Raw genomic sequence first — 72,089 nt, forward strand, 5'->3', positions numbered from 1 at the left:
ATGGAAACACCAAGGTCTTGATCAAGGGTAGGACTTTGGAACTGTAAGAGGAATGGAAAGGCGTTCGTGGTAGAAACACCTGTCCTTGATCTTGAAACCGGCTGGACCAGTGGCCACAGGCTGAGGGAGACCCACTGTTTTAGGAATACTGTCTGGCACTTTCCCCTAGGATGTGGTATAGGGGGCAGTTTGGGTGCTACTTGGGCAAATCACTAAAAACAAATCAAAATCTCCAGGGAAAACATCATTTCAAATATCTTTCAGTCTTCCTGATTCCTTTAAGAGGCCTGTTGTGGGGCTCAGACATTTTAATAACTCTCAAACCTTTGCTATTCTGTCTCTCGATCCTCACTTTTTACTAAACAGAGAGAAAAGAAGGGCTCAGGCTCAGAATCTTTACCAATCTAGAATTTGATAATATTGTCTTGCTTTATTGCACTTATTTTGTGGTTACTTTCCATGAATGGAAATTGGTATTATTTTTCCATATTATTTTTCCGTTTATTTTAAAAGACATATATTTAAGTTAAAAAAAAACACAAATGAGCTGATTTCTATAAAATTACTAAGGAATAGCGTGTGTTCTACACAGATACTACAACACAGGGCCGGTGGTCCCTGGGTTTGGTGCGTTACATTCCCCAGTCCAAACTGGCATCATGCAGATAGGGGAGGGTTCTCTGGACACAGGATAGTGCTTATAATGCCATTTAGATCTACTGGGTAACTCAGCTTTTGTTTTTTTTTTTTTTTTTAAATCAATGTTTACCTTTTCCTGATTAATTTGTGTAAAACCTGGAACTACACAAAAACATGTAGAATAAAAGGAGAAAATACTTTTAAAAATATATGGAATAGAATTAAAAATCATTCACTGTCTCTCTATTCAGAAATGAACACTCTGAGTACGTTGGAAAGTTTTTCTTCCTCGGAGCACCAATATAGCCATTATTATAATATATATGTTTTACTTTTGTAGCCTATTTTGCTGCCTTAACATATAACATAAATGCGACCCCACACCATTCAAGATTCTTTATAAACATCTTAAATGGCTGTAAGGTCTTTAACACAGAGAAGCCCCATAGTGGATTTAACCATTCCCCAGCTGCTGGACATCTGAGTTATGTCCAATTTTGTCTATTAAAATGTGATGGATAGTTTTATGCAAGTGTTGCCTGCATTTGTGTTTCTTAAAATTTTTTTTTTTTAGTTCTACCAACATTTTTTTATTAGAGTATAGTTGATTTACAGTATGGTGTTAAAGTGTACAGCAAAGTGAATTGGATCAGTTACATATATACATACATCCACTGTTTTTTTAGATTCTTTTCCCATGTAAGTCATTACAGAGTATTAAGTAGAGTCCCCTGTGATATACGGTAGGTGTTGCTTCCACTTTAGGTCGTTTCTTAAAAATAATTCGAGAAGTGGCATTCCTAGGTGGGAAGATTTTTAAGCCTTTTGGGATACATATTGCTAAGCTTTTTCCAAGAACGGGGAAACCTGAAGCTACTCTGATCTGAACCGATGTGATTGAACACACTCAGGTTTGTGCATGTAAGGTGGCCTTGTTATTGGAAAGAGCTAATACTGGGCCACTTCGGGCCAGTTACCGAAACTCACCACCTCCTGCTAGTGCAGGTCTGACTAGCCCCTCCCCCATCCATAATTCAAGAGCAAGTTTTATTCACAGCTAGCTCTCAAGTGTTTGTATTTTGGCTCAAAAAGTACAAGTGTCATGAACTTCACCTTATGTGATTCTTCCTTCAGGTAAAGGGATCAGCAACTGTTTTTTTCTTTTTTTTTTGGCCGTGCCAGGTCTTAGCTGTGGCACGTGGGATCCTCCATCTTCATTCTAGCACATCGGATCTAGTTCCCTGACCAGAGACGAAACGTGGGCCCCTGCATTGGAGCGTGGACTCTTAGCCCCTGGACCACCAGAGAAGTTCCAGCAACCGTCGATTTTTTTTTGAGGAAACTCCGTACTATTTTCCATAGTGGTTGCACCAATTTACACTCCCACAAACAGGGACCAAGGGTTCCCTTTTCTTCATATCCTTGCCAACACTTGTTATTTGTTTCTCTTTGATGATAGCCACTGTAAGAGGTATGAAAATGTATCTCATTGTGATTCCAATCCCCTGATGATTAGTGATGCTGAGCATCTTATCATGTGTTTATCAGCCTTGTATATCTGTCTTGGAAAAATGTCTGTTCAGGTCCTCTACACATTTTTAAACTGGGTGAAAGTGAAAGTCACTCAGTCATGTCCAACTCTTTGTGACCCCATGGACTGTAGCCTGCCAGGCTCCTCTGTCCATGGAATTCTCCAGGCAAGAATACTGGAGTGGGTTGCCAGCCATTCCCTTCTCCAGGGGATCTTCCCAACCAGGGGTCGAACCCAGGTCTCCTGCATTGCAGGCAGATTCTTTACTGTCTGAGGCACCAGGGAAGCCCAATTCAGAGGGCCTCTGAGTTGGGCTTCAGGACCTCTGAACTGGGGTTGGGCTTCAGGTCTATTCAGGTCCTCTGCCCATTTTTAAATTCGGTAGGTGGTTTTTATGCTGTTGAATTATACGAGTTCTTTGTATATTTTGGATATTAACCCCTTGTTAAACATATTTGAAATATATCCTGTTCTCGCGAATGGACACATGCCCTCCCATTCAGGAAGACATATTTTCACTTTGTTGACAGCTTCCTTTGCTATGTAGAAGCTTTTCAGTTTGATGCAGCCCCATTTGTTTACCTTTGCTCTTTTTTCCATTGCTTGAGGAGACATATCTAAAAAAAACAAAAATACTGCCTTTGTTTTTTTCTAAAAATTTCATAGTTTCAGGTCTTACATTTGTCATTAATCTGTTTTGAGCTTATTTTTGTGCATGATGTGAGAAAGTAGTCCAAAGTGTCTATTTTGCAGGTAACTGTCCAGATTTTACTGTATCATCAGTCACCTCTGGGAGTTCATCTATCGACACCAGGTACCCCTTCTTGGGAGTCTCTGTGCCTGCCTTGGGGAGGGGTGTTTGTGCCTTGTAGGTAAGGTGGGGCACAGCAGCCTTCAAACCTAAGAATGAGATATATTTGGGATATGTTGGTCTTTTAACTTTCTTTCATAAGTCGAAGTTCTCATTAGTTTCCTCCTCTGTGCCAAGAGAATAAAATGCAAAACCACTCGTCACTGTTAACAGAGCCCTCTCCTCTTCACCTGGCTGTGTCCTAGCCTCCCTGTGCTCTGTTCTGGAACACTTTTCCACTAAAATGAGCTCTGTGTTCTAAGAAAACATCCTGTCCCCAAATTCCTGTCTGTCTTATCCCTTCCAAGCCTTGCCCAGGCAGTCACCTCTGCCTGCTCCATGTTACTGTCCCATTTCACCCCCACGCTGCCCGACAATCTCTGCAATGCTGAGCTCAAGTCCCACCTCCTCGAAGCCAGCATCCGGCTTTGGCATTAAACAGCCTGTGTTCAAACTCCAGTTCTATCCTGGACAGGACAACTGTAAATATGTTACTCAGTCTTTCTGAGCCTCAGTTTCCTGATCTGTTAAAAAAAAAAAAATAGGAGGAAGGGGATATGTCCTTCACAGTTTTAAAGATTAAAGAAGACAACTTGAGTGAAACTGCCTGGTATGGAGGGGACAGTCCAGAACTATTTTGGCTATTGATGGAATTCCCCTCCTGGACAAGTTGGATTTACTCTCCCTTTTCTGCAGTTCCAGAGCATTCTGTACCTCACTCCTCCCCTGACGGAGAGGGTTTAGTATTTGTGATGTGGGATCGGAAGCTTATTTTACTCACCTTGGTATCTGTCCTGAGGCCTTTAGCATAATATTTGTGCTCAAAAAGTAAAATTAAATTGAACCAACTCTTCGGGTTTTGCTCTCTTTTTTTCTGTGACATTCATTCCAACAGCCTCTGAGTCTGAAGTCAGTGAAGCTGCCCTATTTTTGGGGGTTCTCCGGCCCCACCAGTCTGCTCAAGGGACGTGTCCACATAACGGCCTCACAAGCCCCCACCCGCTTCCTGTGCACACCCACCCCCCACAGTCTGGAGCGGTGGTTCTCAGCCGGGGCGCTTTTGCTCCCCAGGGGATGTTTGGCAGCGGCTGGAGGTGTTTAGGGTTGTCCCACAAGAGTGGAGGGGGCTCCTCCTGGCGCCAGTAGAGATCAGGGATGCTGCGAAACATCCCACGCCCACAGGACAGTCGCCATACGAGGAATTATCCTGCCCCGAATGTCAACAGCACTGAGGCTGAGGAGCCAGAACTGGAGGGGAGCTTGTGTAAGGTAGTGAGACCATGGGGCCCCTCTGCTCACAGCCCTCTCAAGGCTCCCATCTTCCCAGGGTAAAATCTGCAGTCCTCACACCCCCCCTTTCTCTCTCTCACAGCATTATTGAGATCATAACCCACACAGAACCCGTCCTTCTAACGTGGAAAATCCAGTGGCTTTTAGTAGCCAGGCATGTTTCCGTCACCACCACGGATTTCATTTTTTATTGGTGTATTTATTTAAAAAAATATTCTGTTCATTTATTTTTGGCTTTGCTGGGTTTTCGTTGCTGAGCGGGCTTTTCTGCGGTTGCAGCGAGCAGGGGCTCCCCTCCAGGCGCGGTGCGCAGGCTTCTCACAGCAGTGGCCTCTCTTGTCGTGGAGCGGGGGCTCTAGGTGCACCGGCTTCAGTCGTGGTGGCTCGTGGGTTCAGCAGCTGCAGCTCCCGAGCTCTATAGCACAGGCTCAGTAGTCGGCGCATGGGCTTAGTTGCTCCCTGGCATGTGGGATCTTCCCAAATCAGGGATCGAACCCATGTCTCCTGCATTGGCAGGCAGGTTCTTTACCGCTGAGTGACCAGGGAAGCCTTCACCATGGATTTTGGAATACTCTTGATTATTCCTCCCAAGAAAACCCACCCACACCCCCCAAGCCATCAGTTTCCAGTCTCACCTTCCCCCCAAGTCCTAGGCAAGCACTGGTCTACTTTCTGTCTCTACAGAGTTGCCTGTTCTAGACATTTCATATAAGTGGAATCATACGTGTGCGTATGGTTCCTTTGTCACTGACTTCTTTCACTCAGCGTAAAGTTTTCAAGGGCCACTCATGCTATAGCATGTACTGGTGTGGCATTCTTCTTTTCATGGAGTAACACTCTATTGTAATGATTTACCACATCTTATTTATCCCTCCAATAGTCAATGGGCATTTGGATTGTTTCTACTTTTGGGCTATCCTGAAGAGTTCTGCATGAACATTTGTAGACAAGTTTTTTTTTTTTTTTTTTTTTTGCAAACATGTTTTCATTTCTCTTGGGTGTGTGTCTAAGTGGTTGGGTGATCTGGGAACTCTATCTGTAACCTTTTGAGGAGTTGCCTGACTGCTTTCTCCTCCCTCTTCTCTAAGGACACACGTCTGACCAATCACTGCAGGCGCGTCTTCCTCTGTCTCCAGACTTCTCACCTGGATGGCCACAGTGCCTCCTAATGGGGACCCCTGGAGAAACAGGGACCCCAGAGCACTTACTGCACCCTCTCTGGAGGCTGGCCCGGGCATCAGCCTTTCTGATGCTCCCCAGCTGGCGTCGATGGACAGCCTAGTGGGAGAACCACAGGGCCTCCTTCTCTCTAATCTGAGATCACCCTGCCACCTGAACGCTTTTTCTAAAGTAAATCTGATTGTATCACCCACACTCGAAACCCCTCTTTGGCTCCCCCACAATAAAATCTCAACACCCTGGGATGTGCACAGGTTTTTGTGATCTCCATCTGTCCACCTCCCTTCCTTTCCCTTCCTGATTCAGGGCTTGGGCACACCTGGCCATGCTGAGCCGCACACGCTTTCTTCCGTGTGCCTGCTCGCCACACGTCTGTGCCCCTTCTCCACAGCCTTTTCCATCTTCCCAGCCTCCTCCAGCAAGTCTTGCCTGACTGCTTCCCTGGGGACCAGGCTCAGCGCTGAGTGAGTCTCCCTTTGGGCAGCCTTCTCTCCCCACACTGTCACGCTGTGTTCACTGGCCTCGCATCTGTCAGGGCCAGGGCTGGTATGTCATCTTTCTCTGCCCGCTCCACCTGCTGACACCCAGGTGGCGTTTGTCTGTCTGGGTTGGTGGGAAGGGTGAAGAGGTAAAAGCCTGTTTTTATCTACCCACGGGGGCAGGGACCAGGGAGGTGATCCTACCACCTGCCCAGGGGTCCACTCCCGAGACCCAACAGGAGCCCTGGGGCAGCCAGCAGACCGCTCAGCGGCCTCCCTGCCTGGGCCCGTGAGTCCCCATGCCGTCCACCCTGCATCCGCATCCAGCTGCATCTCCCGCCCCGAGGCCTGCGTGTTTCCCTTCTCCAGCCATGGGCCTCTGCCAGCAGGAAAGGGGGAGGGGGGCCAGGTGGGACAGTCCTTCTGCAGCTAAAGGCCAAGTACCCCAGCACAGAGATAAATCAGATGCTTCTACTTTCAAAGGGCCCCAGTGGGGTGGAACGTCCCTTCCCTCGTCTTTGGCCATAAACCTCCAGATTCAAGAAGTTAATTGCCCTCCGCTGGAAAAGCTATAAAGAGCAGGGCTCATCAACGGTCAGCAGAGAACACAGGCTGGACCGACCCCCCGGGCGTGGCCCCGGCTGCAGGCGCCCCCGCCCATTCACCCTCCCGGGCCTCCCCTCCTGGGGTGGGCTGCACTGTCTCTGGGGGAACCTGTTGGAGGCTGCAGGCCTTGACTGCTGGCGCTGGAGGCGCCGGGGAGTTTGCGCCCTGTAAATCCTGGGCTCCTTTCTGCGGCTCCGTCTACGCAGACGCTGCTTCGCTTGCTGTGACTAAGAGGAGCACCGGAAAGGTGTCTGGCTCTGCTGTCGGCCACATGACTGGGCGACTCCCTTCCCCTCTCGGGTTCGTGGTTCCCTCTGAGGTTCAGGGATGGGGTGGGGTGGACCAGGTGACCCTGAAGGCGGATGTCAACTCCAATGTCACAGATCATCCCACTTGAGCACAAAGCTGTGTAAAGTCTTCCTCTTAGGGCCTGAGTTGTTAGGAAAACTGTAGTTGGGAAGATCTGAGCCAAACACAGCAAAAAAAAAAATAGCAAACCTGAAAGTAACTCCTCTTTGTATTTTCATTTGTTCTACACCTGGCCTCTGCACACTCCAGGGGAGAACAGCCCTGGGCGAAGCATCTCCCGGACCTGAGTTCTGCTCCTGCTCCGACAGGCAGTGCCCTCTGGGGCCAGTCACTTTCCCCTCCGTAGGCCTCAGTTTTCTGCTTGGAAAATGGGGACATTCATATCTCTACCTGTCATTCAAGAGACACGTGCTGAGAGTCTCCTATAGGTGTGACCTAGCCCCAGATGGGGGAGGAGATGGAAGGTGGGTGGGATGCGACGCGAACTCCCAAGGAACTCCAGGTCGAGCCGGGAGACAGCCACATAAACGATTGTGGTCCATGATAGTGAGAGATGCAAGAATCGTAGTAAAAAGAATGACAAGAGCTGGCATTCAGCTAGGGCTTCTCAGCGCTGGGCTCTCTGCCAGCGGCTTGCTTGTCGCATTCAGTCCTGTATCAACCCTAGGAGCTGACACCACAAACATCCTCGTTTCACAGGTGCTCAGGAAAGGTGCCCTGGAGGAAAGGGTGCGTGTGTCTGCTGAGACCTGCGGTGTGTGCGGGAGCTTGTAATGCGCAGTCTGAAGGGTGAACCAAGGCCTGGGCCCACAGGAGCCCATATGGCTGGAGCCCATGTGGGGCTGGGTGGGTTGGGGGGCTGGTGATGACAGGGAGGTGGGGGGCAGCCACGAAGGCTCTTGTAAGCCATGTGAAGGGGATGATGAAGGCCCCAGGGAACCAGCTTGGTGGCCGGTGGGTCAGAGAATAGGTTGAACAAGCTGAGAAAGGAGACTGGAGCCCCACAGACCTGCTGGTGACTGAGGGCCCTCTTGGAGAATGTTGTCATAGTTTTCAGGAAGAGGTGAGGACCTGAGCTGAGGGCTGGAGGGCAGAGGGAACTGATGGCCTAAGCAGGTGACCGTGCGTCATGCGGGCAGAGGGTGGTCAAGGCCAGTGAGGTCATGTACCAGATGGGCTCCTGGAAAGCTGGAGCCCAGGTTCCGGCGTCAGGTTCATTGCCAGAACGACCACTGGCCCACCCGCCATCTCAGCTGTCAACACGTGAGGAAGGACCCAGAGGTGGAGAAGGAACAAGTCTTCCTGGCCTGGCAAGGATTCTGCAGAACAAAGATGGCAGGAGACCAGACCTTACAGAAAAAGTACTTTATGGACATTTGTTAAACGGAAAAATAAAAAATACCTTTTCTTCCTCTTACAGCTTATGTTCATTTCCTCTTAAATACGAAGTGTTTAAAAGTCAATACTAAATGCTCAATAATGATTAGCTGCATCTGAGATTCCCAAGCAAAAGGTGGAGTCAAGAGCCCTGTCTAGTCAAGAAAGCAAGGGCAGAACCAGGCTTGTTTGGTGGGTCATCTGGCTACTGAACTTCCTACTACAAAGTCCAAGAGTTAAAGAGGGTTGGGACCAGCATGAGGATAGAGGAGCAGTGGGATGAAGACCAGGGAAGATAAGAGTGTGGTAACTGGGCAAGGAGGCACGGCAGACCCGGGCGGAAGGATGATGTGATTACTGTTTCTATACATCAGTGGTTCAGCACCCCGCTGCCTGCTTGGGAAGGCATGGAGTATGTCTCTGCCTCACACCACACATCCCCCCAAAACTCTAACATCTATGAAATTGTTGAAGTCAGGTTTTAGAAGAATATTTAGTGCTCATTGTATATTATTAAGTGACAGGCTACAAGAAAGTATACAGGTTATAACCACAATTTTGTTGACTGTTTTCCCACAATATATCTGGAAGAGTGTTTATGTGCACATACACATAAAGTGTATGTGAATCCATATGTATAGGGTATATCATACACAGACATGTACCATATGTCATGAAACATATAAAAATGGTAGTAGTGATTTTTTTAGACAGTTTTTTTCAAGTCTTTATTGAATTTGCAACACTGTTTTTTTTTTTTTTTTTGGCCACAAGGCATGTGGGGTCTTAGCTTGTGGACCAGGGATCGAGCCCTGTATCAGAGGGCGAAGTCTTAACGCTGGACCACCAGGGAGGTCCTGATAACAGTGATAATTTCAAGACATTTTTACTTAGGTATTTGTTGTTGTTGTTCAGTTACCCAGTTGTGTCTAACTCTTTGCGACCCCATGGACTGCAGCAGGCCAGGCCTCCCTGCCCCTCATCATCTCCCAGAGTCTGCCCAAGTTCATGTCCATTGAATCAGTGGTGCCATCCAACCTCATCCTCTGTCACCCTCTTCTCCTTCTGCCTTCAATCCTACTTACATAGACTTACTGTTTTGTTTTTTCTTAAAGTTCCACAATGAAGATTCGCTACTTGGATAATATGGAAAATTGAGAAATGTTATTTAGAATATAAATCTAACACTAAAATGATTTAAATGCTTTGGTGAAGGAAAGTGGAAACATGTTGGCGGAGCCTCCCTCATGAAGGCTGCGCTGCAGTTGCCGGAGCAGCTCTACTTCTTCCTGATGTCCTGCGGCGGAATGCCCAAACACGGCTGTAAACTTCTGGAACCTGACACCATGTGTAGGCTGGGTTTCTCTGGTGAGGGAACCTGCTGGCCCAGTCTAGGAACCTGCTCTTGTGTGACACCAGACAGTCGAGGGGTGACCCAGCCCACCTCTCTGTTTCCAGGGGGTAAATCAAGTTCATGGTTGGCATTTTCTCAATTAAAATTGTTCTATAAAATGTTCTTAAACATTTGATGTCTGATGTTACTCTGATAAATCAGAATCCAGTTTTGAGACTGTACCAGATTTAGTCCTTTTTTTTAGCTGCACTGGGTCTTCGTTGCAAAGTTCAGGCCCTTCATTGCAGTGTGGGGCCTTCTCTAGTCGTGGTGTAAGGGCTTTGTTTGTTGCGGAGCACCAGCTCTAGAGCAGATGGGCTCAATAGCTACAGTGTGCAGGCTTCTCTAGGTGGGGCTGGCGGGCTTAGCTGCCCTGCAGCATGTGGGATCTTAGCCCTCCAACCAGGGACTGAACCTGCACTGGAAGATAGATTCTTAACCACCAGACCACCAGGGAAATCCAAGATTTATTCTTGATTATATATGTAACTGTCTTAAGTTGATGGGCTTCCCTGGCAGCTCAGCTGGTAAAGAATCTGCCTGCAAGGTAGGAGACCCCAGTTTGATCCCTGGGTCTGGAAGATCCCCTGGAGAAGGGATAGGCTACCCACTCCAGTATTCGGGCCTGGAGAATCCCATGGACTATAATAAGTCACAAGGAGTTGGACATGACTGGGCAACTTTCACTTTCACTTTTTCACTAAGTTGATACATCAACATTTCAGTATGCACTGGTTCTTGAAAGAATGAAGATATAACAGCCTGGGTGTCTGTTTTTCACAAGTTCCTCTACATGATTCTGAAACATACCAGCTTGAGACCTCCTGTTGGCGTGTGTTCTAAGTAGTTGGCCTCACAGGTTGCTATAATTAGAATCATTTGTGCAATTTTAAACCTCCCCATGGCAAAAGTATACACCAGAAAATAGGGAAAAAAATGGAAACAGTGGCAGATTTTATTTTCTTGGGCTCCAAAATTACTCCAGATGGTGACCACAGCCATGAAGTTAAAAGACGCTTGCTCCTTAGAAGAAAAGCTATGAAAAATCTAGACAGCATATTAAAAAGCAGAAACATAATTTTGCCAACAAAGGTCTGTATAGTCAAAGCTATGGTTTTTCCAGTAGTCATGTATGGATGTGAGAGGTGGACCATAAAGAAGACTGAGTGCCAAAGAATTGATGCTTTCAAACTGTGGTGTTGGAGAAGACTCTTGAGAGTCCCTTGGACAGCAAGGATATCAAACCAGTCAATCCTAAAGGAAATTAACCTTGAATATTTATTGGAAGGACGGATGCTGAAGCTGAAGCTCCAATACTTTGGCCACCTGATATGAAGAGCCGACTCATTAGAAAAGACGCTGATGCTGGGAAAGACTGAGGGCAGGAGAAGAGGGTGACAAAGAATGAGATGGTTGGATGGCATCATCGACTCAATGAACATGAGTTTGAGCAAACTCCGGGAGAGAGTGGACAGGGAAGCCTGGCGTGCTATAGTCCATGGGATCACAGAGTTGGACATGGCTTAGTGACAGACAACAACAGATCACTAAACTCAGAACCGGTATTTTTTTTAAGTCCCCCAAGTAATTCCAATGTGCAGTCCAGTTTGAGAACCATTGTTATTAATGAAAGCAACCTGAAATTCAGGTGCTGTAGCCTGAGAAACAGCTTTGGTGAAAGGCCTGCGTCTGAATCATTTTGTGTCCTCTGTCTCCATCTGTTGGCCATTCTGCTACATTGCTATAGTTTACAGTTTGAGTTTCCAAGACACGCTGCTGCCTTTACTTTTAAGAATGTTTGTAGTAAGCCAGAAAGATAAACACCAATACAGTATACTAACACATATATATGGAATTTAGAAATATGGTAATGATAACCTTATATGCAAAACAGAAAAAGAGACACAGATGTATAGAACAGACTTTTGGACTCTGTGGGAGAAGGCGAGGGTGGGATGATCTGAGAGAACAGCATCGAAACATGTATATTATCAAGTGTGAAACAGATCGCCAGTCCAGGTTGGATGCATGAGACAAGTGCTCGGGGCTGGTGCACTGGGATGACCCAGGGGGATGGGATGGGGAGGGAGGTGGGAGGGGGGTTCAGGATGGGGAACACATGTAAATCCATGGCTGATTCATGTCAATGTATGGCAAAAACCACTACAATATTGTAAAGTAATTAGCCTCCAACTAATAAAAATAAATGGAAAAAAAAAAGAATGTTTGTCAACCAGTGAATATAACAAAAAAAGGAAGCAGATTCACAGATACAGAGAACAAACTAGTGGCTATCAATCCAGAAAGTGACAGGGGAGGGGCAAACTAGGAGTAGGAGATTAAGAGGTACAAACTACTATGTATAAAATAAATAAGCCACAAGGATATGTTGTATATAGCTCAGGGTATATAGCCAATATTTTATAATACCTATAAATGGAGCATAACCTTTAAAGATTATGAGTCACTATGTTGTACACCTGAAACTTATTATATGTTTATTTGTATATATAACATATATATGTATTACATATTTGTTTATTTATATATTTGTTTATTTATATATATTATCATATATAATGCTATATATCAACAATATCTCAACTTTAAAAAAAGAATATTTACTGAAAGAAATCAGAGAACCAAAAAAAGTTAAAACTTTTAAGTAACAGAAATAGATGCAAAATATATTCTTATTTATAATAGGATTATTTAAGTGTTAGAAAAAGAAGTACTGTAATGCATCTAGGATCTTTTCTGTGCTTGGCAAATAAAAAGCAACCAATGGGGTAAAGAAACCGCCTGCAATGCAGGAGATGTAGGACATGCAGTTTCAATCCCTGAGTTGGAAATATCCCCTGGAGGAGCGCATGGCAACCCATTCCAGTATCCTTGCCTGGAGAACCCCGTGAACAGGGGAGCCTGGCAGAGCTACAGTCCATGGGGTCGAAAGAATCAGACACGACTGAGTGTTATAAATTTCCATCGAAGCCTTGCTTTAACTGTACCTATGCATTTTGATATGTCATATTTTCATTTTTGTTAACTTTCAAGTATTTCCTTATATGCTTTGAGACATCCCCCTTTGACCTATGGATTAATTAGAAGTATATTATTTAATTTCAAGTACTTAAGAGATTTCCTGGTGATTGATTTCTGGCTTAATTCCATTATGGTCAGAGATCATAGTTGGCATGATTTCTACTCTTTCAGATCTGTCCAGATCTGTTTCATGATGCGGACTATGGCCTGTTTGTTCTGTTGGTCACTGAGAAAGGAGTGAGTGCTGAAGTCGACAATGGTGATTGCTGACTAGCTGTTTCTCCTCTCAGTTCCATCAGTCTTTGTTTCATGTGTTTTGAAGTTATGTTGTTAGGTTCACAGCCATCTAGGATTGTTAGGCCTTGTCTGTGACCTGACACTGTTATCTTTATGCAATTTCTCTGTTTATTCCTGATTAGTACTAATATTTGCATGGTATAGTTTTCTTTTTTTCCTTTTAAACTTTACTAACTTTAAATGAGTTTCTTATAAATAGCATATAGTTGGATCTTGGATGGGCTTCCCAGGTGGCAGTAGTGGTGAAGAACCCACTTGCTGGTGCAGGAGACATAAGAGACGTGAGTTCGATTCCTGGGTCGGGAAGATCCCCTAGAGAAGGAAATGGCAACCCACTTCAGTATTCTTGCCTGGAAAACCATGGACAGAGGAGCCTGGCAGGCTACAGTCCACAGGATCACACAGGGTCAGACACGACTGAATCAACCTAGCCTTAGCACAAATCCTGGGTATTTTTACATTCTGACAATCTCTTTTAATTAGTATACTTAGACCTTTTAAACTTAATGTAATTGTTGATAGGCTTGCATCTACTATTTTGGGTTTTCTATTTGTCCCTTATGTTTTTCATTCCTGCCTTCTTTTGGATTATTTGAATAATTTTTAATACTCCACCTTAATCACCTAGTGAGTTTTTGAATATATCTTTTGTGTAGTGTGTGTGTGCATGTGGTTTCTCTAGCAACTACAAAATACTTAACTTTTCATAAGTTGTTTGGAATTAACATTTTATTGTTCAAGTGAAATGTAGAAATCTTAGTACCATATAGATCTCTTTACCCTTCCTCGTTAGATGGTGATTTTACGTGAATAATTGGGGCTTCTCAGGTGGCACAGTGGTAAAGAATCTGCCTGTCAACGCACTAGACACAAGAGATGAGGGTTCGATCCGTGGGTTGGGAAGATCCCCTGGAATAGGAAATGGCAACCCACTCCAGTATTCTTGCCTGGAAAATTCCATGGACAGAAAAGCCTGGTGGGCTACAGTTCAAGGGAGTCTCACATATTCAGACCCGACTGAGCACACACACACATACATACCTATATTCACTGAAGACCCCATCAGACAATATTAGAAGTTTGTACATGTTATGAAAAGCTTAAGATGAGAAAAACGGTCTATTTATCCAAATATTTCCCACATCTATTACTCTTCCTTCATTTCCAAAGTTTCAAATTTCCCTCTGGTGTCATAGTTTTATCAACAAAATATTCCCACATCAAGAGATCAAGCAAGAAAAACGCAGAGAGCAAGAGAAAGCAATGGGCTTCACTCTCTTGCTGTTGGGACAACACTTCCTCTGGTCAGAGAAGGGTTCCCCTCCCTGAAGCTCTAGGCACCTGCCTGGCTGCGACAGCCACGGCTGCATCGGGATTGCCAAGGGGCAGGGGTGGGAGGGGAGAGAAGCCACAAACAGGGGTGTCCCCCTCTCTCCCTGACCCACACAGTCCCTCATGCTCCATCCGAGGACCAGAAATAGAGCGTGTCTCTGGGAGCTCTGTCTGCGTGGTGTGCGGGTCCAGGACTCTGTCTGTCTGGGGTCCAGGCCAGGAGATGCCCGGGGGCAATAACAGCAAACTTACTGTCCGCTGGGTGGTGCTGAGTTCCCCTTTCCTTCCCTGGTTCTCCTGTTACGCTTTCCTTTTCCAGACAACAGCTGCACGCATTGAGTCCTGGCACTCTAGCCTTCAGTGGGAGGGAGAGGGTGGACTAGCACTGGAGTGAGAATGACAGATGGATTTTTATATCACAAACAGAGCCGTGGATTTACAAAGGCTGAAAAACGCGATGCACCCCTAGGGTACTCTGATTGAGGGATAAATTCTCTCCCTGCACACCCTCCCCCCTTACCCCCACCCTGCTCCACCCAGGCACGATGTGGTGGCTAAAAGTTGAATTCCTTGGTTTGAATTTTTACGTCTGTTTTTCCAGATGAAATTTAGAATCATTTTGCCATTAAAAGTATTTTTTTTAATCTTGATAGGAATTTACCTAAATTTCTGGATTCAGAGAGACATAGTTTTTTTTTGTTTTTTTAATAATTTTGGGTCCTTCTATCTAAGAACATGGTATATCTTCTCATTTTTTAAAAAATGTCTTCTTCAATGACATTTAAAAAAATTCCAATTAAAAAATTTTTTTTCACAAAATCCTTGTGTTACAATTTGGTTAGATTACTCCTGATATTTTGTTACTACTGCGATGAGATCTTTTAAACATAAAATCTTATTGGTTATAGTTGATATATAGAAGAGCTATTGATTTTGGCCTAATCTGTAACCAGCTACCTTACAAACCTTTTGTTATTTTTGGAGTTGATTTTCTTGATTTTCTACAAATAATGATTCGTGAATTCAGTCTCTCAGACTCGTGTTTTACAAATAATGCTAATTTGGAATCTTTGAAAAACTTCTGAAAAATTCTGCTTTTGGTTTATTTAATCATATTGACCATCAAATCTTACACAATGTTAGGTAACAGTGGTGATGATAGACTTGCTTGTCTTGGTTGTGGTTTTAGCAAAGTCACTCTTCAAGACAGAAATATTTTATGACGTTAATGAAATATCTTTAAATTCTCTTTTAAAGGAAATCTGATCAGAAAAGGACACTAAGTTTTATCAAATGCTCTTTCAGTATCCATAAAATGACCATGTGCATTTTCTTACTTGACCTACTAAGGTGGTAATTACTTGACCTATTAATAGAACTTCTAAATTTAAAAAAACACCTGTGTTCCTACAGTCAATCCTAGTAGGTCACAGAATAGATTGCAGAGCAATTAATTCTCAAGGGAAGGGCTTTTCCCCAACACAGGTGCTTTTCGTTGAATTATGTCCCAGAGAGGCCATACCGCCACCACCTCCCCCCTGGCTACTGTTACTGCTGGCAGTGCAAGGGTCCTTGGCAGTGTTGGGCAGAAATGGCAAATGAATGCTGGTTTGCTGAGAATTTGGCCCAATCCTAATATAATAATACTTTGGCCACCTGATGCAAAGAACTGACTCATTTGAAGAGACCCTGATGCTGGGAAAGATTGAAGGCAGGAGGAGAAGGGGATGACAGAGGATGAGATGGTATGATGGCATCACCGACTAAATGGACATGAGTTTGAGTAAACTCTGGGAGTTGGTGATGGACAGGGAGGCCTGGCGTGCTGCAGTCCACGGGGTCACAAAAAGTCAGACACGACTGAGCGACTGAACTGAACTGACTGAATATAACATCCTCACCCACTAGAGTGGAGCTTTAGTTTAGACCCGAGGACTCAAGGACTGTACTAGTAGATTAGTAGCTCCTTCCCCAAGATCCCCTCCAGAGATCTCACCCTAACGAGGAGACAGTCAAGCCCAGGGAGGAAACTAAAGAAAAGGGTAATGAGGGCAGCGTCTGCTCTGTGCCGGCTCCAGTACAATGCTTTACATGTATTATGCGACTGACTCCTGAAACTCTACAAGGTAGGTATCCCCTTTTTAACGATTAGAGGTCTAGAAACTTGCCCAAGCACATAATTACTAAGAAGAGTTGTTCTTTAAAAAACGGGTGTAATTCTGAAGTTTGTGTAAACTGGATCTGTAATTTCTCAAGACTGGCCCTCAGGGATGGGTCATGAGGCAGAACTCACTTGCAGTCCTTTCCCATGCCCATTAGGGATCTGTGGGGACCAATAGGGGGCTGTTTCTGGCTGGCCACAGAGGTCCTGGGGGAGTGCCCATCCCACCCTGCAGGATCCAGGTTGACTACCTAGAAGTGCAGTCAGGGGATTCCAGCTGTTCAACCGGCATCATAAAAGCACATGGTGTGTTGACACTGTTTTTGCCTGGTGCTCTGAAAATTCAAGGAAAACAAATACTGGATTTTATTGAGTACCAAAAGTTGTTTTAAGAACTTTCCATGACAAACAAATTTCACTGTTATAACATCCTTATGAGGCAGGCACCATTATCCCCATGTCACAGATGAGAAAACCAGGCATGAGAAGTTAAGTAACATTCACAGATGGAGGGCAGAGCCAGGATTTAAGCCTAGGCTCTTAACCACTGCACTCTGCTAATGACATGAAGGCCGAATGAACTGGAGTAACTAGAACTCACTTAGTTGGTGAGGTCCTGTTCCTGGTCTGGATTCACGTACAAATACCAAAATCAGGGAAGTTGTTGCCCTGGTGTTCTCGACGAGGTTTCTAACCTCTCATCACCTTAGGGCACTGGCTCTACCATTAACTAAACCTGCAAGAGGTTACAGTGTGCATCTTCCTTGGGTTCCAGAAGTGGTTTATTATTAGTGAGTTTCACAGGAACAGTTGGAAGGTAAGTGATGTTTCCTAATGCTCTTAATTCAATGAATTTGCTCTAGACTTCTGTGCCAAGCTGACTCCTCCTCCAAATTTTTTCTTTTAAATATCAAGAGAAATATCAGTATCATGTATCAAAAGAAAGTTCAGAATTGAATTTGGCATTCTGAATCAGAGCCAGACTTCCTACTGTTTCTGCAGCAAATAAATCCTGCCCCTTTATTCTCTGGGCTGCCTTCCATGATGGCAGCTTTACTGAGCCCTCGGCCTGGGTGTATAGCCACAAAGCCACAGGGCGAAGAGAAGTAGCATCCGATCCAGACAGAAGCCCTCAGTCTGCACTCAGAGAATTTCTGGAAGTGCTTATTAGCCTTGATTTCTCCCTGAATACAAACATTAACATCTGTTTTCAGAAACCTGGAAACCTTAAAGACAGTCAAAGGTTTAGAAAGAAAAAAATTTTATTCAAAGTAAGCAAATGGTAAGAGTGAATCAGCAAGGGAAACCATTCAAAATCATTTCACAGATGTTTTATCAAGAAACCCACCAGTGAAAGCTCAAAGAACCAGGAGTAAGTTATATACGGCATATTTTTACTTTTATGAAAACAGCAAGTAAACAAGCTGCTACTAAGAATATATTCCTTCAAGAGAAGGAAGTTCTAAGTTTCAAGACAGTGTCGGAACAGGTTCAACTCAGTTCCATGGGCTCTGTAACAATTGTTGCCCAGAATCCTCCAAAGAAAACCAAGTCTAGAGAATGTTCTATATAGTAGTTTTTACTGTGCTGGTCGTCTCAAGCTTTGAAATTGGTATTCTACCAAAAAAAAGTGAGACTTCAGCTATTTGAATACTCTGCTCCCTGGTCTCTGCCTAAACCTTTTTTTCTAAACAAACAGCAACATAGAAAGGAAAGAGTGAGGGAGAAAAAAGAAGGGACACATGGATGCTCTGAAATGTATTTTTTAAGATAAATAACTGCAGTTAAATAATATACTGCCAACTACAGTTAGTCACTCAGTCATGTCTGACTCTTTGCGACCCCAGGGACCCACCAGGCTCTTCTGTCTGTGGAGTTCTCCAGGCAATAATACTGCTGTGGGTAACCATTCTCTCCTCCAGAGGATCTTCCCAACTCAGGGATCAAACCTGGTCTCCAGGATTGCAGGTGGATTCTTTACCGTCTGAGCCATAATATTCTGCCAAAACTCACTCTATGTACCCTGATTCTTATTTATTCCACATCAAGTTGAAGTGTGGGATCTTTTATTATATATCTCTATGATTGAAATTACTTACAATAAAGAGTTGATGGTCAAAAGCCATATGCAAAATTTAAATATAAATAATGTTTCGGTGAGAAACTACTTTTTTAACTGCTTGGGCATTATCAAAATATAATCTAAAAACCTCTCCTTGTAATCATGTAAATTAAACAAATAATCCTTTTTAAGGCACAAATCCAAAGATGGCAAAATTACCAAAAGTTCAGCATAGGGGACCACATTCTCCTAAGGGGTGTTAGGAAATTCAGACAGAGGCTGATGTCATGGCCAGGCTGAAATGGACATGGCCCTCGGCCAGAGGGCCTTGAAAGCCAGTTCATCTTTACAGGGCTGTGGGAAGGCTTAGACAGGGCTTCCAGGGGTGCCACTCGGGGAGCTCAGTGCAACAGCAATTTATCAACCTGAAAGGAACTGATTCAGTATTTTAGCAACCGATGCAGCTGAACCAGCACAAACTGGCTAAACACCAGCTCTGCCTGTAGCTTTCTGTAAGTGCAACTTGATAAAAACGGTCGACTATGGGCACACTGCTTTACATTAGTTTATTACAAAAGAAAAACAATCCCCAGAGACACGATATACAACATTCTAACTCCTAAATCCTTCTGCTGTTTCGTTTTTTAAAAATACTCTTCTGAGTCCACTCTTTGGAACCCAAGCCTGCTCAGTCCACAGGACAACCCAACTCCTTGGCTCCCAGATGCGCAAGTCAGAGGTTCCAGCAGTCACAGCCACAGCCAAGGCAGTGAAAACACTCTCCAACGTGGATGAACCCTCTGAGAAGAATTTCAATAGCTGCTAACTCGTTCTAAATAAACAGTGAAAGGACTGTTTCTGCCCCTAAGACTAAACCCCACACACCTGATGCTCAAGCTCAGGTCTTCCTTTTTCCATCTGACACCTGGAAAGTATGGTAGAATATTCACCGATGGGTTAATCCTAAGAGTGCTACTTGAGATCCAGATGAGTCAAAATAAATGGTCAGGGTATCTTCTAAAAAGCTCACGATGGCCTTTTTGGCTGGGTCACCAGTCAGTACCTGGACATTGTTTATGTGCCCCAGGGCCGTTCTGACCATCTGGTCTCTCTCCTGCGGGTGGTGGGGTGCTCCGGCGTCATCTCTCTCTGTTCCTGACTTTAAAAACTGTAGGATGAAAGACTGGACCATGTCCCCATGCAGTTCGAGGGTTTCCCTGATGCAGGACAGGTCTGAGGGGCTGGCCAAGCTCAAGAGGTGAATCAGTGCCTGGCAGATTTGGGTCCGCAGGCTGGCACAGTACTTGAACTCCAAAAAGTCTGTGGTGTCTTCGCTTTTCTGCAAGGCAGTGACCAGGGCATTCCAGATCTGAGCGTACTGCTCAACCGACCCATAGTGCTCCCTCCTGTGGGGGACAGCCAAGGCAGCGGCTGATCTGATGCGCACTTTGAAGTTCTTGCATGACGTCACAACTGATGTCAGGGCGTTGTAGGCCTGGGAGGTCCACGGGGCTGTTTCTAGAAAGAATCCATAGTCATTAGAGCAAATGAAAGTTTAAAAATAAGTGGGGGGAGAGAGAGGGGGGCTGAAGGAAACAGATACACTAGTGCTCGTTAGTCCTTCCATGTTTTCACTTAATTCTCCCTTAAAAAGCGGGTCCTGCATTTTACTGCAAAGGAAAAGAAAACACTGTCTATGCAGTGACTGGGGGACAGAGCACTCAAGAGTAACTGGAGGCTCGTTTCCTAATACTGAGAAGATGATACCCAGATTCCTGTCTTTGCTCCCTTCCTGCTGGCCCCCGAAAGTCAGCCAGCTCTATTCCTCGTCAGAGCTACCACTGCCCGCTCCGTTTCGGGAGTTCTTATTCCTCCAGATGGGCAGCAGAGTGAAATGCAGCTTCCTTAACGCTCCCAGCCCTTCCCAACTCTTCTGCTGCCTCTGAAGACAGGTGGCAGATACACACTTCAGTGAGCGCCAATGCCAAAGGCCACTTCAGGCTGCTTCCTCGGTGGATGGAGCCGCGAGGCTCCCAGCTAACTGGCCTGCCTGGATGCTTCTGGCAGTACATGAAGCAGAGACAGACCTCCCTAACGTGATGCAGGCTCTGCTGGTCCAGAAGAAAGTCGCCTCTCCAGGAAGACACCCCTGTGTTTCAGAAATGCTGGCAATTCAAGTGAGTGGGATCTGAAGGCTGTGATTCAGACCTCAGAGCAGCTGTCAGCCGCTGATGATGTACCGAGGTACAGGGCCTGTCATCCTCAGAGGCAGATCCCTCCTTGCCTGCAGCATTCCACCCCAGTGCCAACATCTCCTGTGGGATTTCCAGTTAAACCCTCTTTCTCCCATGTCTGTTTTCCCCTTTAACTTTTTTCCTGATTGCTAAAACAATGCATGCTCACTGCAGAAAATTTTGAAAAATAAAAGCAGAAAAGAATCCTACTTATCATCCCATCGAGAGACAATCACTGTCAATATTCAGGTTAATTTCCTTTCAGTCTTTTTTCTACCCATTTATTGAGATCATACTGTAGAAACAATTTCCATATCTCATTTTCATTTGTTTAACTTCAGAACTATCTTCCCAGATTATCAAAAACTTTCTATAAATGTAATTTTAAGTGGCTACACAATACCCCTTTAAATATATAGACCGTGATTTACCTCACCTTTCCCTTAAATTGGGTGTTCAGTAAAATATCATGAATAACAGTGTGGTTTTATTAATAATGGAGACTGGCGTGTATTATCCAAAGAAGTCCTCCATCAGAGAGAAGAAGGAGACATTCTTACCGAGGGGAAGAGCAGGATTTTTAAATACATTTCCCAACGCATAACAGGCATTCCATCGGACTTTCATGGCAGCCTCAATCAGAACAGTAGAAATCAGGGCCTGGATAGCCTCCTCAATGATTTCAGCAAATCTGGGTTTTTCTATATGAGAAGGTTGCAGAAAATGAAGCAAATTTCCAAGGGCTCGGACTGCATTGCTTTTTACCTGGAGTAAGATGTAAAAGCATTAGAAGTCTGTTTTGCCAAAGATATGTGTCAGAAAGTATAATTTTAGTTTAAAAAAAACAAACAAACAGAAGGCCCAAAACATCTTAAAGCAACAAGATAATGAAAAATGTAACCTATAAAGGTGCAAGTTCTTAGAACTCTGCAAGGTCTCGTGGGGCCGACATTCTGAGCCATCAGAGAGGTGAGGCTCTACAGTTCCTTGCCCTGATTTTTTAATGTCAGATGGGACTTCAGAGAGGTCCATCTTCTTTGTTTTACAGAGATGGTGTGTAAGGCCCAGGGGCAAAAGGACATGGCTGGTTTGCAGCAAGGCTTGGAAAAGCTAGGTTTCATAATTCCAGTCCAATACTTTTCTGCCTAAAGTCTCAAACTTTGCAGCATACTAGAATCATCTGGGGAGCTTTTTCTAAGAAAACAAAACCCAATTCTGATGGAATTAACTTGTGGTAGGGCTTCCCAGGTCTTTAGAACCACTGACTAAGTCAAGCACTTGGTTTGGGCCTGGCGCTATGCTAGGTGCTGTAATAAAAGGCATCTTGGAGTCCAAGGAGGTACATGGAATGATTTTCAGGTCACAGATGAGGAAAGTCACCTTCAGAGAAGTTAAATAATGCACCAAAGGTCACTCAGCTACTAAGGGCAAGCCAGGATTTGAACTTGGCTGATGTCTGCTGCCCCTAAAGTGCACGTCTACACTTTAAAACTGAATAGTGTAACAGGGAATATTCAAAGCCATGCTGCTCATCTCTCTGACTTGTCAATTCTACCAAGAGATTTTGGGAAAAAACAAGCATGGAATAGTCTAACAAATGGCACTGATATTTTTCATGAGATTGGAAAGAACTGTACAAGTATGGAGTACAGTGTACACTATACACCCTGAGTACACTCAATCTCCTCTGAGCAGGGGTAAGTTTGGTGAGGTAAAACTAACACGCTAAGCGCCGAACTGAGAAACAAGAGGCTGTGCGCTCAGTCTACCTTGTCTTTATCCTTGGAAGCATCTATAGCTGACTGCAGCATCTTCAAGAGCAGGAGGCCTGAGAACTCTTCCTGGAAACTTGGGTCTGGTGTTTCCCTGTCCCACCCAAAGCAAGCAAAACATGTTAACTGTAAAACCCACCTAAACATACACATCTACAAATACACTCAGTGTAATTACAGGAACAGCTCCACAAATCTGCTCAGATTATACTGAGAACTTATTTAGGCTTTACATCTTTTGATTTAGTAGGTCTACATCTAGGGATGTAACCAAAAAAGGTATCTCACAATGGAGATTTCACACACAAAAATGTTCAATGCATATAAAAGCCTCCATTAACACGAATGTTCAGTTACAGGGGAATGGCAAAATAATCAGCACATAGTGACGACTGTTTAATAACAAGTAACAATTTATAAAAAGTCTGTAGAAGTCAGCAGAATGCTTATACATGTTACATGTATACAGTGAAGGAACAAAAAGCAAGATGCTTGTGTATGCGTAAGAGCAGTGGCCTCTGGAGAGGGAAATTAGGGGATAAAGCTGTGAATATATTACTTAAAGAAATATACAAATACAATATTTAAAAATAGGGCAACCATTACTAAGGTTTTGATTTTCTACTTTTAGAGTTTTCACATTTTCTATAATGTGGATCTATTACTTGCATCAGCATATAGTATTTTTTTATACATATATATTAAAAATAGGTTACTAATAGTACTTGAAGAAATATAAAACAAAACAAAGCAGCAAGACTGACTACATAATGTAAGGGAATTACTGCTAATTCCTTCCTAGTAGGATCAAAGATGTCCTCTTGGGACCTTGGCCTTGGAAGTCAACCGAGACAATGAGCTGAGTCACCTACATGTTGACAATCAGAGTGTCGGTCAGGTTGCCAAGGGACCAGGCTGCTTTGGCCCGGACATTAAGAGACTTGTCCTGAAGTGACATCAATATTGCATTGGCTGTGTCTGCAACAAATATGACATCCTGTAAGGTAAACAAACCAAAACGCTGTAGTTACCTTAGGAGTTCACACTGCTACCTTCAAAGTTCTCAAATTTGTTTTCAGAAAAAGCTATATAAGCCTTTACCACAAACTTTTATTTGTAAATCAAAATTCATTTAATCAATTTACTGTTTTCTTACATGACAATTTAGACACTCATTAAAATTCCAGGGGAAGGTCTCCCATGATTCTGATACGTGCCATAAACATTCAAGGAGACTACAGATTTTGCTCTTGCAAACATCTTATAACCGGGCCTGTGACAGTTATTTCTGAATCCTGCGCTTCGCTTGATGTCCACCTTGGGAAGAGATGTGGACAATGAAACACACTTCTGAGCACATCCTGTTCACTTACACACTTCTCAGTGAGATAAAGGTCACAAATAAAAGTGAAGGAGAAATTTCTTTCTTCATACTAAAATTTCTATTAACTTTCTAAGTTATTATTATTGTATGGTAATGTCCCATTTCACTTCTTTTTCTCATTGTTCATTAATTTAAACATTCACTGGCCTAGAGTCCTCGGCAGTGTGAAAAATAGTTAAATGAACTACAGACATTAGCATATTTTAGTACCAATTAAGGTAACCAGATTACAAAGCAATTTAATCACCTTTACTGTCCACTTCAGGCGCTCTATATCACCACAAAGAGTAACAAAATGACTATAAAGTGGCAAGGTGGAGCTATGTGGGCTCACTGACCTGTCTGAGACAAGGAAAAAGCACATAGACCCCAAGGGCCCGTGAGGTGGCAGCTTTCACTAAACGGTTCTTGCTGTCGTTCAGCCCCAGCAGCATCGTGATGCACAGGATCTGCCTGTCGCTCTGCAATGAAAAAGGGAGGCCAAGCAAAAGCGTGAGTGAAATAGTTGTGAGGCACTGCCTTCGACAAATGACTGTGACACGTCTGTGTTGAATCCACTGTCAGGGAGGTGAACACAACTGAGTCTTTGAGGCTAACTTGGCAGAGAACAATGATTCAACTCAGATCCAGTTAACACCAGAGGACCCACTCAAGGCAGGGCTCACACAGCCTCGTGACTACGTGTAACCTCTACCACTGTGGGAATCAGGTCATTTTGTTCTCCTACTTTAATCATGCTGCCTTCCTTATAAAAACTAATTTATACAAATAAGAATGGATACAAACGCCATTAAGGGCTAAAGGAAGCAACAGTCTAGACACAACATGTGTTAGGCACCAAACTAGGCATTTTCACATGCTTCACATTATCACGCACATTATTTCCATCTTACAGGTGACAAAACTAAGTTTTAGAGAAGTTAAGATAACCAGAGAGCTAGAAGGCAGAAGAGCTACTAGGATTTAAACCAGCTAGGATTCAAATCCAAAGAGCTAGGATTTTCTAACTTTTAGATTTGAAATCCTAAAATGAGACTTCAAAGCCTGTGCTACTTTCCCTTCTCCCCCCGCCCTCTTAGCACAGGGAGGTAAAGCTCCCCTGAGACATTAAGACTTCAGTGCTGCTCCCCACTGCTCTCACCCTACACTCAGGCAGAACATGCACCTTTTGCTCAGAGATGATGTTGAATACTGGTTCAAAAGAGTCAGAATCAAACTCAAGCTCTCATGCTCAGCATCACAAATTAAAGATGATAAAACACCCCCAAGGTTACCGGCAGACTGCTGAAGGCTTCCGGCAAGATGGAAGACAGGGCGTCACAGGCGCTGGCCTGCAGTGTCGGATGCTCTGCGTTCTGCAGGGCTCTGGGTAAAGGACCGTTGAGCATCATGGTCCAGAACGTCACCACCTGGAACGGGCACAGTTATAAGTGCAGCCCGAGAGATGACAGTGGGGCCAGCACGCTGCTCACACTACCGCCGGGGGCCAGAGTGTTTTCCTTAAAGTAGTCGCTCACTGTGAACGTTTTCACTAGTACTTCCTAAGCAGCAACGAAAGGAACTTTAGAAAGCAACTAATTAGATGCTTCCACAGTCTGGTACAGGGAAGCAGCAACAGTGACAGTAGTAGTGGGGACAAGAAGAGGACAGCAACAGCTTATATCCTACAGAGCTTCCCATATGCCAGGTGTCCTTCTACGTGCTTTCAACTCGTTGCATCTTTAAAAAATATTTATTTATTTATTTAGGCTGTACTGAGTCTTAGTTGAGGCACCTGGGATCGTCTCTTGCTCGTGGCATGTGAACTCTTAGTTGCGGCATGTGGGATCAAGTGCTCTGACCAGGGATCAAACCCAGACCCCCGCACTGGGAGCATGGAGTCTTAGCCACTGGACCACCAGGGAAGTCCCCCCATCAACTCTTTTTAATTTCAGCCCAACTAAATGAAGAATATATCATTATCTCCATTTTCACACAAGGAAACTGAGGCACAAAGAGGTAACCTGCTAGTGGGCAGCAGGGCTGGACTAGAATCAGATCAACTGAGCCCCAGCCAGGTGCTCTTTCAACCTGCCCCATGGTGGGCACAGGGGCCGGAGTTCCAGGGTGGCCCAGAGGCTGTGTTGGATCCAAAGACGCAGAGCTGGGGCTGAGGCCTCCAGCTGCTGCTTCGAGTTTCCGCAGCCTCGGGCAGTCGCTGAACCTAAGTTTTGGTACCTCTTCAGTAAAGCAGGGCAAAGACATCTACTTGGCAGAGTTTCTATGATAGTAACATGTAAGACTGCGTGTAAAGTCTCTAGCACAGCGCTGGGTGCACGTAGTGGGGATTCTTCAACTGAACAGTAGACTTGTTTTGAGCACTTTGAAGAATTTTCTTACTTCACTGCCCCTCAAGGGAGGCATCTGCAAGTGCCTTTAACAGTTTCCTTCTTATGCTTTTAAAAACCCTGAAGAATCACGCCCCACATGCAAATCTGCCTGGGGTTTTGGTGTCTCCATTTCCTCCCCATGGACTTAGTCCTAAATTTTGCCATGTACCAGTGCCAGTTCTTTCACCTTCACAATCCTATCACCCAGTCCCCCAGTCTGGGCCCTCTCGCCCCAAACCAGAAGACAACAGACAGGTGTGGTTGCCAGCCTGCAAGCTGGCCCCAAGGATTCTCACCCCTAATGTTTAGGAGGCCGTGCCCGCCCATACTGACTTGGGCTGATCAGTGATCATAAAAACCCTATAGCTCTATCTTGCTCTCTCAATTAAATTGCTATAATGGTGGCCAGGGCATTCCCTGTGGCTTGGTAGTAAAGAACCCGCTGCAGGAGATGCAGCAAACGTGGGTTCAACCCCTGGGTCAGGAAGATCCCCTGGAAGAGGAAATGGCAACCCACTCCAGTACTCTTGCCTGAGAAACCCCACGGACAGAGGAGCCTGGTGGGCTACAGTCCTTGGGGTCACAAAGAGTGAGACACGACTTAGCAACTGAGCAAGGGTGGCCAGCTGCCTCGTGCAGCTCTCTGGGGAGGTCCTCAGGGGACGGAGCGAGTGAGTGCCTGGCGTACTGCAAGGTATGTGGGTGAGTGAGACACCGCAAAAGAGGTGCCTCCCACCCTTGTCAAATTCGGCTGACTGCAGCCCCTGCCAGCATCCTGGCTGTAGTCTCATGAGACCTCAGCCAGAACCATCAGGTAAGCTGCCAGCAATTCCTGGCCCACAGAAACTATGTGAGAGAATAAATGTAAGATATGGCTTTAAGCTGCTAAGTGTTTAGGGTAATTTATCAGTCAACAGTAAGGCAAGTAACACAGAAAGTATATCCCTTTTTGACATATGAAATAATACCGAAGTGCGAGCGGTTAAGAGTCTTGCCCAAAGTCACATGGAGCAAGAGAACAAGTCTGGATTAAATCCAGGTCTGTCTGATGGCGAAGCTCAACACAACTCCCTGCAAATGGTGACACTTCAATTTTAATGACTGTCTAGGGAAGGACTTGGGCTAGATCTTCTTAATTCCCTGCAAGGATGATGGGAACTGTGAAGAGAAAAAGAACAGGCAGGCTGAGGAGGGCAAAGGGAGAAAACCTCACTCATGTTGAGCTGACTTTGCTTTTGGCACTAAGTAGAAGGTTTCTTTCGTAGGCTCATGTGTTCCTCCTCCAGAGAATAACTGGCACAGTGTGGGGGCAACACAAATAATCTAAGATCACAAAATCTAACGGAAATAATGGGGAGAGGGGGCTGGCAGTGAAGGGGTTAAGGAAATTAAGATTCATTGAACATCTATTTGCCAGTTTTCACACCTCATTCAATCTTCCAAAAGTCTAGTGAGTCAAGGATTTTTATTGCTCTTTATAACAAGGAAATTATATTCATAATGTTCATTAAGTGGTTTAATCTCATGACTTTGTATTCCAAATCCTGGGCTCTTCCCAGCATTCTAGTCTGTCTCTTGGACATACTGAGTAATAGAATTAGCTTTTGTGCAACAAAACTGGTTCTTCCATTGCTGGCTCTATGTTACACATTACCACATATTGAACTGCAAATAAAATGAAATGCAAATAAAACCTACTCCTCCTAAATTATAAACCATAGTTTCCGATACTGAAAGAAACCAAACTCTCTGATACTTTCTGATATTGAAAGAAACCATCACTGAACCTCAAAATAAAACTGACTGAAGCACTAAGGAAAGAGAAAACCATGAATACACATTTACTTACCAAGGGGACTGGAACTCTCTGATCAGGTGCTACGGAAGAATCTGGTTTATACTGGTGTATTAAGCTGGTACCCAGTTCTTCCAGAAGCTGCCAAGATAAAAAGAAATAGATTATCAGAGATGAATATTAGAACCATGGAGGTAAAAAGCAACTTCAGTTTACAGATTACCTCAAATCAAGGGGAAAAATAATTTCCAATTGCTTTTCTTTCTTTCCTCAGCAACTCCTGTCTCAGAGGCATTCTCAATAGGAGCAAAATCACCAGGTATATTTTGTTAATTTATTACCAAATCAATTTTTTGGGTTTATATGTAGAGCTGAAAATAGAAGAATGCATCACTTCCCTACCTGAAATGTCCTAAAGAAATTCAGAACTCATGGACATGTGGCAAAGAACCTAAAAGGAGGAAAAGAAAAAAGCACCTTTGCTCCATGAAGCTGGACAGACGGATCTGCCTCCCCCAGGCACTTGCAAATCACCTCTCCAAGCTCCATCAAGTAGACCTGCATCATCGAAAAGTAGCCCCTTGCCAGATGAGCCAACACCTGCAAAGAAAATGGGATTAACCCTGAGAATGGAATACAGGACCGCAAGATCCAAAAGTGTTCCAGTATTTCAGAAATCACTCACACTCAACAAGGGGCTTAAATCTGATGTTGAACAAAACAAAAAACAACCATAATCTTTATTTTATAACTAAAATCAACTAAGCATTATCATATAATTTTATGGTGCTTTATAATCTACAAAACGTGTTTAAGATTACCATTATTGTCTCACTTAAGCCCGGGAACAATTTTTCAAAGGAGATATTAACTAAATATTCTAGCTGAAGAAACTATGACTGAAAAGTTTAAGAGATTAAAGTGTTGTGCATTAGTCGCTCAGTTGTGTCCAACTCTTTGTGACCCCATGGACTGTAGCCCACCAGACTCCTCTGTCCATGGAATTCTCCAGGCAAGAATACTGGAGTGGTTGCCATTCCCTTCTCCATGGGATCTTCCTGACCCAGAGATCGAACCCGGGTATCTGGGCAGATCCGGGCAGAATTTCTTTAGGACATTTCAAGTAGGGAAGTGATGCATTCTTCTATTTTCAGCTCTACATATAAACCCAAATACAGGCAGATTCTTTACCAACTGAACCACCAGGGAAGCCCTAAGAGGTTAAAGGACATGTGTAATATCAACCAGATAATTAGCAGCAGACCCCAAGACCAAACCTGTGTCTTAGGTCATGCCTGAATACAGAAAAAACAAATACGTTAATCTAGGGTGGTTCTCTTCCTTTGAAGGAATAAATATTTTGTTGTCGCTAAGCAGATATAAGACCAAAGAGAAGTAAACATTTATTTTAATCTTCAGTTGCAGATATCAAAGATTAACTCTATAATTTCTTTCAGAATTATTATATAATCTATAACACCTATTGGCCATATAGTACCTGAGATGACTAAAATGGCTTGCAACAAAACAGATGAATCTGACATTTTACAACCAAGCCCCTCCACCTACCCCCCAAAACAAGACAACAAAGCATTCACACTTAAAATGCGAATTCACGCACAACTCCCACTAATACCAATGACACATGGCTTGGTTTTACATTATTTTCACAGACTTACTCCTCATGAAGTAATCACCCTGTGAAGAAAGAATGTGTATGTTTGTGTGTATGTGCTAGGTCACTTCAGTTGTCTGACTCTGTGACTGGCTCCTCTGTCCAAGGGATTCTCCAGGTGAGAATACTAGAGTGGGTTGTCATTCCAGGGAATCTTCCCAACCCAGGGATCAAACCTGTGTCTCCTGCGACTCCTGCACTGCAGGCAGATTCTTTACTGCTGAGCCACCAGGTAAGCCCCGTGAAGAAAGAATGATTACTTCCATTTCAGAGAAGAGGAAATGAAACCTCCTACCTGCAAGGCCTCCAACCGCATGGGGAATGGCTCATAGATGCTTCCTCCTGCAGAACCAGCATCGCTACCTGAACAGGAATCCTCCCTGGGCAGAACAACAATGGAAATGCAAAGTCGAATGAGCCAGCAGGGCTCTGAAGATAACTTTGGTGAGCTAACTGCCCCTTCTTCTACAAAGGGTCCTGAAGGGGCCTTCTTCCACCATTCAGGAGGACTCAGGTGAGGAGTGGCTGAGCTGCTGCTGCCGAGTCCAGAAGAACAGGGCTGTTGTAGAAGTAGCTGGACTTCAGGTAGAGGTGCGTGAGTGGACACTATGGCTCCCAACAGTGTGAGACTCGACACACGAACATTAACGTCTGTCAAAGGAATAGTAAGAACCTGTCACCATGGGAATGGTGCCCACAGAGATCATAATTATCCCTGTAGGCAATTAAGAGTTACGACTTTCTTGTTTAACCTGAATCTAATTAAACCTCTAGACAGAACTTCCAGTTTATAGGAAACACATGTATAAGTTAAACAACATCATAAGGAAAATATCCTACAAACTGAGGGTGAGACATACTATAAAGACAACTGGTAGGACTTCCCTGGTGTTCCAGTGGTTAAGAATCCACCTTCCAATGTAGGGGACACGGGTTAGATCCCTGGTTGGGGAACTAAGATCCCATGTGACTCGAGCAACTAGGGAGATGCCCCCGCACACCACAAAGAAGACCCAGTGCAGCCAAAAAAAAAAAAGAAGACAACTGGCTTAGACCCTTCCGAAAGCATCATGAAAGAAAGAAAAAGAGTGGTGGGCCGCTGTAGAGTCCAAAAGGTGAAAGTGAGGGGACAGGACAAGATGGCACAGTAGGAAGATGCTAGGCTCTCCTCTCATAGAGAGGAAAATTATAATCACATAGAGCCACCATCTCAGAGAACGACCTGATGACCAGCAGGAAAAATTTTCCACAACTAAACTTTTTTTTTTAATAGCCATACTGAGACAAGTAGGAGGGGCAGAGACATGGTCTGTGAGGGACTTACACCCCCTCAGTGCTACAAACCACAGGCAGGAGGGATTTCACAGCCTTAGAGGTCCTCCTGAGGAGTGAGGGTTCTGAACCCAATGTTGGGCTCCCCAGCCCAGGGGACCTGAACCAAGAAGATGACTCCCCCATAAAGCTGGGCTTTGAAAACCAGGGGGGCGTACACCTGAGAGAGAGAGTCGGAGGGCTGTAGAGAATTGTGAATCCACTCCAAAAGGCTGTGCACAGAAGCTCAGTGGCTCCAGGTTATGGCCCACAGACAGTTTGAAAAGAAGCTGATCTGAGGAGATTCACTGACTCATAACAAAGCATGCACCTGAGGGTTACTGAGAAGCTAGTAAGTGCCACTTAAAAAAAATTTCTTCTTCTTCTTCATCTCTCTCTCTCTCTACTTAGTCAGCCAGGCACTGGCAGGCACCAGCTCTGACTCTCGCCATCTAGTTCACTAGCATGCATCTGTGGATCCCACCCAACACAGGCTAATCTAACTCAGTTCCCAGTCACAGCCAGCTGCGCTGGGAGCCAACGCTATACACTAAGACATCTGCAGGAAGTGCGGCCCGGGAACAACAGAAGGCAGCTGCCACTCACAGGGGACATTCCTGGCGCACCTGGCTCTGGTGCCCCGGAGGAGCCATGCTACGGGGCCTCAGAGTTTACCTTCCACACCTAGCCACTCTATCAAGAATAGGAGATGCAGCTGATCTACTTGACACATACAAACAAACAGAGGGTTAGGCAAAATAAGACAAGCCTCAATAAACTTAATAAGACTGAAATCATATCACGCATCTTTTCAGGCTAAAATCCTATGAGACAAGAAATCAACTACCAGAAAAAAACACAAATAAGTGGAGTCTAAACAACATGCCACTAAACAACCAAACGGTCATTGAAAAAAATAAAAAAGGAATACCTTGAGACAAATGAAAATGGAAACACAGTGTTTCAAAATCTACTGCATAAAGCAAAGGCTGTTCTAAAAGAGAAGTTCATAGCAATACAGGCCTACCTCAGAAAGTAAGAACAATCTCAAATAAACCACTTAACCTCATACCTAAAGGAACTAAAAAAAGAAAAACAAAACTCAAACGGAAAATAAAGATGAGAGTGGAAATATATAAAATGATACTCATACACACATACACAAGATAGAAAAGATCTATGAAACCAAAAACTGGTTCTCAAAAAGATAAAACTGAAAAACCTTTAGCCAGACTCATCAAGAAAAACAGAGAGGGCCCAAATCAATAAAAGAGCCCAAATAAAAGAGCCCAAATTGCAAAGAGTCAGACATGACTGAGTGACTGAACTGAACTGAAATCAATAAAATCAGAAATGAAGAGAAGATAAAACCAACACCACAAAGGATTATAAGAGATTGCTATAAACAGTTACATGCCAACAAATTGGACAACTAAGAAGAAATGGATAAATTTCTAAAAACGTTCAATGACCAATTACTAGTAATGAAATCAAATCATTGATCAAAAAATTCCCCCCAAAACAAAAACCCCGGACCAGATGGCTTCAAGGGTGAGGTAAATTATACCAAACATTTAAAGAAGACTTAATACCAATCCTTCTTAAACTATTCTAAAAAACTGAAGAGGAAATAATGCTTCCACATTCACTGTATCAGGCCAACATTACCCTGATAGCAAAACTAGGTTTTATATTCCACTTCTTTCCCAAAAGAGGAAGATGTCTATTTGTCTATCCATTTTCTACTTATATCTAAAGACTATGAATTATTATATACCAGAGCAGAAGTGAAGAAATGAAGTCAAAGTCGCTCAGTTGTGTCAGACTCTCTGTGACCCCCAGGGACTATACAGTCCATGGAATTCTCCAGGCCAGGATACTGGAATGGGTTGCCTTTCCCTTCTCCAGGGGATCTTCCCAACCCAGGGATCAAACCCAGGTATCCCACAATGTGGGTGGATTCTTTACCAGCTGAGCCACGAGGGAAGCCCCACTAGAGCAAAACCCCTAAGATTTGCTCGGTCTTAATTCTAAAGGGATACTCCAGCCACTGCACTGATGCATTGAAAAGGCATTGAACTTTACAGCTGATTCTCCAAGTTATTTCTTTCCAGTGGTGCCTACAGGGGCTTCAGGGATCAAAAGTAGGGTTCTGGTGATAGCTGGCTCCCCTCAAAGTTTGAGGATAATAAATAGAATTATCTTAGTGTTATAAAAATATTCTGAATATTTTAAACTAGTAATCTAGATTTTATTGATATAAAGAAGCAATCAATTTCAAACTACCACCAACCTTTGTGGCGGATATAAGGCTTTATCTGGTTCCAGACTTTGGTCAGCAGGCTGAGTTTCAGACGGTTATAAGGTGAATTTGATACCAAGTTTGCAAGACACTAGAAAACACAAAGAGTAGCTCATTAATGGGCCTGATTAAGCCGCAGCACAGAGACAAAATTTAAAGCATTTAATTAAAAAACAAAGTCTTTACAATCATTTGAAAATCAGTCTTTTTTTTCTTTTCCTTTTTTAAAGGGAAAAGGGCACTTGGTACAACTTAAAGGAATTGCCTTAGTAAATCATTTATTTGGACATACAGAGAGCGTAGCTGTGATCAGACAAGTAGGAAGAACAGACTTCCAATCAGGTTATCTGTAATAAAATTACTTATAGTCTTAAGTCAATTTATTTGTGGGCAATATAAACATTACACAAAACTGAAACAGAAAAGCTGCTTCTGCCAGCTCACTGATATCTTGGCACATTTACCTTAATTATCTGAGTGAGGGTCTGTGAGGATGATTCCGCCACCAAAGCTAACAAAAGACATCTGTGCAACTCTTTAATGCTGGAAGCGATCATTACGGAAAAGGGAGTGAAAGCCCTTTTGTGGTCACTGGTATCTTCAGCAATGGAAAGAAACTGCTTTGAGCCTTCCAAGATGGCAGATAAAACTTGCAGGGCACAGGCACGTGTCTGAAATTTCAGGAGGATTCACATCAGTGAGTTAAAAATCAGGAGTCAAATCCCCTTCTTCCTATATAAACACTTTTCATTTTCAAAGTGTTTAGATCATTTTAATTAGATGAATAAAGGCAATGCAATTTCTATCAGGTCCTAAAAGTAGCTGTGGACTAAGGCACTTGCACTCTCATTCCCTACCCTCACTTAAAAAAAAAAAAAACAAAGAACTTTAAATCACATTGCTGTTAGGTTTTCTTACTGTAGGGAATAAATCTAAGCTATACCATAGTATAAAAACCTGAAATCATGAGCATGAAAATAACTTAAGGACGAGAAGCCTAGTTTAGTCAAGTATAAAGCCAACGAACAAGAGATTAAGTCAACAGCCTGTGGGGTGGAAAAAGATAGACCCATCTATGATCTGTTTCATATCAAAGTTCCTGAGGACGTTCTGCTTTACATTCTACCCTAAATCATCCATGAGCGCTCAATGTTAATTAAATAGGATATTTGGAACTCCATGCATACTCAGCTTGGCAGACACCATTCGTGACCAACTTTCAGAAGTATTCTTAGGTACAGAAAATAACACTACCTGCAATAAAAACCTTTGATACTCAAAGAAATACTATTAAATGTAACCTTATGGATGGAAATGAAAATACGTGCACCTCTGTCAGTGGACTGCTGTTATCTGTCAGGAATAGTGCCTTTGCATCAAGATTTTCTTTATAAAGTTAATTACTTTTAATTGGTACTCTGATGATTCTGCAGTATTAAAAATCAGAAAGGAAAAAAATAAATGGAAAGAAAGCCAAATTTAACCAAAATGGAATGTAGGTGATAAATGCAGGACTACTAATGAAACAGTACTATACCCTCTTTGGCCAGCTCACCCCAAAATGCCAATTAAAAAGACTTTTAAAAAGCAAGGAATCAACATTATAACTTTAGGATCTAATCTAAATATTTACTCAATAAGAAGCACATCGGAGTTTGGTGTGAAAAAGGTTTTCCAGAAAATCTTCAACTATGTTATCTCCAAATTGCTGTTGTTGTTCAGGAGTTAAGTCGAAATAAATCATTTCTACATGCCTTTTACAGAGTAGAATCATAAACAAAAAACCAAATTTTTGTTGCTGTGAGAACAAATTTACAGTATAGCAGTATGAGTCTTTGCATAATCACTTAAGAAAGTTAGGAAGTTGACAATGTAATGAGGACAGTGGTGTGTGTGTGTGTGTGTGTGTAGCTGGGGGAGAGGAGATCTCAAGCACAAGTCAGCTGATCCAAGAACTTAGATAAGGGGCTACCAAAATTTTTCTGTAAAGGGCCAGTAGTACAAATTTTATATTCTAGATTTTGCACACCACAGAGTCTTTGTTGCAACCACTCAACTCTGCTATGGCAGCACAGACACTGTATAAATAAATAAATGTGGCTGTTTTCAAATAAAATTTTTCTTTTGGACAGTGAAATCTAAATTTCACACAATTTTTGCATGTCACAAAATATTCCTTGTATTAAAAAAAAATTAAAGCATTAAAAAAAAAAAAATTAAAGCATTAAAAACCACTTAGCTCACAGATCATACAAAATCTGGCAGTGAGCCAGATTCAATCCATTGGCCATAGTCTGCCAACCCTCTGATTAGACGACTGGCTGGTCTTAACTGAAAAAGGTAGATGTTGTGCTAAAGAAACTGCCATTTCTTTAAAATGTAATTAAAATCTACAATTTCAAGAGCTCGCCAACCAAACAAAATTAAAAGCCAAGCTGTAAAAAGAAACTAATATTCAAGATAAAAAGTTTTCAGCTCAATTAACTTTGCTTCCTACCTGGGAAAAAGCATTCGTAACTATCACCGATGAAAACCAAAGAATGTCAATGAGGGGCTTCCCTGGTGGCTCAGTGGTAAAGAAGCCGCCCGCCAATGCAGGAGACAGTTCGGTCCACATCCTGGTCCCGTATGATCCCACGGGCCTGTGCACCACATTGTCGAGCCTGCACCCTAGAGCCCACGCTCTGCAACAAGAGATGCCACCTGTGCACCGCAACTAGAGAATAGCCCCCACTCACTGCAACTAGAGAAAAGTCCACAAAGCAAAGAAGACCCAGTAAGCCAAAGTAAATAAATAAAATTATACATAAAAAATTTCTCAGTATGTCAGTGACAACTGTGCTACCACAGGTTTAGATCAGAGCTGCCATGAACTCCAAACCATCATCAGTGTGGACTTCAGGAGAAGATATGATACTAACTCTCCTGTCATGCTTCATCCTGGCTAAGAGAAACTTCAGTCTATGCTCTCCAACTCTATACTCAACAAGCACCCGAGAAGATGACCACTCAGCTTTTACACATGGCTGCTCCTTTAAACCTAGCTCTGATCAATCCAGAATGCTGTTCCATTCCAATGACATGAACTAGTACTTTTAATTTTCACACATAACTTTCTAGCAGTCTTTCCAAAAAGCCTCTCTCACCTATAAAACACTTCTATCATTAAACATTTCGAAAATAATAAAGATATAAATATCATGAAAATTATGTCAACCTACTTTCTCCTCCATATTCTCAGCTATTTACTGCAGTTCCCTTCAGCTGGAGGGTCTTCAAAAATATAAATACATATACATTTTTTCAATTTTTAAAGCAGTTTTCCTTCCAATTACTAGAATGCCTCATTAGTTATTTATTTGCCACCATCTTTTTCCATTTTCCTCCCAGATTCTCATTTATTAATGACTCAGTCAGTTGGAAACATTTTTACCAGTTTAACTATTTAGTATATAGAGCATTTGAAATTACCCTATAAAACATTTTTTTGTGTTCATAATTGAGGCTAGTTTATTTTTCTTCACCCTATAAAAAATGCCAAAGGGTCATTTAGAAGTTTTCTTATATAGTAATTAGCTAATCAAGGAGATGATCAAAGGGAGTTCCACTGTATTATGAATTGCTAGACCTCCTCCTTGCTTTTAAGGGAAAAATTCTAAAAACAGAAAAGAAATAATACTATTGACCTCATTAAAACTATCTACTTTGAAAAAGTAGGTTGGTTACCTGAGGACATGAGATACCATTCAGCATGACTTTTTAATGTTCATTATCATAAGGGGAATCTAAACAGCAGACTACTTTCCTTATTTGGGTAAAAAGCTAACTTCCGGAGAAGAGTTAACATATCCAAGAAGAGGCAAGTATCTGATCAGCCATAGCTACCTTGCTGTAGTTATCCACAACTGCCAAATTATATTTTCTTCTTTTTTAAAAACAAGTTTTTCTTATTAAACTATGTATTACTATTTATTACATATGATTTGAAAAATATGGAAAAGTTGGAAGAAAAAAAACCACGTTGGGATCATAAAATTCTCTATCCGATACTTTCATAAAACATCATCCACATTCCCCAGCCTTACATATCTTTCATAACCACTATATAGCATGATATTCCAATGGGTATTTAAGCCATTTTGAATTTTTTTCCTATTGTAAACACCATGGCAGCACTTTCATAAAAGAAACGGAAGCATAGCTGCTTCAGTGCAGTTCAGAGACAACACTGAAGCAGTAACTCAGCGTCTCATGCTTCAAGCCAGCCCTGGGGCAGGAGACCTCAGCATGGTCTCCCTCAACCCAACAGTCACGTAAGCCCTATTCTCCTATCCCCCTGCCCATCGAGTGGTTCTCAAGTCAGGACTTGGGTCAGTATTAGTAAGAGCCATGTTCTGTGATACGATCAGATGGGGCAGAGGGAACAAAGACTTGTGAAGTCTTCCTAGTTTTAACACTTAGAATTTAAATGCTCTTACCTTTGGAGAAGGATCTTTTAACGTAAGAGTCATCAGGGACACAGACTGTGGGCTTCCAAGCTCTGGTGTATCAGGAACAAAGGCTGACCAGTAGCCATATAGAACTTTTTTTTCTATTGATTTTATAGTAGAAAGAAAACATGCTAATGCTCCTTGGCGAACTTTGGCTTGGTAAGACCTTTAACAATCAAAAGAAGGAAGAAAAAAGTCTTTTAATTGCTTTTAAAAACAGGAGCATGAAATGCTATTTTTTATAGGCAACTCAAATGACACAGTGAGAAATTCAGCATTCCACATAAGTCTGAAAGATGCCAACATATTTTTTAAATTATTTCAAAATGTGGTCAAAACATGTTAAAGCAGTTTGTTTACATAACAAGTTAATAAGGTCGATAATTTAAAAAAAACTACTAGCTAGCGAGTAAGCGGGCAACATTTTGATATTAGGAATTAGTATACAATATGAGATACTGCAGAGTACCCACTCATCCAACAGACAGGCACTGAGAATAAATACTTAAGCATGTGCCAGGCACTGTGCTGAGGCTGGCAGACAGAAACAAAATTCCTGCCCTTGACGAGCTTATCATGGCAAAGACATTTAAAGAGACTACAGCACAGTAATCAGAGACAGTCACAGAATGGAGTGACTCGAATAGGGAGTCAGAAAAGGCTTCTCAGAGCGTGACTTTGAGCTCACATAGAAGATGAGTAGTGGTTAATAAGGCAAGAGGCAAAACAAGAGAAGAATAAACCCAGGCAGAGGAACCATATGGACAAAGCCGGAGGAGAGAACAATGCAAGCTGCAGAGTAATGCAAAATCCCACAAAGATGAGAATCTTCAAGCTACAGAACATGCGACAGACTTTAAAGTAAGGTTATGAGCTTATACACTCAACTCAGAATATAAAGAATAAAAATATAACAAAATACTACTACCTCACTTTACTCTGCATGCCTCCTTCAGCATCAGAATAGTCTGACTCACTACTGCTGACCCTCCTCCAACTGGAAGAGCTGAAGGGTGAAGAGACCCGGTCTTTTCCTGCAGCTCCACTTCCAGCTAACGGCAGACTCTGAGCACCTGGGGAGGAGGGGCCCTGAGCGTCCCCTCTGTGCAGGTTCAGTCTGCCTGGGCCAGTGACTGGGGCTACTTCTCTTTCACCACTGGACTCCTCCTCCTCCTCCTCCTTCTCTCCTTGCTGGATTTTCTTCGCTTTTACTTTTGATTTTTTCTTTTTACTCTGATTTTAGGAGCAAATGAAAACATATACATGATAGCTATTGGTAACTTCTCATTTGATAATTACTAAGTATGCCCCCAACATGTAGTGTGGATAAAGAAGAGGAGAAGAGAACAAAGCGGCACTTCCTCAACAGTCTCTGCGTCAGGCACTACGCTAAGTGCTGACATACCTGGACCTTTACTGGACTATCAGAAACAAGGCATGAAATGCATGGGACAGAGCAAAACGTGGCACCTGGGTTTAAATTCTCTCTGTGACCCTGGGCAAATCATTTAGCCTTGCTGAGCTCGCCCGTCCTCATCTGCTTAAGTACAGGCTAACGCCACCTTCCTTGCATGGCTGTGAAAGCATTCAGGCTTCTCAACAGAGGTTCTGCAAGAGACTGAGGTCTACACAAAATGACGTGGGTGACTGTCTTTTCAGTTCTCCCAAACAGGATACACAGCTAGTATCACTCTAGACGCCTAGGAGAAACGTGACTCCATTACATACAGTCCATGTTTTAGGGCACTGGGGCTTTGTAAATACAATGTAAACACCAATTTCTTCCTTTCTTCTACTTCCTTCTTTCAGACATCTAAAGGTCTTTGGGATCTGTGCCCTCCTCTGCATGCTCAAGGTCCCTAACCTCATCACTTCTACCTTGGATTATTACTGTGGCTCCAGACTTCTTACCCTTTTGCTTGCTAACAACAAAGATTTTTCTGAAATGCAAACCTGATCCTATCACTCCCCTATATAAGATTCTTCATTTCCACCACCTATAAGATAAAAACCCGACCTCCTTAGCACACGGTTGAAAGACCCTTATGATTTGGCCTCTGCTACATACCTGCCCCACCTTCCCCTCTGCATACCTGACACTCTAGCCCACTGGTTAATAAGTAGGCTGCATGCACTCACACTCCCCATGGTTGTTACCCATTGTTCTCTCGGGGAAAAGAACACTCTCCTTCCTTCTCTGTACTCATTCCTGAGGCTCAGGAGAGCCACTCTGTTTTTTAAAAAAGCACTCCTTACTCGTCTATTGGTTGCCCTGAATGTGCCCCTGGAATACCCTGTGGGTATTCTGATGAAAGAAATCATAAGACTGCAATATGGTTATTTACTTATCCACCTTCACTTTCTCCCTCAAATTCCTAAAACCAGAGTCAATGTTCCTAATGCTTAGATATAACAGTAAATGTTGAGTAAGTGAATGAGTGAAAGAATTTCTAATTATAAGCATTTCTCAGGTATTACACTTTTAGGTGCAACACCTAGGCCGTGTATCTGTACGGTTCTCCAACAGAAACATGAGGGAGATGGCAGCTGTCCGGAAAGACCGAGAAATCTGACAGTGGCAACAGAGGCCTATAATGGTTTCCAGCCAGCCTTTTAGAGAAAACGTCTGCTGAGCTGTGGTCCTCAGAACTTGAGGGATAAGGACGACTGGCTATGGGTATAAAGTGAATGCCCATTTTTATAGCTGTTATACTGCCTAAACCACCTAGAAGTATTAAGATGCTCTAACTGGTATTTTTAGCCATTGGATGAATTTAAACTTACTATGCTAAACATCCTAAGCTGAAATAAAATTCAAGGTGAGCCTTGGCACAGCAGTGATGCAAATCATAGAAAACACATAGAGCAAGCAATTAAAAACAATCCATAGCTTAAATCTAAATAGACGTAAGTGTACCACAGCCGGGCGAGAAGTGCTGGACTCTGACTGCTGAGGCTGGATGGGTGGTCGTCCATCGTACTGAGGAAGCGGAGTGGGGTACAGCACAGTGGGCATCTCTATGTTTAGTCCAGGGAGTCCATGGAACATGGATTTCTAATAAAGATTAAGGAGACACACACACAAAATGAATCATAAAACAAGGTTATTCACCATATTCTGAATCACACAGATGAACAGATTGATGTTTAAAGCTTTACAAAGGAAACTAAAATGAGACAGAAAATAGATAAACCTGAAGGTTCAGAGCTTAAAGAGGAGTTTAATCTCATCTAGTCCAGAGGGATCTGGTTTGGCTAGGTTTAACTTTAAATTTTCATTTATTTATTATCACTTTTATTTATTAATTTAAAAAACTTATCCAATCAGTTTTACCTAATTATTTTATCTGTAATTTTTTAAACCCATCTCTCACATCCATATCCAAATCTAGCTCTCTATGTATTTGGAAGCCAGGGAGATGGCACAGGAAAAAGTTCAAAATTTCAGTCATGATAAAGCTAAGTTACCATACACTAAGACCACCACAAAGTTCTTATTATTTCCCAGATGAAATGAAGACAGCTGGATCCTCAGAGACGCTGACCTGACCTAACCACTGACTGGCAGGCTCAGAAGCCAAAGGAAGACAGCCTAATGATACACTCCTTTTTCTTTTTGGCAGCACCTCACGGCATGCGGGATCTTAGTTTCCCAGCCAGGAATGGAATTCGGGACCCCTGCATTGGAAGTGTGGAGTCCTAACTGCTCTGCTGCCAGGGAAGTCCCCCTAATGAAACACATTTTGACTGGCTTGACTACTACACGGGAGCTAAAGGCAAGGAGAATATCTGGTGGTTCTTCCAAGTGCAAACAGATTCAAGATAATCTAAAATAATCTACAGATCATACCTCATAACTATTCTTGATAAAATTTTAGAATTTTGATAAACCTACTAAAGCAAGATTTACTCTTTTCAGTTTTTAATTTTAAGGATGTTTGAATACAAACATTTTATTTTTCTTTCTTAAAATATGATATTCTAAGCTAGCCTTGGAGTGATGATGTAAAGTGGTCCTTATGCCTGAGGTGTAAACAGGAGAGACACTAACCGCAGTGAGGACTTGGGGTTTAAGGAGGCAACGCCTTACCTTCAGCACAGCTAGAAGAGCTCCCAGCTCATCAGTCTGGGTCAGTTTCATCTTCCCACCATTTAGGAGAGACTGTATACCTTTTAAGGCGTTTTGTAACAACTAGGGGGGTAAAGGAGAAAAAGTTAAAAAGTAAATGAAATTTGGTTGTCCAGGGATCAACTTTCTAGCACTTTGTAGGATGGAAAAGGAGCAGAGTGCTTTTATTATGAGTGGTCTTTTTGTACATGCTCCTAAGCCAGCATATACTAATGGTGAGCAAGGAAAAAAGAAAGATGTTTAGCGGGAAGAATATGATAGAAATAAAAATGTGGCGGCAGAGATCAGAAACAGGAAATTTCTTTTATCATGTGGTAACCATGGGAGCTTTTATCTTATTTTTTTTAACAGCAGCTTTTAAAAGCAAAGGAATGCATGTGGGAACAGGATTCTGGAGTGCAATTCTGATCAGGATTAACTTTTTGGCCAGTAATTTCATTTATAGGATTCTGTACTTAAGAAAAACTCTCTACAGGGAGAGGATATGAACTGTACCCTTGTTTAAAGTTGCAGAAACGCTGAAAAAAACTTTCATTCCCATCAGTTATGACAATTATTACTTAAGAAGCTAACCCTCTGCTACATATGAAACTTAACAATAACAGCAAGCACTTTCCCAAGCATTTTAAATGCTTTTAGATCATATAGACCTCATAAGACCTCTGCAAGGTAGCTATAACCTTTGTCCCATTCCAGAGATGAAGAACACACAGGCTCAAGATCTTGCCAAGGTCTCCCAGCCATAGCAGTTGCAAAGCATGAGATACATCAACAGGTACCAAAAAGATGTTCAAGAGTAACTTTAAAAAGGAGAGCTGCAAAACAGCACACTAAATATGATCCCATTAAAAAATTTTAAATATGCTCATTTTTTAGAAATATACAAAAAAAAAAAAAAAACCTGGGGGCATGGAGAACAAATTGCTCCCAGTAGTTATATCTAAGCAGACTTTATGTAAGAAAATTTTCACCATCTTTGATAATTTTTGAAGTGTTACTGAATTTAAATCACGTTAATAAACTATCATCTTTGCATCAGACTTTTTAAAAAAGAAATAAATTATTGCAGATTTTGTTGAAATCCACCCCTTTCCCTTCTATCTAAAAGACAGTCACTAGTCTGAAACTGTACAGCTTTTAAAGTCAGGAGTGGAAAAGTAGTTTTAAGAACTTAGAATTGCAAAACAAAAAACAATGGCAAAACAAAACAAACAAGAACAATTTCTTGTGATTTAAATCTGAAAGATGATTTCAGTCTTTTTAGGTTATAAACATTCCCCTTATGCATATATCTCTAGACAAAACTAATATAGCAACCAAATTAAACTCTTAATAGCAGCTTTCATCCACTGCTACTTCTAGACACATCAGTAACCGTCATAGGATTAGAGGTAGTCTCACCCACCATGCAGAAAGTGATGTCATCCATGTCAGACGATTTTGGAGACTGTAAAGTGGTCAAGAAAACTTGGAAGCAGATATTTTGGTAGGGCTCCTCCAAGTACGGCTGTCCGGGCACACTAGAACACACAGAGGAAGCAACTCAAAAGGCAGCTGCCTCTGAAACAGGGCTTGCAAAAGAGTAACAGTAACAGTACCACCGACTAAAGGAACTGGGATATATCCTGAATCAAACTGTATTACAGAAGACTATGCACTTTGGACTACTGCTGTGGACAGGCACAACGCTGGAATGAACAGGAAGAAGAATGGTTTCCACAGGGAAAAGTTACAGAAGTCTGTAGTGAAACAAGTATGTAGAAAGAGAAATCTTTTTTATTCTGCTTTTCAGTTCTCAGAGGGAAATAATGCAGATGTCCAGCTAGAATCACACTGCTGGACCTGCCTCCTGAGCCACCGAACAATACGGCAACGTGGAGACAAGATATTACACATCAGTTCAAGCTTGGGTCGCTCACTTTCTATTGCATGAATCCAGAACTGGGCAGCTGGTTTCGGTTCTATTTTCTTTGAATAAATTGGCCGTGACAGATATATCTCACCAAAGCTTAAATTTGTATGAATATATCCTTCTAAAAGATTTAATACCGTTACAATTTATGCCAACAGAAAAACAAACCCTTGACACACTGCACGTATTATCACTTTCACCATATTTTAGAAACAAGGCCCTAGTCTATTTTTTCCTTTACTTCTTTATGAGCTTTCTTTACAAGCAATGTTAAAACCAAAAATAAACAACATAAAATGATCTTATTAGCAAAGAGCATGAGAAATGCACTGTAGATTATTTTTCTAAGTTGGCTCTGGCTTCAGACAGATTGAACCACCTACAAAGGGCCCATGCGAAGCCCTATCTCATCACAGTTTGGGAAATCTGACTGAATCCACATACCTGAGACATAAGTTTGCCATACAATGCACTGCAGCTCTCCTAACTTCAGGGTCTGACTGAGCCAAGTCGCTCAACTTCATTAAGAGTCCACTCTTGCCAAGCAAGTCTGGAAGGTACTGAAACAAAATCACAGTCAATGTTGGCTGAAGAAAAGCTGCTAGGAAAATATTATTTTTTAAACATGTTTCATTTTTTTTTTTTTCAACTAAAGGAAATTTAAGTACCAAAAGACTAGTTGCTAGGTAAATTCTTCAGACAGGCATACAAAAATATGCCAAAAAACACCAGTAAGGATCAGTACTCTCAGCCAAGGCTGCTGCTGAAGCTCTCTCGCCTTGGCTTGGCTGAATAGATGAAAGGTAATGATAATAACGATTGATATGTACCAAGCCCCAAGCACTTTACAAGTGAGACTTCATCTTCAGAGGAACTATTTTACACCTGAGGAAACAAGGCTCATAGTGACTGAGTAAGGGTTACTCAAGGTTACACATTTAAGTGATGGCAGGAGAGAAATCTGAACACATGCCTGTGGGTTTAGAGCCTATGCCCCCAACCTTTCACAGGAAACACAGAACACAGTTCACCTTCTGACACTTTGAGCCATTGCCGTACACCAGGGCTGCCAGAGCTTGGAGAATCTGCATGTGTGTCCAGGAACTGCACTGCTGAATAGCAGAAATAGTATATGCCAACAGAAAATCCAAGTTCTGCTCGTCAACAATCACCTATCAAGAGGAAAAAATATATATGATCTAACTTCTAAAAAATATTTCTTTTCAGACATGAATGCTCACCTGAATCAAGCTGTGTAAGAGAGACAGAGCATGTGTGTGTCCATATTTTTTGTTAGAAAGATCAGCTTTAAAGACCTTGAAAGTCTGATTGAGAGAACCGTCTCCTTGCCCCAGTGCCTGCTCCCTTATTCCCCTTTACTCCTTCCACTCCAAGTAGAACTTGGCAAAGTCCTTGTAACTTTTCCTTGAACTAACCAGACACTGGCAGTTGTAAATACACAGATGTTAAGTCTTGATCCACTGAAAAGAAATTTTTAAAAATTTTATTTATTTTTTAATTTTTACAATGTTGTATTGGTTTCAACTATGTTTCTTTATACCTGGTAAATGCTTGAAAAACACACTGTGACTAAATATGCCTGCTAAATAGCCACTATGTCTGCTATGACGTGGGGAATATTAACAGGAAGAAATGGCGTATTCCTGTCCTTAGGGAGTTTATGATTTTATTGGATAAAGTACACTAATCCAAGTATCAATTCATGGACAACTGAAATAAACTGTCTTCAAATGACAGAAACTTGTTCAGGGCTGTGGGTGCCATGTGTGATCAGGAACTTTTCTAACTGTCAGTGTTAAAAAGATGATATAGCTAAGAATGTGGGCTTCCCAGGTGGTCCTAGGGGTAAAGAAACCAACTGCCAATGCAGGAGATACAAGGGACGCAGGTTCGATCCCTGGGTTGGAAGGATCCCCTGGAGAAGGAAATGGCAAGCCACTCCAGAATTCTTGTCTGGAGAACCCCAAGGACAGAGGAGTCTGGCAGGCTACAATCCATGGGGTCACAGTCCACAGAGTAGGACACGACTGAAGCGGCTTACTAGCACACATGGCTAAGGACAGCCAAAGTTCAGACGCCACCACATTAGTCTGAAAAATTCTAAAGTCTAAAACCATCTTATTTCATTTAGAAAGTCACGTGTAGCAGACACAGTTGGCCACCTGCAGCACTAATCTCCTCTTTCCTTGCTGGCAGAGGACTGATCTTATTTGGATGTCCACCTTTCCCACAGGAGACCTGAAGGTAGATCCCAAGTCTGCTAAGACAGTGGTTTTCCATCAGTGGCAATTCTGTCCCCCAGGGAACACCCGGCAATGTCTGTAGACACTTGACTGGCACAGCTGGAGGGATGCTACCGGCATCTGGTGAGTAGAGGCCAGGATGCCGCTAAACATCTTCCAATGCACAGGACAATCCCTCATAACACAGATTTACCCAATCCAAAACATCAACAGTGCTGAAGATGAGAAACCCTGATCGAAGGATTGAGCTGCATGCTATTAAGTCATTTAGGGAGCAGAAGTCCTCCAGGTGATTCTAATGAGCAGTCAAGGTTGAAATCCCTGGTTTAGGCCATTCATGGTAATTCCATTCCCTGATTAAACTGCTACAGAGGGGTCCTAATACGACCTAGGTCTCTCCAGCCTGGTATCAGGGAAAATCTGTTGGAGAGTTTGGGGGATAAGCTTCCTAATTCTTAAATAAAAGAGACAGAAAATAAATAGTTCTTTTGCTTCTGCTGGGTGTTATTTACTTATTATCCACGGGATTCCTGGATTTTAGGCATCTTATGTGTGTGAGAGATGTTAGCTCAGGACAACCCATCCACTTAGCATGGCAGAATGGAAAGATGCCAGAAAGCTTCTTAATTATTAAGTGCCCCTAAAGCTGCATTCCTTGGGGGGTGTGATGTGAGATAACATAAAAAAAAAAATTTAGCTATTCTGGGTTGGCATTTCTGTTTCTTGCAACCAGAAGCACCTCAGATTACATGTTAGTTAATAAGTTTTGTGCTAACTACATTCAAATACTCATGTAGTAGGTAACAGCCTAAATTTTTGAATTGTTCCTAAAAAAGATACCAGGGATCTTTTTATCTAGGGCCCCACCCCTGCTAAGCAACTTCTTAGGTTAGATGACAAAAATGATAGCTTTGGGAGAGGGAAAAAAAATATTGATAGGAAAGAGGTTGGGGATATTTTTATTTATTCTTAGATATACCTTTAGTCAAATATTAATACATCTTTCCTGAAAAATTCTAAGGTCTGAGGGCTTGAATTATATTGGTTTCCTGAAACAAACAGACAGGAATCCATCCCTCTGATGGGCAAATTGGCAGAATATTTTTTTTTTTTTGGTCAGTTATATTTGTTTTGATATAATTCTTAGTAAGGCAATTGTTTCTCATATTTGCACAGCTTTTGAAAAGACCAGTGTATCATTCCTACTACAGATGTAGTAACTCAAAGACAGTTACTTATTCTCAAAATTCATGATCTGAATTCTAAAGTTACCTACATTTACCTGTAATGTGTTAAGTAAATGGTGGATAAGCTGAGACAGTTTGCTGACAAGATGATTCTGATTAAGAGGCACGAGTCGGCACGCCTGGACAAGAAGAGTACTGACATCCTACAAAAAACAAAAAAAAGACAATGAAAAGGTGCTACACCTATTAGTCAAGGGAAGACCAGTGCCCCAACAGCCAAATGAGAAACTAAAAGTGACATTCACACTCAAAATGAGTTAAGGTGAAATTTGAGGCAGAGAGTAGGATGACAGCATAAAAATAGCATGTGCTAAAAAAGATGGAAAAAAATCAATGATTTTTGTACGGTCAAGGACTCCACAGAGTCTCTGCATATATAGAGACAGTACAAATAAATAACCTAAGAAAGGATTCCATAATATAATAGCACACACCAAAATTAAAAATAGCAAAGGTAAGCAAACTGAATTTGCAATGCCACTGGGAAAATCAGAAATGACACTTCCATGAATTTAATGCAGTTAGAAAATCTATTTTTCTTTTTAAAAAAAGGAAACTATCTGGAAATCACACCATTCATTCATCTCTTGATGTTTATTGAACTAAAAGGCTCTAAGCACCTGCTTTGTGCCAGGCAGTGTGCCAGGTCTTTGGGCTCCAAACGTGAACATATTCCTGAACCACAAAGAGCTCACAATCTAGTGAGGGAGACAGAAATACTGCTCACAAAAAATTAAAGTGAATTGGGTGCTGAAAGAATTAACTGCAAATTCTGTGGGGAAACAGTAATTAGGGAAGTCCTGTAGAGACAATTTTTAAACAGAACCTAGAATGATCTGAAGGATGAGGACAACTGCCAGACAAGGCCGAAAAGACAATGCAAACAAACAGAATGCAGTGGGCAGGTCTGGAACACCTGTAGGTGTGGAACACCAGTACCTGCCTGAGGGACGGCAAGTTTCAAATGACTGCATACAGGGCACAAAAAGAGTGACAGAAGACTGGAAAGGCACAAATGATACAAATAAAGCAAAAGTCTCCGACTCCTCCCTTAATTCCACTCCGCTCCCTGGTGACACAAACTGCATTGTTATTACTGCACTGTAAACTCTCCTTTTGAACTCTTTGCATCTATAAATGTATATTTATTTACAAGCCCTCCCCACCCTATACTGGTCTCATACTGTAACTTTGCTTTGGCCAGTCACCAATATGCACTGAAGATCTTCCCAGGTCAGGCTTTTACTTTTCTAATGAAATTATTTTCCCACTAAAGAAAAGACCACGATCGCAGGAGAGCAAATACTGGTTTGCAGAAGGGCTGCAGACCGTAAGTTAGAGGAGACTGGTGAACAGTTCAGCAGAGTCATCTTGCCAATGGCATTGGCAATGCAAATAGAGAGGAGGGGATGGAACTGAGAAACATTTCCTAGACAGATTCTGAAGAATCCAGATTGGAAGGACCTGGAAGGAAGGAACGGTGAAACACTAGTGTCTGCACCTGTGCCCTATGTGACTGGGCACACTCTATATGTTTGTATGAGTTGGGGCATGCGACTGATTGGGGATGGAGCGGGTGTATGGAGATACTGAACTAATTTTTGAGAACTGTCAAGTTTGAGATGCCTGTGAGCACCAGAAGACAGCTTATGACTGGGTTTAAAGAATTTAGTTATTAGTATCCAAGGCCTGATGAGTGTGAATGATACACACGAAAAGTACTTCTAAACAGGCAGAAGAGGGTGGAACTAGCATGGAGGAACAGAAAATGGCCAAAACTCTGAGACTTAGTTCTCATTCTAGTTCTGCCTTTTGCCAGCAATATTAGAGTGGACCCTTGTAAGCGTCCGTATGTTTATCAATGAAATAGATCTAGTAACCACCATGTTCCAAAATCCCTGGAACTGTGCACGGTGACGTGAAGAACGTGGTAGTAGGGAATTTTATACACACAGAATTCCGGATGCGGGGAGCGGAGGGACGGGAAAGCGGCACCAGAGATGACACCTGCGATGTTATCAGAGCACAAGTCAGCAAGCTGGAATTTTAAAGAAGCGACTTGACCAGACACCGCAGTGTCTTCCAAAAGAGGAGGCTAGAGACTGTACCACGGTCGGAGGGGGCAAACAAGCCTGAGACTAAGCACCGAGAAGCAAGGGTGGGAAGAGGCCACAGACAGAGGTCCCTGAAGGGCGGGGCCCAGGCCAGCGGGCCTACCTCCGGGGCCACGCCGCTGCCCTCGCTGTAGGTCTCGGAGATGAGCTGGTCGAAGAGCAGGTGGATCTCCGTGCGGCCGGAACTGCTATCATCCGGGCGAAGGGCGCAGAGCCTGGCCGACAAACAGCGAAACCCACGCCCCGGCTCGAAGGGTGGCTCCCCCGGCGTCTCTGGCGGCGGCCCGCCTGGCAGGGAACCCGCAACTTGCGCCGCCGCCATCTTTCCTACGTAGGACAACAGACAAACACTTCCGGGGCAGCCCCCCGCCTCCACGCGCCAGTTCCGGAAATGCCTGTCGCGGATTGGAATCTGAGGTGGGAGGGGTTCTGAGACTACAGACAGGATCTTTCCTTGGACTAGTAGTTTGTGAAAGCGTATCAGAAATTCTCTGGGAGACTGTTTCGGCGACCGCCTCTCCTTGAACCCTGACTAAAAAGCGAGGACTGTATTTGTGTCCCTACCCCCCAGAGGGTTTGTTATTGGGTGGGGCTGACATTCTCTTTTAGTACTAAGCGTTTCAGATTCGGCCTAGGATTGCAGAGGGGCCGCTGTGGATAGGAGTGGTGGAAACTGCTAGTTCGACCTTCTTCTCTTCTTACATCGTATTGGGGCTCCTAGTTTTTTTTCTCTAGACACAAAACCACCCTGAATTAAGATTGTGTTCCCCAGTAGTCTTTGCAGCTGACCGTGAATCCTGTAGATCTTAAAGCAGCCTCACCACACAAAAGTAATTTGGGAGTTCAAACTGAACCATCTAAAATGTAACTTGCCTAAGGGTGACCTGGTTGAGATTGGACGCCCCAAGATTTCCTGAAACGTTGAAAGGAAGAAAAAGAAAATAGCCATTTAAAAAGAGACGAACAAAATAAACATTTAAAAGCGGTGAAGAGTTTTCAGTCACCGGACAGGTGAAGGCTTGAAATTTCTATTTGGGCAGATTGGGAAAACCAACTCTAGGGATTTGAGTTATGCAAATACAAAACAAATTCTCACCCATGACTCTTAGAGAAACCCCTGAAGTCAGCTAAATATACATGTTTTAATAAAACACGTATGTTTAGCAATGAAAATAGGGGCATTGCTTTAGAAGAGGTAGTTGTGGGACTTCCTGGTGGCCCAGTGACTAAGACTCCGTACTCCTAATGCTTGGAGCCTGGGTTCCATTCCTAGTCAGGGAACTAGATTCCCACGTGTTGAAACTAAAGTTTCCACATGCCACAACTAAAGAAAATCCTACATCTCCCTAAGAAGACTGAAGATCCCGAGTGCTGTAACTAAGACTTGGCACAGCCAAAGGAATAAATATATATATTTTAAAAGCTAGTTCTCTGAAGACTTTGGTTTATTTGGGGAGAAATACTTATTTTACATTTGAATTTGGATTTCATTATGCTCATCTATTACTGTTTCTTCTTGGGGTTTGTGTATACTTATGTATGTGTGATAATATGTATCACATACATATTATGTATGATATTCAAACATCTGCTCAGAGATCAGGAGCTGAGAACTAGTCACTGATGTTTTAGTTTAAATTCTAAAGCAGAGCCTCAAGCGAGGTTGATATGTGAGTGATTTACTCAGGAATGAACAGGAAAGGAGAATCTATACATATATGTGCTATCAAGTTGATTATTGTAAGGGGTGAATGATTGCTGAATCTTTGGGATGTTATAAGAAGCCTTATGGAATGCCCTCAGAAACCCTGTCCTGAGCAATGGAAGTGGGGAGCTTATGTCTGCCAGCCTTTGACCTCTATTGTCAAGTGTTTCCCCACTAAGCATTAATTCTGCAGAGCTTCTGGGTTGAGCATACATCTGTGTGTGGCAGTTCCTGCAGGAGTCTGCTGTTGCAAAGACAAAGAAGTCCTGAGGCAAAAGTGAGAGGTGTGAGCCACTAGGGTCAGAAGTCTGACGATTTAGCTTGTGTTGAGCTGGTAGATGCAGCAGATAAGCTGGTTGTGATCCCTGGGTTGGGAAGATCCCCTAGAATAGGGCACAGCAACCCACTCTGATGTTCTTTCCTGGAGAATCCCCGTGGACAGAGGAGTCTGGCAGGCTACAGTCCCAGTCCATGGGGTCGCAGAGTCGGGCACAACTGAGCGACTAAGCACAGCACATAGCAACAATTAGGATGAGACTGTAAGGCCAAGAATATTTGAAGCAGTGCATAAGAGATATCCAACACACTGGGCTGGAAGGACGTGAGGCCTGGTCATCACCATAGAGAAGGTGGAGGGAAAGAAACCATGGAAACAACCGAGGTTTGCTGTGGTGAAGAAGGAATTCATAGGGCCTGAACTCCATCTCAGGCCTGTCCGTGCTGGCTGTGCTCGACTGCCCCTCCAGTGGACCCTGAACTCTCTGCTTAGTGCCTGTGAGGACGACAATGGAAGGATAAGACCCCCTCCAGACAGAGGAATCCTGAAGATCACATCCAGGCTACTCATTGCCTAAGAGGAAGCATACCGTAATCACACCTGTCTCCGGACAGGTCATAAACTTTTTTTCGTATCTGTCAAGATGTAATCACAGGCTTATCGATTATTAACTGGTTGGAATGTAACTGCGGGCTTATTGACTATTGACTGTTTAAGACACGTACACATGGGGCAGGTGGTGGGTTAAGACACGTACACATGGGGCAAGTGGTGGATTTAGACACGTACGCATGGGGTATAAAAGATTTTCACAAATGCTGGACGGGGTCCTTGGCTAAGAGGAGACTCTGCCTTGGGCCTGCCGGCGTAATAAACTGCACTCCACTATCTGCATTGTCCTTCTGAGTGAGTCTGTTTCCCGGAAAGCGTGGCTATAACAGTGGCTCATGTTAGGTTGACACGTGGACAACCCACAATTTGTGTTATTCAAGACTGAACAACTCAGATATTGTAAACCATACCAGTCTGTTGATTTCTGATGGAACATATCCTTGTGAATGGCAGTGTGGTTTCTCAAGGGAAATGAACATTCCTACTCCATGGTGATGAAACATATATCAAACTCTCAGGGAGGGCTTTGAAACTTTTTGGAATTGATTTGTATTTGGACAGTAACCTCCAAACTATGGAGCTCACAGCTTGACAAAAGCTCTCCTAAGAAAATCTCACACATGCTCACCTGGCCTCACCCTCAATAGTTTTACAATCTTACAGTGACTGTGAGCCTTTAAAGGGTGCTAAGTTCACAGACATTTCCTTTTATAAATTCTGCGTAAAGTGATCTGGAGTCTTATTCTGGAACTTAACTTTTTTTTTTAAGTTAAAGGTTTTTTTTTTATGCAGACCTTCTTTTAAAGCATTTAAAAAAATATTTCTTTTTAGTTTTAGCTGCACTGAGTCTTCACTGCTGCATACAGGCTCTCTCTAGTTGTGGTGAGCAGGGGCTACTCTTTGTCGTGGTGCACAGGCTTCTCATTGCAGTGGCGTCTCTTGTTGCAGAGCACAGGCTATAGAGTGCAGGCTCAGTAATTGTGGCACATGGGCTTACTCGCTCCAAGGCATGTGGAATCTTCCTGGACTGCAAATCGAACTCATGTTCCCTGTATTGGCAGGCAGATTCTTTACAACTGGACCACCAGGGAAATCCTGATGTGACCATTTTTTAAAGTCTTTATTGAATTTGTTACAAGATTGCTTCTGTTTTATATATATCTATATCTATCTATATATATAGATATTTTTTTTACTCAGAGGCATGTAGGATTGTAGCTCCCTGACCAGGGATGGAATCTGCACCCCTGCATTGGAAGGTGAAGTTTTAACCACTGAGCTGCCAAGGAAGTCCTTCACTTGTTTCACATTTTGGAACCCTGTTAAAACTTCATTTTTATTACCGCATTAGGGTCTAGATCATTCTAATGGAAGTAGGCTTTATTTTATCCCCTTCCCCCATTTCTAATTTATATCCTTACTTCCTTCAGAACATTGACCATAATGTGTAGTTATCTTCTTTATTTACTTGTGTATTACCTGTTTCTTCTTCTAGAATGTGAGCTTTATGAAAGCACAGATACCACCTGCCTGGTTCACTACTGTATCCTCATTGCTCGTGTAGCACCTGGGATGTAACAGGCAACCCACAGTACCTGTTGACAGAATGAATGGATTCACTATTATTTATTCAGAGCCCCTATTTGCCATCTGTTGGTTAATGTGAAAATCAAATGTTCTGTATACTGTAAAGTCCTATAAACCTTAGGGTTAAAATGAGGTAGATATTATTATTTCTCCCTTTTACACCTAAAGAAAGTTTAAGTGGTTTGAAGGAAAATTTAAATGATTTGTCAGGGGCTACGAGGGCAGTAAATAAGTCAACATCAGACTACAAACAACCTAGGCCAGTTGAATCTATTTTTTATCATATTTACTTTTATTGATGTATTGACTTGGCTGTGCTGAGTCAGTTGTAACACATGGGATCTTCTGTCTTTGTTGTGGCATGAGGGACCTTGTTCCCTGACCAGGACTGAACCCAGGCCCCCTGCATTGGGAGCACAGAGTGTTAGCCACTGGATGGCCGGGAATGTCCCAGGACCAGTTGAATCTTAAGTCTGTGACTGTGAAAAACATAGATAAGAAATTTTAAGTCGATTTTAACCTCCCACATTTTGTAATGGGGAAAACAGGAGGTGGGGAGGGCTGTTTTTTAATATTGAGATGAACTAGGAGAGGCTGGGAAGGAGAATTAGCCTTGGGTTCTGTTATGGAGTCTTAAAAAATTAGGACTAAGAGTCATCAGCCCATCAATTTGATAATAATAATGATCATTTACTTAACATTTATTGGATGTTTCCCATGTGTCAGGCACTATTCAATGCACTTTACGTGAACTCACTGCTTTTATCCTTGCAGCTCTATGAAGTATATACTGTTATATAGTGGAGGAAACTGAAGCACAGAAAGGCTAGGACATTTGCTAAAGGGCACACAGTTGTGTGGTGGGCCTAGGTTTGAAATTCAAAGTTGGATCTCCTAACCACTATGCCATATTGTATAGGACTTAAAGTTTGACGTGGAAATATACTTAAAGCCCTGACACTTGTCTGTTAGATGACTTTGAGCAAATTAATTTCTCCAGACTTCAGTGTCCTTATATGTAAAGTGGTAGTGATAATAAGCATAGTCACAAGGTTGTTGTAGGATAAATTAGATGATGCTTGTGGGGCGTATAACACAGTCCTTATTGAATAACAAGTGCTCAACAAATGTCATCTATTCCCCATTGCCTCATCTTCTTCCTTATCATCCCTCACCAAACAAATCAAGTACTGTGGGTACTTTTAATGATGATGATTTATTAAAAGAAACAATTATTTTCTCTCCCCAACCGCATCCTTTGTCCACTCCATCCATAGGTCCCTGTCTTCATCTGTCTTCCTGAGCAAGGACCTTCGAATAGTCACATCTTTGAAAACAGGAACTCTAGGAAGGAATGAACAATTCCTAGAGAAAGGGGACCCTTAGGGTAAGTCTTCATCCTGTGAAATGTACAAAACAATTAGGCATGAGACCTGCTGTTTGGGGACCTGGATCCACAGAATACAATTGAGAGAGAAGATTTTCCAGTTACGCGACTCTATAAGAACCTGCCAGGAACCAACAAGGCCATAAATGCCCTAGGGGTTGTGGGTGGATAAGACAAATAATACATTCTGAACACAAGCACATTATCTTAAAAGTCTGTGTTGATTCTGTTGTGTTTAACACAATTTGTAATCAAAACTGAATCCTGGTAGCTTTTTTATTTTGCATTGTTTTCAATCGATAGCTACTGACAGTAAAGGATTTATCATGTGAAGCCTCCGAAATATTTTTATAGGAAAGGGGCTCTTATCATTTACTATGGCAATGTCATCCAAGGCTTAAAATTAGCATACTCCTTGGTCATCAATTATACACCTTAGAATTTATTCCAAATAAATTAGTGTGTACACCAATCAGTATTCACTACAGCCATATTAATGATATTAAAAATAAGAAATATGTTAAATGTGTCTTATGGAGCTTGCTAAGTATATGAGCATACATGGTGGACACACATATAGAGCATACATGAAAGGCATTAAAGATGATGGGATAGAAGCATCAGTGTTGATATTAAAAGTTATTTACTAGCTAATTCTTCTTTTTTTTTAAATGGCTGTAGTGTACCACATGTGAAATCTTAATTACCCAGCCAGGGATCGAACCTGTGTCCTCTGCATTGGAACCATGGAATCTTAACCACTGGACTGCCAGGGAATTCTCTCACAAGCTATCTCTAAGTGAAATAATCAAGAAATCAAAATAGGTACATGATTATCTTGTTTTCACATAGATATTATACATGTGTGTTATGTGTTTACAATGAGGTACCATTACACGCCAGTCAGGATGGCTGCTATCCAAAAGTCTACAAGCAATAAATGCTGGAGAGGGTGTGGAGAAAAGGGAACCCTCTTACACTGTTGGTGGGAATGCAAACTAGTACAGCCGCTATGGAAAACAGTGTGGAGATTTCTTAAAAAACTGGAAATAGAACTGCCATATGACCCAGCAATCCCACTTCTGGGCATACACACTGAGGAAACCAGATCTGAAAGAGACACGTGCACCCCAATGTTCATCGCAGCACTGTTTATAATAGCCAGGACATGGAAGCAACCTAGATGCCCATCAGCAGATGAATGGATAAGGAAGCTGTGGTACATATACACCATGGAATATTACTCAGCCATTAAAAAGAATTCATTTGAACCAGTCCTAATGAGATGGATGAAGCTGGAGCCCATTATACAGAGTGAAGTAAGCCAGAAAGATAAAGAACATTACAGCATACTAACACATATATATGGAATTTAGAAAGGTGATAATGATAACCCTATATGCAAAACAGAAAAAGAGACACAGAAATACAGAACAGACTTTTGAACTTTGTGGGAGAATGTGAGGGTGGGATATTTCAAAAGAACAGCATGTATACTATCTATGGTGAAACAGATCACCAGCCCAGGTGGGATGCATGAGACAAGTGCTCCGGCCTGGTGCACTGGGAAGACCCAGAGGAATCGGGTGGAGAGGGAGGTGGGAGGGGGGATCGGGATTGGGAATACATGTAAATCCATGGCTGATTCATATCAATGTATGACAAAACCCACTGGAAAAAAAAAAAAAAAAGATGAAAAGTTGAAAAAAAAAAAAAAATGCACCGAAGTGTTAAGCAAACATCATTTGGGGTTGGGTGATTTTTATCTTTTCTTTTTTCTCTCAAATGAATAGTCTTGATTTTTCTCAAGGATATACCGGGTAATGAAATCATTTTAAAGATTTGGAAACCACCATCCTGGGAGAGGTGCTTCTTTTTCTTGGGAAGGATGGGTGAAAAGGGAGAGGTCATAAGAGATAGGCTTCTGTCTCATCTACTTCTGGGAAGTTCCATTAGGGCCACGTGTACTGTCTGCCTGGCTTCAACATGGAATGAGGAAGCAGGGAAGGACCTGGTGTTTTTACCTGAAGCACAGACGTGGCCACAGCCATTGCTGACACAGCGCTCTTCTGGACCACAGTCCCAGTCACCACTGCAGAGCTCAACACAGGTGCCTGCATTAGAACAGACCAGCTGAAAACTGCCGTTCTCTAGACACAGGTGTTAGGGAGGCCAGCCCGCGATTAAGGAGCCAGTTCCATCTTCTTCGAGTTCAATACATAACATAATTTATAAATGATTAATCACAGAATAATACTCATTAACATCTTATATATTTCAGTGAAAAGCAATGCATTCACACAATCTCAACAAAGCAAGGTCTTCTTTAAAGAACAGAATAATTAGTTACTCCTGGCACATACCCAGAGAAAAAGTGAAAAAAAGTGAAGTCTCTCAGTCATGTCTGACTCTCTGCGACCTCATGGCCTGTAGCCTACCAGGCTCCTCCATCCATGGGATTTTCCAGGCCAGGGCACTGGAATGGGTTGCCATTTCCTTCTCCAACCCAGAGAAAACCCTGATTCAAAAAGATCCATGCACCCAGTGTTCATTGCCACACTGTTTACAATAGCCAGGACATGGAAACAGCCTAAATGTCCATCCACAGAAGAATGGATAAAGAAGATATGGCACATATATACAATGGAGTATTACTCAGCAATAAAAAGGAATAAAATAATGCCATTTGCAGCAACATGGATGGACTGAGAGATTGTCATACTGAGTGAAGTAAGTCAGACACAGAAAGACAAATATCGTATGAAATCACTTATGTGTGGAATCTAAAAAAACAAGGGTACCAATGAACTCATTTACAAAACAGAATGGATGTAGAAAACAAACTTATGGTTACCAGAGAATAGGGGGGCAGGGATAGATTGGGAGATTGGGATTCGCATATACACACTGTTATGTATAAAATAGATAGCAAGAACCTACCTATAGCCTGGGGAACTCTACTCAATACTCTGTAATGGCCTATATGGGAAAAGAATCTAAAAAAAGAGTGTCTATATGTACGCGCATAACTAATTCACTTTGTTGTGCACTTGAAATTAACACAACATTGTAAATCAACTACACTCAAATTTTTTTTTGAAAAGGAGGATAATTGCATCTGTGGAGGGGAAGTGCAGAGAAGCCCACTTCAATGCCCCTCACTTCTCTCTGCAAGGAAAGGGGCAGAGAAGGGAAGACTTACAGTTAGCTGAATGTCATCAAGGGTGCCCTGCAGTCGCTCTGCGCAATGAGTCTGACTGGCCCCTTTTTACAGGCATGGCAGCTGGGTGCACTGAGGTGACTTTCCTACTAGTCAGTACAGAAATCAGATCCAACCCAGACTCTCTGGCCCCTAGGCCAAGCTCCCTCTGCCATCCCAGAGGGTGAAACTGACCTTGGCATGAAGAATCCATCTCCAGATTTCAAGGAGTCACTTCTGACCCAAGTGGAGGCTCCCCACACTCCCAGAGCCTCAAGGTTAGTCTTTGAGGACCAATGAAATAGGTCCAGGGAGCTGGTTAAGACCCTGCAAGGGTTTCTAACAAAATGTGTGCAGAGCTGTGGATGAATGTGTGCCGTGCTTGGGTGGGTGGCTCAGCTGTGATCAGGAGATTCTCTACCCGATTCTGTCTCTGAACGTCTCTGGGCCTTTGTTTTTTCAAAGGTAAAATGAAATCCTTGGATCCAGGAGGGCTGGATGAAGCTCACCCTCCAGTGTCAGCTCCAGTCAATGGAGGTGACTGTTCTGATGCTGTGTGGAGAAGGCTGAGCCGCCTTGTCCAGACTCAAAGAGAAAGAGTGCTATAATTGATTAGCAATGTCTGATGATGTAAGATGGGAGCCTTGTGGGATGTCTACAATGTACTTGCAGACCTCAGAGAAAATCAATACAGTCCCTCCATGCTTTTATTAGTTGTTGTTGATTTATGGTGAGAGAATGGGAGAATTCTTGTCTATACTCATAGCAGTTTGGTCACTCATTAATAACTGTTGATTTCTTACTATGTTCAAAGCACAGAGGTTAAGTTATACAGAAAGTATGGATAAGTGGATTGGATTGGTCTGTTTAGTCGCTAAGTCATGTCTGACTCTTTGCAACCTCTCGGACTGTAGCCTGCTAGGCTCCTCTGTCCATGGGGATTTCCCAGGCAGGAGTACTGGAGTGGGTTGCCATTTCCTTTTCCAGGGGATCTTCCCAACCCAGAGATCAAATATGAGTCTCCTGCATTGGCAGGCAGATTCTTTACCACTTGAGCCTCCTGCAAAGCCCATGGAGATGTAAGATTAGGTTATTACTTTCTAGCAGCTTAGAGCCTCACAGTGGAGACAAGGTTTATGTTTAAAGTATTAAAAGCAAAGCAGTATGTGACCCATGTCTTGAGAGAGGCTTATCCAAAGGACTAAGGGGGCTCACAAAAGAGAGGACATCACTTCCAGTGAATCAGGAAGGGTGAGTCTTGAAGTATGGGAATCTTTTAAAGGCAGAATTGAGAGGGAGGGTGGAGAAGAGAAAAGAATTACTAGCAAAAGTTCACAAGCGGAAAGTACAACCGGGTGAGACTAGGGAAAGGTGCATGAGGCACCTGGGACACAACATTTAAGGAGGCCCTTGAACAACCCTGAGAGTGAGCACCTCCTTTAATTGTGCACCCTAGGTGCCTCATCTCCTCACTCTTCACCCTGAAATACAAGGGATACAGGAAGAGTAGCAAATGGAAGGCTAGATAAGTACTAGGGAATAGTTGGAAGTCAAGGCACATAAGTAGGCAGCACCTTCCTTCCCCATCACTCAGTCATGTCTGACTCTTTGCAACCCCATGGACTGTAGCCCACCAGGCTCCGCTGTTCATGGGATTCTCCAGGCAAGAATACTGGAGTGGGTTGTCATTTCCTTCTTCAGGGGATCTTCCCGATCCAGGGATCGAACCCAGGTCTCCCACATTGTAGGCAGATTCTTTACTGTCTAAGCTTCCAGGGAAGCCCACGGCAGGCAGTGGACGAAATTAGAGATTTCACTTGGTAGGTCAAGAGAGAGATGCGATGGAAGTTTACTTACAAAGATTATCTGGTGTGAGAGCATAGCATGGACCAGGATTCACCAAGCAGGCAACCTTCAGAAGAAAGAGAGGGGCAGGGAGAGCTGTCAGGAAGCCATTGCACTGGGCTGGGCGTGGAGTAATCAGGGCTGAAAAGTCAGTGTGACAATGAGAGTCAGAAAGGAAGGAACATGTGTAAGAACCAGTTTCAAAGAATGACTGGTATTTGGCAACCGATGTAAGGGAAGGAGAACAAAGAAGAGAGGGGCAAGAGTTTCCAGTGACATTTAGGGGGAAGAAGATACGGTGACGATAATCTAAGAGAGAAAAAAGCTGGAGATGGACTGGCAAGCAAAAAGATGCTGCAGAGCTTAAAGACTTTTAACCTTTAACTGGTTCCTCAAGACAGTTGTGAGGTTTATTAAGAAGATCTGGGAGATGGACTTCCCTTGTGGTCCAGTGGCCAAGATATTACGATCCCATTGTAGGGAACCTGGGCCCAATCCCTGGTCAGGGAACTAGATTTAACATGGTGCAACTAAAGATGCTCCATGTTGCAATGAAGATGGAAGATCTTGTGTGCAGCAGCTAAGACCTGGCACAGTCAAGTAAATAAGTAAACACGTGTGTGCTAAGTCACGTCAGTCATGTCCGACTCTTTGCAACCCTATGAACTGTAGCCCGCCAGGCTCCTCTGTCCATGGGATTTTCCAGGGAAGAATACTGAAGAGGGTTGCCCTGACCTTCTCCAGGGGATCTTCCCAATCCAGGGATCGAACCTGAGTCTTTTATGTTTCCTGCATTGACAGGCAGGTTCTTTACCACTAGCACCACCTGGGAAGCACAAATAAGTAGATTAAAAAAAAAAAGTTGTTTGTTTTTTTTTTAAAGAAAAAAAAGGTGAAGGAGAAGATCTGGGAGAGTGGTAGGGGCAAGCAATAGAGACTATAATCAGCCTTCAGGGGATTAAGGGATGAGTTATGGGGAAGAAAAGGCAGAGAATGAAGATTACTCCTTTGAGAATGTTGGCAGTAAAAGGAAAAGATGAATCATGTTTCACATATTTAAGAAAATATTTTCTGTAAGCAATCCAACTTGTTTGTAGCAAGAAACTAGTGGAGAGAGGGAGAGGCTGGGGAAATGGATGGAGGCCAATGAGAGGGCAAAAGGCTTCCCTTTTGGAGAGTCCAGGCAGAGGGATGCCTGGAGGAAAGGAGGGGAGAAAGGAAAAGCAGAAGCACAGAGATCCTGCAGTCAAGGTGGGTCCCTGCAGTGACTCCTTGCCTGAAATACCTTCCCCTCTCTCTTTTCTTCCCCTCCTTCCCCTGCACCTACTGGCCGCCATTGGCTTACATTCTGGCTCCTTCGTTCCAAAAAGGACAGGGCTGCCTTCTGCATGGACTCACCCAAAAGTCTAAACGGTCTCACCGCCGCCTGAAGATCCTGCACCACTGAGCTGAGGGTGACTAGGGTCACAAGCAGGAGGAAGCCTCCCAACTTCATGCTGCTGTCGGAGGTCTTCGGATTAAAACCCAACAAGGCTGAGAAGAGCAGCAATTTATCCTCTTCCACCCTCTGAGCTGGAATGAAGGGCCGGGGGTGGGACTAGGAGCTGCGGGAGTCTAAGCCCTGCCCAGAAGCTGACATTTCCTGAGAAATGTGACACACACACTATGTGTACCTTGAGTAATGCCACGTTGTTTACCTAAGTCTCTGAGCCAAGGGAACACCCTCCTCTGCCCGACATGTAAGACTCCTAAACCAGGAAAGCAGTGAGTGGCTGAGAAAGGGGGTGAACTGGAGTAGGGGCACTTTCATCCACTCCTTCCTTTTTGAACACAAGTATCAGATGTCTTCTCTGGGCCAGGCACGTGCTGGGCATGAGGAATAGGTCCTGGCAGTGATTAATTACAACGTAGGAGCGGGGTGCTAGCTGGGGAAGCTACAGCCTGCTCTTTCCCTTCACCCCGCTTTGCTCTGAGCCCTGGTGTCTCTGGTATTGAGGGCAGGGAGGAGCGGTAAGACAGCCAGTGGGGTGCTCCTCAGTCACCTGCTGGTGGTAGGAGGTGACTCTAGTCTCCTTTGGGAGGGGTCTGCTTCTATTTTCTGCTGAGGACCCAAGTAAAGGTGGTATGGTATGGTAGCCTTTGTCTGTATGATCAGTGTCATTTGCCTGGGAAGGCATTCCACCTCATCTTGTCTACCTTCATTTCTGAGAACCCAAATTCCCGATACACGTGTTAAACTCTTCCAGAATGTCTCTCATCATGCAAAGCACTGGGGTGAGGAGGGGCTGCAGTAACCAACCAGCTAGGAAGTGAATTTCATTCCCCACTCCTCATCTAGAGGAGTGATTCTCTGAAACACATACTCCCCTTGGGTTTTGGAGGAATGGGCCCTCTTCCCTCCCCAGTGGCAGTGGGAATAAGGGGAGGCATGTATGAATTTTGGTCATCAATCCTGTGTCCTGTATGATCACTATCGTAATGTGAGATGAGGTTGACTGGACTGGTTGTTCATGGCAGGACCAGTTCATAGTCTCTTAGTATGGCCTCTGGAGAAGGAAATGGCAACCCACCCCCCAGTATTCTTGCCTGGAAAATCCCTTGGACGGAGGAGCTTGGTAGGCTACAGTCCATGGGGTCACGAAGAGTCGGACACGACTGAGTGACTTAACTTTCACTTTTCACTTTCATGCATTGGAGATGGAAATGGCAACCCACTCCAGTGTTCTTGCCTGGAGAATCGCCATCCCATAGATGGTGGGCTGCCATCTATGGGATCGCACAGAGTCAGACAAGACTGCAGCAACTTAGCAGCAGCAGCAGTATGGCCTGACTTCCCTTTAGAGAGTGCAGTACTCGACGTTTCACCAGGGGCCCTGGTTCCTAATTCTGGGGCTATAGGAAGAGATCTGCCCTGTTATACTCCATTTGTCACAGTTCTTGAAATACACCTGTCAGAGGTCCTTTGGGCAAACCATTGACTTCATTCATTGCGAATACCCCTAGGTGGGTTAAGGGCTACATTTATGGGTTATTCATCAAGCAATTTGGCAAATTACCTGAATTCAATCCTACCTATCCCAAAGGTAAGTTTGGTTGCTGTCTAATTTCTGTAATAGTTCACAGCCAAAAACTTTTAGAGATGCTAAACAGTGAAAAGAATACCACTCTATATGCAATTTCAAATTTTTAAAAAGGCTAAAAAATTTTAAAAACTGCCCTAAATTCAAAAGTATGTTGAAATTAAATTCATTTCTTTTTAGATATTCTCTTTTCTGATTTTATTTTGGGTTCTTTGTTTTGCTGGTGCTGAAAGTACATGCTTAGCTTGCCTTCTAGATTCCTTAGAGCCGAGCAGGGCCTTTGGAGCTTGGCAATGAGGCCTTAGTCTTCCCTGGATTTGCCTTGGTGTTCAACTATTTGGTGCTGTGAGCTAAATAGACATTTAAGCCTTATAGATCTACAAAGTCAAAAAATTTTTTGCTTTGTCACAAAAAATATGTCAACAAAACCTATGTCTGAAGAGAAGCCCACCGCAGATGTGAGCAAAGGGCATAACAACTTCTACATGCTATTTAGTGAGCACTGGTTTTATTCCTGGCTTGGCTCCTTAAAGACCTCCTTGTATTTAATTCTGTGAGGTGGTTTGTTGGTTAGGAGTCTGATTGCTAAAAGAGGAAATTAAGAATGAAAATGCAAAGGAGCCATCTCTGCTTCATTTTCACATCTATTTCATCACTTTTTTCTCTGCTGACCATTGCTCTCAGCTTGTCAAACCATATGGTAGGGGAATATGACCGCCTCTGAGCCCTCGAGTTCAAGATGAGTCCAGAAAGCACTAGATTTTTCCCAATCCTAAATCTAAAATGCCAGGGGAGAGAATTTCCTTGGCCTGGTTTGAGTCAGGTGTCACGTCCATCCCCTCAAACTAACAATACAAACAAAGTTGCTGAGGGCTCTGTGTGTGTTTGTGTGTGTGAGTGAGTGTGTGTGTGTGTTGGAGAGGGATTCAGGAAGCGGACGACACACGGTATGTTTTCCAATACAGACAGGATTATTGCCATTTTACAGAGGAGCAAACTGCAGAGGTTTAGTAACATCCCCCAAACAGCATTTCCATGCAAAACCAAACTTAAACTCCAAAGATAGTGCTCTTCTCTAGAACTCATTACCATCAGGTTAAGTCCAAATTCTTAGAAAATTTCCTCTGTGTGGCACAGATAAATGAGCTTTTGAGGACACAGAATTCTACTTCACCTAGTAGGCACTAATTGTCAAGCTTTCATTAGCAGAGCACAACAGCTCTGAGCTAGAGAAGATTCTGAGTACACAGTCAGATCAAAGGGAGGGTTCATCCACCTAAAACTGTAACTTTGATTTTAGGAGAGTTAAGGTACAACAGATGGCCCTTATTCCTGGCTGTTCACTAGGTCATTCAGAGGTTGTGAAAATAAGACCAAGGCTTATATAGTACTGTAGGTAAGAATGAGGACTCTAGAGTATGACAGATCCAATTTATATGTAGCTCCACTACTTGCTAGCTGTGTGACCTTGGGAAAATTGCCTTCCTTTTCTGGGTTTTGCTTCCTCATCTGATAAACAGGCATAGGCAACAACTCGTCATAGGGTTGTTGGACAGCCTGATGTATATGGCTTTATATGTATACAATCTTCAGAACTGGCAGCTACTATTATTAATTTCTGTAAAAGAGAATGTATGCCTTTCTATTTCCTATATTAGGGCACCTGCAGACAACCCAAGCCAAAGTGTATCACTTCATTAAGGAAATACCACTAAAGAAAGAGGAATCAGAATCTTTCCATATTTCATTATGCTGGAAATTATACATTGAATCACGAAGAGACTCCAGAGCTTAAGCTGGTATTACTGTCAGCTCAGTGACTATCTGTGAGTTCATGATTCTGGTATGGAGGTCAGGAAGCTTAGCAGGTGACCAATTTCTGTCTAAAGAGTCATTAGCTAGAGGAGGGTCAGTTAAGTCACAGACAATCATCATTTTTCCAAAAGATGCTCAAGAGCCTGGCCAGTGTCTGGAAGGGTTTGTCCCCACCCAAAGAGTTCCCGCTCCCAATAAGAGTTTTCATAACATTATGATCAGCAACAATAGCGGCTTCTTATCAGCAATGACTGTTCCACATACCAGATCTGTTTTTCCCCGTGTTCTGCAATTATTGCCTGCCCTACACTGTTGAAGTGAGAATTCAATTGAATAGTGATATTCGGAGCAGTGCCTGGAAGATAGCAAACACCCATTAAATGTTGCTGTTTTCAAGGATTCAAAAGAATTTTATTTTAAAAAGGAATCTTGCTCGTAACTCAAGGAACCCAAGCTTAATTGTCAGAGTCACCTTGGATTAAGTCATGCCCTCACGATGGCTCACGATTCCTCATCTCTAAGAAGGTTGTTAGCTTAAGCCTCCACAGATGTGAGAGCCTTTCTGTTTATTTTTTCATTTATTTTAAAAATTTAGGCCTCATGGTATGTGGGATCTTAGTTCCTGATCAGGGATTGAACCTGCAGCCCCTGTACTGGAAGCATGGCACCTTAACCACTGGACCACGAGGGAAGTCCCCAGCAGCTGTTCCTTTTAAAGGATGCTTCTCCTTTAAATGAAAGGAACTCTGTGTTATTGGTATTACTGGGCACTCATTACGTGTCCAGCAAGAAAGCTTGGTGAATACAGATGTGTGCAGCAGCAGCAAAGCAGGCTTGTGGGGAGGGTGAGGAGTGCATTTTGAGGGCAAGAGTGTGAGCAGGCACAGAGCTGGCACTTGAGATGTCCCCCTGCAATTTTTCTTCCTATACAATGTGCCCCTTGATTTTCCCACTCCTTTCCCCTTCATGCCTTTGTCCTGGGCCCCTGACTTCCTCCTCCCAATGGTAATAGGTAGTTGCTGCTGTAACAGGAGGGAAAGGGGCATGGCACAACTTTTGAAAGAATGACACAGCCCAAGGACACAACAGTATGAAAAGGCAAGAAGTTATGACACTGAAAGATGAACTCCCCAGGTTCAATATGCTACTGGAGATCAGTGGAGAAATAACTCCAGAAAGAATGAAGAGACAGAGCCAAAGCTAAAAAAATGCCCAGTTGTGGATGTGACTGGTGATGGAAGTAAAGTCCAATGTTGTAAAGAACAATATTTCATAGGAACCTGAAATGTTAGGTCCATGAATCAAGGTAAATTGAGAGTGGTCAAACAGGAGATGGTAAGAGGGAACATTGACATTCTAGGAATCAATGAACTGACATCAACTGGAATGGGTGAATTTAATTCAGATGACCATTACATCTACTACTCTGGGCAAGAATCCCTTAGAAGAAACGGAGTAACTCTCATAGTCAACAAAAGAGTCCAAAGTGCAGTACTTGGGTATAATCTCAAAAATGACAGAACGATCTCTTTGTTTCCAAGGCAAACCATTCAATATCATGATAATCCAAGTCTGTGCCCCAAGCACTAATGCCAAAGAAGCTGATGTTGAATGGTTCTATGAAGACGTATAAGACCTTCTAGAAATAATACCAAAAAAAGATGTCCTTTTCATCATAGGGGACTGGAGTGCAAAAGTAGGAGTAATAGGCAAGGTTGGCCTTGGAGTACAAAATGAAGCAGGGCAAAGGCTAACAGAGTTTTGCCAAGAGAATGCACTGGTCATAGCAAACACTCCCTTCCAACAACACAAGGGACGACTCTACACATGGACATCACCAGATGGTCAGTACCGAAATCAGATTGATTATATTCTTGGCAGTCAAAGATGGAGAAGCTCTATACAGTCAGCAAAAACAAGACTGGGAGCTGACTATGGCACAGATCATGAACTCCTTACGGCCAAATTCAGACTAAAATTGAAGAAAGTAGGGAAAACCACTAGACCATTCAGGCATGACCTAACTCAAATCCCTTATGCTTATACAGTAGAAGTGACAAATAGATTCAAGGTATTAGATCTGATAGACAGAGTGCCTGAAGAACTATAGTTGGAGGCTTGTGACATTGTACAGGAGGCAGTGATCAAGACCATCCCCAAGAAAAAGAAATGCAAAAAGGTAAAATGGTTGTCTGAGGAGACCTTACAAATAGCTGAGAAAATAAGAGAAGTGAAAGACAAAGGAGAAAAGGAAAGAAATACCCATTTGAGTGCAGAGTTCCAAAGAATAGCAAGGAGAGATAAGAAAGCCTTCCCCAGTGATCAATGCAAAGGAATAGAGGAAAGCAATAGAATGGGAAAGACTGAAAGGTTGTTGCTGAATCATGCAAAGATGCCGGAATTCTTGGCCTCCGGAGGAGAAGAATTCAATCCGGGGTCAGAGACGAGGCTTGATCGCTCAGAACTTTTGTGTAATAAAGTTTTATTAAAGTATAAAGGAGATAGAGAAAGCTTCTGACATAGACATCAGAAGGGGGCAGAAAGAGTACCCGCTTGCTAGTGTTGAAGGAGGAAACAGACAGAACAGGCTCCATCTTGAAAGCAGGACTCCATCTTGGCCTGGACTGTGGCCTTTGAGCTATATGCCCAGTATCTATGGAAATGACATACCAACTGGAAAACCAGGCCCCTCAGATGGAAGAGCCCCAGGGCGTGTACCTAGAATCTCTGTTGCCTAAAAGAATACCCTAATTATCTGTGTAACCAAATGGAATCATAAATTCTATTATGCTTATTGGGGTATGACCACAGGCCTATTGATAATTGTTCACTGTTAAATACCTAGGCTTAAGGCATATGAATCATGGGTTAACTTTGACTGTATCTTTCTTTTCCTTTGTTCAGACTAGTTTCAGGGAATTTGGGGAGGTGAGTTTGGGCACGTACACTTAGGGTATATAAGGTTTTCAGAAAAACTAGTCAGGGTCCTTGTCTAAGAGGAGACTCTGCCTTGGGCCCGCTGGTGTAATAGTGGCCCGCACTCCACTATCTGCATTGTCCTCCTGAGTGAGTTTGTTTCCCAGAACGCGTGGCTACAACATTTGGTGCATGAGTCGGGAAACTCCTCACTTTGAGGAGACAAGTCCCATTTGGGACTCCTCCGAGGCCTTGCGGCTTGAATCTTCTAGAGGGGGGAAGGTGCCTCGCCCTTCTGGAAGGATTCTGCTTCTCAACGCCCAGACCTTTCACGTTAGCACGTAGTGGATGGCAGCAGGGGAACTGAGCGCTCAGGTGAGGAGGAACCCACCCAGCAGGGTGGAAGAGGGGTCCTGATCAACCCCCTGGGAGGGAGTAGAAGGGGCACAGACCCACAGGAGCCTGGAATAAGCAGGTGGCAACGATTGCTTGGTACACAGGTCGAGGAGTGTGCTAGGGCTTAGGAAGGAAATTTGTGAAGGTCGTTTAGGAGGTGGTGTCCATGCCGTCTTGGGGAAAATTATTACCAAGCAATCTCCAGGGCATTGTTAGGAGAAGAAACTTGGCTTTTGTGTGCTTGTATGCTGCCCTCCCCAAGGAGGTGTCCCATCTGCTATGAAATTCTTGACCCCCTTGGAATTGTCAGGCTAGAAGGAGGGGGATGCATAAGTATATATTGGCTTTTCCGGAGATGGCCTGGGACGTGGGATCTTTAACCCATCTGTATTTTCATCTGCACCTGATCAAGCCCACCAAGGCAGAATGGACTTTAAGAGTTAAGGGAGAAACAGTCTTGGACCACGTGGTGTTCTGGTTGGGCCGTGCTGACCGGCAGGTGAAGACACGCCAATCCCCCTTCTCCCTCTGGGATCTGGCAGGTAAGGCTCTTCTAACCCCAATTAGGAAGGAGGCAGAATGGCAATTTAAGTGTCATTGAGTGGAAATATCAGAAGCACATATGGTACTGAGAACTTCATAGAACAAAAAGGAAAAGTAGAAGAAGGTCTGAGAAGGTAAGCAAAATGGGGGGAAGTGAATCTAAGGCGACTGTATTGGAGTGCATGATTAAAAATTTAAAGAAGGGATTAGGAGGAGACTATGGGGTGAAGATGAAGCCTAACTGCCTCCACATACTCTGTGAGGTCGAATGGCCCCCTGTGGGAGTAGGATGGCCACCAGAGAACACCATGAACTTAAAAATAGTGGAAGCAGTCTATACAGTAGTCACAGGAGAGCCAGGACACCTGGATCAACATCCATCTATTGACTCATGGCTGGGGTTAGCTCAAGACCCTCTTACTTGGACAAGGTTCTGTATCCAGAGGGAAAGGGAAAAATATTAATGGCACAAAAATCGACTGATGATAAAAAAGGAAATTCTAAAGGATTTGGACTGAGATGACCTGACCCCTCCCCCATGCTGGATAATGACGCGCCTGCCTCCCAGTGCTCCACCAGGACCAGAGGCCGCCTTAATGCCTGATCCAGGGCCAGGTGAAGTTCCTGCAGTAGCCACTGCTCTTCCACCAGCTCTCCCGGAGTTCATAGAGCCGCCCTTTCGGCAGGCTCCAATCCCAGCAATGGAGACCTCTGGTCAACGCCCTCAGAATTCCACCTCAGCTGGACCTCCTAGATTGTATCCACCTCTCCCGGTGAGTACCAATGGGAAGGGGGAAGAAAACACAGCAATTAGACAGAGGCTGCGCTCCGCCAAGGAACAGGGGGAAAGAACCCCACTTCAGATGCCCCTTAGAGAGCTACAACAGCCTCCGGTTCAGGACGCATGTGGGCACTACCATCAGCCCCCCTGTAGCCTGTTATTACCAGCCATTTTCCTCTACGGATGTATTAAACTGGCAGAGACACACTCCACCGTACTCGGAGGGGCCACAGGTCATGATTAGGCTAATGGAGACTATTTTTCAAACCCACAGCCCTACATAGGATGACATAATCCAACTACTAGTCTCCCTTTTCAGCCCTGAGGAAAGACACAGGATCCTAACTGAGGCCAGAAAATGGTTCAGAGAAATGGCACCTGAGAGTACTGCAAAGCCGGGGCTGTGGGCAGAACCAGCCACCCCCGATGAGAGGCCCGATTGGGACTGTGACCCAAGGAAGTGAGGGGCCACCTGGAGAGATATCGGGTGACTATTTTACAAGGTCTCAAGAGGAGGGCCTGAAAAGCTATGAGTATCGCAAAGTCCGCCGAAGTGATTCAAAGGGAAAGCGAATCACCCTCTGAGTTCTGCGAAAAGACTGTGCGAGGCCTATAGGCTTTATATGCCAATAGACCCAGCCAGAGGCTCCTGGGTCTCAGATGGTGATAAATGCAGCCTTTGTGTCTCTAGCCTACCCTGAAAATGTCAGCTGGGGGCACACCAAGTGACTCATGAATTTTTAATACATCCCTGAACGCCCAGTACCTTTGTTTGGAAGAGACTTGCTGTCTAAATTGCGGGCACAAGTGACCTTTCCCCCCACAAAAGACCCAGTGTTCGAGTGGGCTCAACCACCTATTTACTCTTCCTCTCAGTAACCCCTCAAGATGAATGGAGGTTGCACAATCTCCCGGAAAGGAAACCGGACAGGCTAAACAGTCGCAAAAGAGAGTTAACTCAACAATTCCCTGAGGTCTGGGCGAAAGACAACCCTTCCCCTCCCCCAGGCTTGCAAAACTAGTCCCACTGGTAATAGAACTCAAACCCGGTACAATTACGTAAGCACCCGCCTTGGGCCTGCCAGACTTTGCTAAGCCGTTCACTCTTTATGTGACTGAAAAGGATAAGGTGGCTATGGGAGTGTTGTCCCAGACTATGGGGACATGGAACAGACCGGTGACTTATCTCTTGAAACAGCTGGAAATGTTGCCCCTGGGTGGCTGGGATGCTTACGGGCAGTTGCTGCAGTTGCCTTACTGGTCCGGGAGGAAACCAAGCTGACTTTGGGCCAAGATCTGTTCGTAGAAGTCCCGCATGAGGTCAACATTCTCCTGTGAGGGGACCCCCATAAATGGCTGTCAACATCCCAGATTACTCAATACCAGGGACTGTTATGTGAGAATGCCCATGTTACTACCAAGCCTTGTCAGGCCCTGAATCTGGCCACTCTCTTTCTTGTGGGAGAAGGTGGGCCCTCACATGATTGCAAGGAAATATGCCAGCAGACCTGATTTGAGAGACCAGCCAATCCCGGACCCAGATTTGGTCCTGTGCACCAGTGGCACCAGCCTGGTGAAATGAAGACTGTTGGGATATGCAGAAGTCATGGAAGAAACCATCGTTGAGGCTAGCTGTCTGCCCTCACACTGGTCCGCTCAGCTATATGCTCTAATCCAGGCCCTCCAAGCTGTCAAAAGGACAAATTCTCAGAAATGCACTGCCTGCTCACAGGTCAATGCTGCCTCTCAGCACAGACAGAAACCTCCAGGGATTCAGCTAAAAGGCACACTGCCCTTTGAACACCTGGAAGTGGACTTCAGTGAAATGAAACCTCACTGACACTACCATTACCTGTTGGTCATAGTATATACGTTCTTGGGATGGATAGAAACTTTTCCTACCTGGACTGAAAGAGCATCAAAAGTAGCCTGGTGCCTGCTTAGGGAGATAGTTCCCAGATTTGGATTTCTTACCAGCATTGGATTGGACAATGGCCCGGCTTTCATAGCTGATTTAGTATAACAAGTAAGAAAGACTTTAAACATCAAGTGGAAATTACATACAGCATATAGCCCCCAGAGTTCTGGGATGGTGGAAGGAACCAATCGGACACTTAAAGAGACTCTCCAAGTGGATCTTAGAGACTGACTGTTCCTGGGTGGACTTGTTGCTGATGGCTCTGCTCAGACTCAGGATGACCCCATGGTCCCATGGCTCTTCTCCTTACAAAATTGTGTATGGGAGGCCCCCTCCCATAATAAAGCAGGTGTCAACAAATTTGCCTTAAGTAAGAGGAGATGAGATTTCACAGCAGATGTAACAACTGGGTAAGGTAATAAACCAGTTAGCTAAGTTTTCACAATAAAGGCTGTCATTCCCCCTTGGAGAACAGATTAATGA

General features: G+C 43.3%; 1 protein-coding gene across 2 annotated transcripts; it reads right to left on the bottom strand.

Annotated features, from left to right (window-relative positions):
- Positions 1-19,094: 19,094 nt before the first annotated feature.
- On the bottom strand, positions 19,095-49,897 carry HEATR6 (HEAT repeat containing 6). 2 transcript variants are annotated; one of them, XM_043902987.1, is made up of 20 exons: positions 49,649-49,896; positions 47,467-47,574; positions 44,952-45,092; positions 44,365-44,480; positions 43,414-43,528; positions 41,970-42,071; positions 40,797-40,934; positions 38,808-39,112; positions 37,868-38,045; positions 33,854-34,060; positions 33,381-33,480; positions 30,072-30,427; positions 28,579-28,701; positions 28,156-28,242; positions 25,212-25,346; positions 24,276-24,398; positions 23,426-23,550; positions 22,551-22,647; positions 21,342-21,546; positions 19,095-20,065 (listed from the first exon to the last, which is right to left on the bottom strand). In XM_043902987.1, the coding sequence occupies exons 1-20, from the start codon at positions 49,865-49,867 to the stop codon at positions 19,494-19,496; spliced, it is 3,552 nt and encodes a 1,183-aa protein (XP_043758922.1). In that variant the 5' UTR covers positions 49,868-49,896; the 3' UTR covers positions 19,095-19,493. The 2 variants fall into 2 exon arrangements, with proteins under 2 accessions (XP_043758922.1, XP_043758923.1); XM_043902988.1 differs by lacking the exon at positions 28,579-28,701 and having other exon boundaries at positions 49,649-49,897.
- Between the last annotated feature and the right edge of the window lie 22,192 nt (positions 49,898-72,089).

Source organism: Cervus elaphus, chromosome 5 (genome assembly GCF_910594005.1).
Source record: "Cervus elaphus chromosome 5, mCerEla1.1, whole genome shotgun sequence".
In the NCBI taxonomy this organism is placed as follows: domain Eukaryota; kingdom Metazoa; phylum Chordata; class Mammalia; order Artiodactyla; family Cervidae; genus Cervus; species Cervus elaphus.

What these genes read in the sequence shown, in the direction of transcription:
- HEATR6 (XM_043902987.1), bottom strand. Translation starts at nt 49,867, where the DNA reads ATGGCGGCGGCGCAAGTTGCGGGTTCCCTGCCAGGCGGGCCGCCGCCA. An exon ending in ATGACATCACTTTCTGCATG is followed by an intron (nt 42,072 to 43,413) that starts GTGGGTGAGACT and finishes TTACCCCCCTAG; the next exon opens with TTGTTACAAAACGCCTTAAA. An exon ending in GACACTCTGATTGTCAACAT is followed by an intron (nt 22,648 to 23,425) that starts GTAGGTGACTCA and finishes TGGGTGGGACAG; the next exon opens with GGAAACACCAGACCCAAGTT.